The sequence below is a fragment of the Acanthochromis polyacanthus genome, chromosome 15 (genome assembly GCF_021347895.1).
Source record: "Acanthochromis polyacanthus isolate Apoly-LR-REF ecotype Palm Island chromosome 15, KAUST_Apoly_ChrSc, whole genome shotgun sequence".
In the NCBI taxonomy this organism is placed as follows: domain Eukaryota; kingdom Metazoa; phylum Chordata; class Actinopteri; family Pomacentridae; genus Acanthochromis; species Acanthochromis polyacanthus.
In genome coordinates, this window is record NC_067127.1 from 3,942,121 (window position 1) to 4,003,068 (window position 60,948).

General features: G+C 41.2%; 2 protein-coding genes and 2 long non-coding RNA genes across 10 annotated transcripts; 3 read left to right on the top strand and 1 right to left on the bottom strand.

The window, feature by feature from the left end:
* Window positions 1-15,156: 15,156 nt before the first annotated feature.
* Window positions 15,157-18,828, top strand: six2a (SIX homeobox 2a). The gene is made up of 2 exons (XM_022195717.2): window positions 15,157-16,220; window positions 17,606-18,828. The coding sequence occupies exons 1-2, from the start codon at window positions 15,661-15,663 to the stop codon at window positions 17,916-17,918; spliced, it is 873 nt and encodes a 290-aa protein (XP_022051409.1). The 5' UTR covers window positions 15,157-15,660; the 3' UTR covers window positions 17,919-18,828.
* Window positions 18,829-38,526: 19,698 nt separating this feature from the next.
* six3a (SIX homeobox 3a) lies at window positions 38,527-42,363 on the bottom strand. Its single transcript, XM_022195755.2, has 2 exons — window positions 41,431-42,363; window positions 38,527-39,612 (listed from the first exon to the last, which is right to left on the bottom strand). Exons 1-2 carry the CDS (start codon window positions 42,120-42,122, stop codon window positions 39,420-39,422), a joined length of 885 nt encoding a protein of 294 aa, XP_022051447.1. The 5' UTR covers window positions 42,123-42,363; the 3' UTR covers window positions 38,527-39,419.
* Window positions 42,364-42,465: 102 nt separating this feature from the next.
* LOC110952269 (uncharacterized) lies at window positions 42,466-54,413 on the top strand. 7 transcript variants are annotated; one of them, XR_007946993.1, is made up of 3 exons: window positions 42,466-43,680; window positions 45,116-45,243; window positions 45,477-54,413. It is a non-coding gene; the product is annotated as an uncharacterized LOC110952269 (long non-coding RNA). The 7 variants fall into 7 exon arrangements; XR_007946995.1 differs by lacking the exon at window positions 42,466-43,680 and adding an exon at window positions 43,687-44,898; XR_002595792.2 differs by lacking the exon at window positions 42,466-43,680 and having other exon boundaries at window positions 44,905-45,243; window positions 45,477-47,582; window positions 48,600-54,413.
* A 1,644-nt stretch (window positions 54,414-56,057) lies between these two features.
* Window positions 56,058-59,034, top strand: LOC127537385 (uncharacterized). The gene is made up of 2 exons (XR_007946999.1): window positions 56,058-56,590; window positions 57,573-59,034. It is a non-coding gene; the product is annotated as an uncharacterized LOC127537385 (long non-coding RNA).
* The last annotated feature ends 1,914 nt before the right edge of the window (window positions 59,035-60,948 follow it).

Below are 60,948 nucleotides of genomic sequence, written 5' to 3' on the forward strand. Positions count from 1 at the left end.
ATATTTGTCCTCGTGGATTGATTTCTAAACAGTGCGTTTGTATTTAAATACTTGCTGTGCAAACTAATCTAAAAATGAAAACAAAAAGTGTAGACAATATGGAGCGTTACAATAGGAGGTTTTAGAGTTCATTCCTTTTCGTATGAGCCTCTAATTATTTTCCTTTCCCTCCAGTTAACTCACTCACTATTGTTTTGCGTGTATCCAAATTCAAATTAAACTGACTGATGTAACTGAAATCAAAGTATTGGATCTCCCCACAACAGATTAAGTGCCGCACTCAGAGAAAACAGATGAACCTCAAACGCGCTCTTTGTAACGTCGCAAGAGGAAACGCACGCAGTCGCTCGACAAAAGCAGCCTAATTCCTTTAAGTCTGGTAAGATGTTACCTGATTGGTTCTTCGGGTGGTCCCCTGATTAACCTGGCCAGCCGGAAACCAGACGACTTTGATCTGTGATTGGTGAGGTCACTTATTGAGGTCAGCCAGCGTCTGCAGTGAAACCGAGACGGCCGGTGATGAAGTATTTGAAGAACATCGCTCCAAAATGAGACGTGACACCTAATTTCACCAAAAGAGAAAAGAAAAGGAGGGGGGAAAAAAACATGATTGCTGGCATGCACGAGAATGAACTCATAGTGATCCATATTGAATTCATCAGTTCACCACAGGTCAGGAAATCAATTTGTGTTTGCAATCAGAGGTTTGTTGACAAGCTGTTAAACTGGAGGGAAGATTGGAGGTTATAGGTGCATTAAACGCTTTCATAGGAATATTATTTTCTGATTTTGATGTTCAGCGTATCATGAAATAATGATATAGACTGATCAAGCAGATGTTCAGAGGAGTGACCTGTGCTCCGTTGTTAAGTAATACATCATAGTTTCCTTACTTACAGCTACATGTGCTATCATTCATCTGAGCAGCTGAACTTACAGCAGTATGATATGATCTTACAGACATGTCACCAGAAGATAAGTTATGACAGCAAAGCTTTAACAATAAGGCAGTCAATAAATTGATTGGCATAAAGTTAATCAGATCTATCATTTGCTCATTTGTGTCACTTACGAAGCAAAAAACGTCAATTATTCTATCATTCCGGCTTCTCCAGTGTAGTTTTTCTCTGTTATTATTATTGTAGTTTGAATATTTTCTGGGTTCGTACTGTTGCTTAGGCAAAACAAGACATTTTTGGAACATTTTCGTCTTCTTTTTCTCGACATATTATCATAACAGATTAATCAATACTAAAAATAATCATTATTTTATTCCAGTCTGGTGAAGTAGCATCAAGCCAAACATCAGTTTTGGATTCTTTTGTGTCTGTCCTCTTTTTCCTTCCATTTGCCCTTTCTGCTCCCCCCTTTGCTTCTTTGTCACTGCTGTAACTTTTTCTTTTCATGTCCCCCGTTGCTCGAGAGGGAAGATGAACTCCGAACAGCTGTGTTGCTCCCTGCCTGTTGTGAGTTATGGCGAGCTGCTGTCTTCTTGGCTTTTATTGATAATATTACACCGTCTGATGTAAATATGACTGTGGCTGCAGCCGCCCTGCCTGCCCCTTCTGTCAACCTAATGCAAAGCTCCGACTAGCATCTGCGTTCCTGCGTGTAGGTGAATGAATTTAACGTGTGGCTGGGCGTACAAGAGAAGAAGACGGTCAACGATTCACTGTGTTTTTGTGTGCTTGTCATATTCGCTTCCTGACCCCAGGACACTCCTTCCCAAGGTAGAAGCACAACGTGCACTTTGCAGGAAGCAGCGAGCCGAGATCGGTCATGATAAACGGCCTCAAGTCTTCAGTTGGCTAAAAGAAGATCCTGCCCACATGCGTCTATATATTTTTTGTCTGTCTATGCTGGGCTGTGTCTTCCCGCAGTGCTGTAAATAATATGTCTTTTCGCCGGTTGATGTCTCCATGCGGCGCACACATAGGAGCACGGCCGGATTTTACTGCCGCATCTGATTTTATGGGTGTCGTTTCTCTTTACATTCCTCTTTTGTGGCTGCACTAGAGAGTATCAGACATTCTTTATCATTATTTAATGGAAACAGAAAGAAGAGAGAGAGCGAATCCCGATCAGAGGGCTGCTAAAACAACTGTAGGACGACACACACACACACACACACACACGCATTTTGAACCACCAGCTGCACTGTAAGCGCTGATTAGGTTTTTGCTGCCCTGACCTGAAGGTGTAAATTCTGCATTAATGCCTCGTCTATTAGCTTGACTGATTCTCTCACAAGTTAAAGATGCAGTGCACACACACACACACACACACACACACACACACACACACACACACACACACACACACACACACACTCTTAGCCTCCACACACACCACTACACAGACACATTCAGAAAAGCCCACGGAGATCCATGCAGCTGCTGTCCTCCCACACACTCCAACCACGCCACCCCCTCTTCACACACAAGCCCACTGTACCACATTCACTGCATTCTGCCATTCCTCCAACACAGACAGGCAGGAAGCAAATGTGTCATTTATTAGGGCCTGTTTCCAATCTGCGCTGATGATGAATATCTCCGATCTCCCCCCTCGCTGCTTCTGAATATTCGGAGACAAAGGCCTCTTATGAAATTATGCTGTCATTAGAATGACTGCTCTGATTAGATAGCGGGACCGGATTAGCCATCTGCTTGGCTTTTTGGCAGAGAAGTGATATGATCAAAGCTAATTACTACGTATCCCCCTCATAAGAACACATTGGAGGGTTCAGTTTCAAAATATGATGTGCCGTATTCATTCTGAGCAGCTAAAACATTTCCTGCGTGGTGGAATTCTTTCATACTTTAACATTCTAAATGATGCTACTGAGAAAATGTAATAGTTTTATGTTAGTCTTGTTTAAATTGGGAAAGTTGCTTTTGAAAGGTGAATATGAAGAGCACATTTTTCAAATGAACATTTAGGAGTGCACCAAAAATTAATGAGTCGGATTGTAAAATGAGATGAAACACGTGATAAAGAATGTGAGATTAGATTAATCAAATGTTCAAACATGGAGACTCCGGCTTGTTTTGCTTGGCTTCTGAAAGCTCCCGAGTGAGAGACGGATATAAAGTATTAAAATAAAAAATATTTAGCCGGCTACGCATATCAAGTCAGTGAAACGACTCTCTGTTGTGAACCCACACACCCCAAACTAACATTCTAGATTCTCAGTGGACGCTGCTCAGCTTGCTTTCACATGTTGTGCAGCATTCAGAATGGAGATGGTTGTGGGCAGTGTGCTGGTTGCAGGAGGTGCCACTGTGGAATGGACATATGTAGCAATTTATCACTTGTCTCTCAGCACATGTGTGGGTGGCCCCGCAGCGGGTATTATTGCAATTTGCGAGCAATTGACAGTAATCCCCTCTTTCTGCTTGTGTGAAAGCTCATCATCCCCCTGCCCGCCGAGAGGCACGTCTTCATAGAGATGACCTCCGGAGCCGGTAGGAAAAGCTGTGGGTCTGTCGGAGCGCATGTTCCATATCATTTTCAGCTCATCTCAAACTGTATCTAGGTGGTCTGGGAGGCCTCTCTGCTCACAGTGAATTCCTAAACTCAAGGAAAAATCCTTGCAGACGTCAATCTGTGCAGGCGTATTCAGCTGAATTTATGAAAGAGAATCTGGCCATGGCATTACTAGTTACTTCACAGCAGTCAACAGACAGATAACCACAAACTCATGACACTGTTTTCAGTTTACAACAAGTAGGAAATGTAGTGTGGCAGTTTATATTGGTCTATGGTGGTAAGGAGACCTGACCAACAAAAGAATGTCTTCATTCAGAGGTGAGACAATTTCTGATCCTCGCTTCTGAGTAGGAGGTCAGGGCAAGTGTTTTTTGTCTGAGTGCCGATTAGACTCTGTTGGTGTGGATCTGATATGCCTTTACCCACCAAGACAGAGTGAGGGCTGGTTCCTAATCGGTGCCTAATCTCAAATCTGTTCTTTGCTCTTTGACAACCTAAAAATAGGCTCTTAGCCAAAAAAAAAAAAAGGTTTGGGAGCATCATTGACACTTAGCTGGTCTAGAACCAACAACTGCTTAAATCAGGGTCTGATGGTGAGACCATCATGGCCAACTAAATCTTTGTGTCTGCCACCAAAAGAGCTTGTTTGTCTGACTGAAAGAAGAGAAAAAAAAACAGAGCTTCAATTAAGATGAGAAATTGAAGCAGCAGTACGTCTATTGGAAAGACAAACTGTCTTGTTGCCGTGTTAGCCTTGACAGAAGTTCAGGAAAAAACTGAGGGAACCTCAACAATGAAGTTCCCTTTAATTCATTCTGAACTTCTGTCCAAAAGTTCAGAAGAAAATAGAGGGAACTTCAATATAAAACCGGTATTCAAAGAGACATATGCAGTGACATAATGATGTTGCTCTGTGGTGGCTTTCGAGCACATAGAAAAGCAAACGGGTTCTTAGAAAGTTCCCAAGTTGAACCAATTCCTAAACGGCACCAACCCCCAAACTATAGGACCCAGTTTGTGTTGATGGAAAGGTGATACAAAGGGTGTTAGCTGCTGCTCTACTGTCCTGTGCATTTATCAACAATGTTGAGTTATTTTTTAATCCAGGCAGCATGCTGTGTTGGAGCTACTGTGCAGAAATCAAGGGAAAGCGATTGGGGTGGATGGTTTGGCTTTTTAAGCACAGAACTCGAAAGCCAGAGACCAAAGTTTGTGTCCCACATGTTGTTTACTTTAAGATACTAAAACTCTTGGTTAAAATCAGGGTAAGATTGCAATTTTGGTTGGACACAAAGACAGTGTGTATGGTGCTGAACTTCAAGTCACTGTTTGGGGAAAAAAAAAAAGAATCAAGGGGAGGATGTTTTTGCTAACCATAACCCAAAGTGTTTTGCTTTCTCAAGAGCAGCAAAAACTTGTTCCAGATACATATTTTTCATTAAGAAGCCTGCTCCTGGCAACTTTATTTTGAAACATATTTTCCAGTTGAAAATTAGTTGCATATGAATGTATATTGTAGTATTATTTGACTGATGTTTTCCCAAAATCACAAAATATTCAGGCTACAAGGGCATTAACAATTGGCTGAAGAACTTAAAGGAACTGAAAAAGATATAGACCAAACGTGATCACTCAAATAAATTTGTTTACTTTAAAATTGTGCGTGAGATCAGACTTACTGGACACCTTTTCAAACAACATGTAGAAAACATCAGTTTACACTTTTGTACCTACTGAAGAGACATTTTTGTATTTTGAGACTTACTGTTATAGTTGTGAGTCCAAATGCAAATTGCTGTAATTTTAAAATTGTATTCTTTTCTTTTTTTTTCTGAATAGAAGTTCTTTAAAGGTAATAAGCTGAACCGCTGGCGTAAACAGCAATCCTGTATGGAGAAACTAAACCTTAGTAAAGTGTAATGATGCATGTGGCAGTCCGTCAGCCAAAGCCCCATCTCTTCTCTCAAATGGCTGTGGTTGCCATATGCTCAGACTGACTATAATTGTTAGTTTCCTCGACAAAGTGTTCAGAGGTTTGCAGGCATTTAATATACCCTGCAGGCAGAATTAAAAAGCAATCATGAAATCCAATGCTTCCATATAAAAACAAATGAGTGATACGCTGTGCCACACTTCTATTTACAATGTAAACACTCGCCTTCATCCTCACAGTATCTCACATTAGAGAACAGAAAACAACAAAGGGTTTGATGGATGGTTTGGTTTAATGTGAGAGAAGTCATTTAGATGATGAAAGTAGACACTTTATTAATGGGTTTCTTGGAGGCTTCAGAGTAGAAATGAGATTTGCAGATCTACAAGTAAAACACTGAATGCATCAAAAATGAGAAAAATGAAAGTAACAGCTGCACTGTAAAGCAGCAGCCACCCAACAAGTGATCTGAAGAATACCCTTCACTTCCTGTGGTGATCTGAGCTGTGATGACAGCATCAATCAGTCCCTAATCAAAGTTACTGTACTGTTCACTGGGGAAAAGGAGCAACCAGCTTCAGGAAATTTATATTTTTAAGTCATTGTTTTTATTTTATTATTCTCAATTATTTTTATCCATGCTAGCAGCACATCTCCAGGGACAGCACTGATCTGTTGGTTAGTTCGTCACTTCAGTCCAGAGTAGACATGAATGAACGCAGTGGATGTTTTCCATCTGCTGATAAAATCATTTTTAACCACTGCTACTTAATGTCTGCCACAAAATGGACTCTGTTACATTAGGAATTTAAAAAACAGGACCAGGTTACTGGAATTCTAAATTAAACAGCAAAAAATAATGGTTTCATTCAAAATTGCTGTCCAATGGTTAGCCCGAAAAGATCCAAAGTATTAAACACAACAAACTAGCTGGCCACAATAGGTAACCTGCAACATTATTAATCTCTTCACAGTGGTTTGACATCAAAATAATCTTCATACCTGATCTGCATGATTAGTCCAGCTGCTGGAAACAGCTGCTCAGATGGAACAGATGCCTACAAATACTGTTGCAGCAACTTTATCAGTCCAGGAAATCTGTCAGTATTCACTTCCATCATTATTAAATGTGTCATACTCAGTGCAGTGTGTTGCCAACACACTTTATCACTTTAGTTTGAATGTTTTTGGAACCATCTAACTAGAATCCATTAGCAGTGCTAACAGCTACAGCTGCTCTCAGCTGACACTCAGCTCCCGGTCTGTTTACCGTTTTAAAACCCTAGTTTAGCATTAGCCTCAGGTAGCTAGCTAAACTAGACAGCTGACAGACATCTTTTTCTCACAACTGCATACTGCAGACATTATCAGCACCACTGCACCCATTTCATGCCATTCTCACAGGCAATCAGCAAACACACCTGTAACTCCATCTCAGTGACTAATAAGGGGTGCCCCCAGTGGGACAATCAGGTACTACAGCAAATCTGCAATACATTTCCTCACATGTACATCTCTTATCTTATTGGTTAGCATATCTTTTATCAATGAAATTGTTCACAGCGCTTAAATGATAAACAATTAATCATTAACATCCATAGTTAAGACTGAAATTTCTGAAATCCTGCATTGCCAAGTAGTTTAATGGTTTATGGTCACTAGAAGGTGAATCCCACTAAACTGTGTGATTCTTTGATTTTTATCTTGAGCACTGTCAGTTTATGGAGCCAAGATTATGAATCATTTGATTATTCATTTGACTTATCAGTTTTCCTGGAAAATACTCCAAAATCTTCTCATTTTAGGAAAGGCCATACCAAGGAACACACCAGTGTGCTCTGTTGTAGCTGACTGGGCCACTTAACAGAACTGAACTGCTGTTAACAAATTTTCTTTTCGCCGGTGCACCTTGCTGAGAAAACAACCTGTGGACTGGCACCATTTTTTGTGCTTTCCAGATGCCATATCATAATGACTCTGACTGCCTGACTTTTTATCTAGTGTGACCATTTGGTTGACAATTAGGATTTTAAAAGACATGTCTCGACAACAACTCAAATATGATGTCCTGCTGCGGATTAATTGTTATGACTATAACATTATTCCTGAAATCTTTTTTCTTTTTTAATTTTAATCTATCCACTACTTTGGTTTATGGTCAGATACTCTCAAAACTAATGAATTTACCATTTGTGTTTAGTAGCGGTGTGACGAGATCTCGCGAGATTAAATGGTGACGATATTTCTCGTTGAAGTGAAAAGCTGTCTCGCGGGCACAGGGCAGAAGCCTATCAGACTGTGAGCTATGTAAACATCTATTTGTGACCTATGGGGGCAGTAATGAGCCTTTGCTGCGTCTCGTCTGCCAAAAACTGACAAAAAGAAGAAGGAATACAGCAGCAGCAGCAGCAGCTGTAGCCAGAATGACGTCGGAATCTGAAATCACCAATGAAGATGTCCCCGCCACATTTAAGTCGTTTGTGTGGCAGCATTTTGGGTACCCAGTTCAGATAATAAACGGCAACCGAGTGACGGACAAGACACGGACAATATGTAAGCAAATAATGCCGTACACTGCAGCTAACACGAGCACTATGCTAAGACACATACAGAAGTACCACAGCTGGCTAAAATCACCTGCACCTGTGAGGAAAACAGCTAAAGGCCAGACAACACTGACGCCTTTGCACCTAAACTTCTAGACTCAAGCGCCAGGGCCATGGCAGTAACGAGAGAAATTGACGTTTTCATTGCAGCTGATATGAGGCCGTTTTCTGTGGTAGAAAACCCGGGATTTCGGCGACTCCTCCATACACTGGAACCGAAGTACACCATTCCGTCAGGTAAGCATTTTACACGCACAGTGGTCCCGAACCTTTATAAAGAGTCGAAGACTAAAGTTTGCACTTTTTTTGCACTCTGTATTGACAGAGTAGTACTTTGGTTACAGTTTTGCGCATATTGTTTGCACATTTTAAAAAAGAAATATTTAGTTTTATTTGTGGAAAGGTCAACAGTTAAAAGCTCATGCTTCAGTCATGCATGGATGTAAGTTACGAAACATTTCAAAATGCCCGTGCGTCTTTTTGTGACTGTCAAATAAAAAAATCTTTGTCCAGTTATATATTTTGTCATTTTAATTTTCTTAATGTGAAAATATCGTTTCATTCTCGTGAACCCAATATCGTGTATCGTCACACCCCTAGTGTTTAGTGCTAATTTAAAAATGCTAGCATGCTAAACTCGGATAGTGAAAATCTTGAATATTAAACCAGCAAATCATTGCCACTGTGGGAATGTTGCAATCCTGGCATTACCATGCAAATGAAATACTAGCAGGGCCACTACTGTAGCAGAGCTGTAGACAACTGAGAATTATTACGAAAAGAAAAACTTTTCAATCCAATGTGTCCGGACACAGTAAAACAAATCACCGTTACTAAAGATTCATTGTCAGTCATCTTCACGCCATAAACACACCGTGTAATATGATGTATAATAAGACATTTCTCTGCAGTACAGTATCAGAGCAAGGGCTGACTCTATCATAGAAGTATTTACTGCCCATATGGCCGGTGACACAGGGTCAAGCCTTGTGTTTCAAGTGAAACCACTAAGTGTAGTAAAAACCCAGCGTACAGGACTGGATACAAATTCAAGCATTAGCACATTGCTAATTACTGTGGTCGCTTTTAATAAATTCTTTCCTGATGTACGAGTTCCAGCACTGTAAAAAAGGAAGAATGTTGCATGAGGAAAAAACATTAAGGAATACTGGAGACTTATGCTATAAGCAGGAGGCTTAGGTTGTATGTGAAGGAATACCACTAGAGTACCTGGTTTGACTTACACTGAAAATTATCTTTAAGAATTCACACATCGTCTTGAGCAAAAATAGAAGCCAGGCCATGTAAGTCATTGTTTTTGTGAGTAAATATGATAGAACCCTTCAACTGTATATCTCTCTGTTGGTACTTTAACTTGTTGTTTTTGTGTCTGAGTTCCTTCACTGTATTAGTAAACCCAGTTTCCGAAATAGGTTCTGATTCCAGCTCCCTCCTTAGTCACAGCGAAATAACATTGTGGTATCATATTCAGGCTGTCTTTATATTTGTTTTAGGGGTGGAGTAAACTCTTCCCTCATGTTTCTGGCCAAAAGTGGGATTTATTTGCTGTTTCAAATGTTACACGATCAGAAGCAATTGGTTATCATGATCCAATTATACGTCCCAGCCTTCTGTCTACTTTGATGCAGAGCAGGCCGAGGTTTATCTGATCCTACATATTGGTCCCAGGGTGGTTTCTTAGTTGCTTGCCGTAACAAAATACGCCAAAGGAGAAGGAGCAGGTTAATCTCGAGCTAGATTTGTGATTTATTATGAATATGCAGAACTGCAAACTGCACCGACTGCACATGGAAATTCAGTACATATATTTTTCAGCTTAAACTAAGGGGTTATCTTTAGCAGGCCTAATAATTTTTTATCAAAAAAAATGCAAGAAAAGTCCCTTCACAGTAAATTATAGTAAGATCTTCCAGTCTATAAACTCATACACAGAGATGCTGCACACTTTAGCCTGTAGCCCTGTTTGCCAAGTTATAGATGATAATAATACATGCGGCCTAATTCCACGCTTAGCGTGTTCGCAGTCATTTAGAACAAGCCCAGGGCGTTGATATAAATCAGTGTATGTGTGAAGCTCATATACCTGCATGTCTGCACATTGCCAGTTTGACAAGAGACAGGTCTGAGGGGATTTCACCATAAAGGTTAGCAAGCGTGAAATATCTGAGAAGTGCTGGAACCGCTCTCCTCTCCAAATTATAGCCAAATGCATGCTCTGCAGCCTCAGTGGTTGAGGGGGAAACGCCTTGGCAGCGCATAAAGGGCTCAGTGTGCGGCTGAAATGACCATGCGACTCCTGAAAATAAACAGGAATCAAATGGAGTGATTGATCGAATAAATTAACCTCAGCAGCGAGCAGCACTCTCGCTCTGAGTTTCTCTCTTGAACACACACGCATCTACTCATCAGCTCCAATGACCAGCCTTGTAGAAAAACAGACACTTGTTGCTGTTTGCTTCAGTGCTCAGGCCAGCTGTAATTTGGGTGTAAGTTTGTTCCACAGCGGTGTGGTGTTGGTGGTGGGTGAGCAGTGGCCACTGGGTAATTGATTTTACTGCATGATTGCTGTGAGTGCGCTTAATTTTAGGGGCTTTCATTTTTCTTTTTCTCTCCAGAAAATGGTCAGATTGCAATTATGTGGAATGTAAATGCACCTAAACCAATTAGAACAAGATTTTTATTTGCTGAAAACAACTTGTCTGGTAGTTTCAGTGAGATTTATCAGTTTATATTTCTACCTAATGCAGCCCTCTGAATATTTTGTTAGATTTAGGTATTTAATCAAGTGACAGCATGACAGCTTCTGCAAATAATAATCAAAGAATTATGTACTAAAGGGGTTTATCATAAAATTTAATTATAATTTCATTGATGAGTTTAGTCTTACCAAAGTTGCCTTTTCAGAGCAAAATGATTTGTCAAGTTTGGATGTTTTACCTGCCTAAAATTTGATATATAAAGTAACAAAATTTTCATATTTGCAGCTGATCTCCATCTCATATTAGCAGAAATCTGGAATTTAGATGATTTAATTTGTTATTTCCAACACCACTTTCACACTAAACTCACAGAGGCCAATTCATATGGCCAATAGTTTAGCTCTGAGTAGATAAAATATAAAGATATAAGTCAGTATCTTTTCTGTCTGATTTTGTTGATGCTGCTGTGATGATCTCCAGCTAAAGGTGATGCTCTGCTGACCTTTTAACTGCCTTTTAAATCGCTGTGTTTTTACGCAGGCCTCTTTATTCCAGAGTGAGCCTGAAATGTAAACTGTCCAATCTGATGAACCTGCCGACCGGTCACAGCCTTCATGAAATGAAGACAGGACTCCAATACAAGCTCACCCACCCCTCCATCCCACCCCTCCATCCCTGCTCGCCTGTGTGGTTTAGTGAAATCTCCCTCTTGCGCTATAGGATAGCCCTGGCCTCTGGGGTAACAAGATAGATGTAAACAACCAATTATTGGATAGGCCCTCATTCATATCCCCTTAACCAGTAGAGACACAGAGGTTCTGGCTTTAATAATTTCATTCTCTCTGCCCAACTTTTGGATGTCCGTGCAAAAGAATGATACTAATCAACCCCTTGTTGCGCTTGTCTCATGTCGGTGTGTGTAGAAGTCCTGCAGAATAAAACCCACACCCCACTCCTGCATGCCACAGCCCGTGCAACACACACACACACCAAACACACATCTTGCAATAATCAGCTCAATTAGTGGAGGTCGTGGTGGAGAGTGGCCGAGGTGAGCGGTGGGAGGTTGTGAAAATAGGTGGTTGGCTATTAGGAGAAACATGATCTCCATTCATCAGCGGCCGTAATAATTACCGTAGCAGAGCTGGAGCCCTCTGATCAAACTGATCCGTGGAAACAAGTGGTTTACAAACACTGTCCGGGGCCAGACGGGGCCCCTGTCACACGCCCAGCAGCTCCCACCATGCCCAGCACAACAAAGATGCTTTGTGTTTATCTTCATATTTTAATTACTTGCTCAGATTTGTCCTCTGTGCTGCAGCTACAACCCAGATCCTGCATCATTAACCTGTCTACCCTCTGGGAGAAGTTCTATAGATGCAGCAGGCTTATCCGGGGGCCACAAGGGTGGAGGCTAACAGGTGTTGATTGAAACACATCAGTGGGTAAGTAGAACAGTTTGATTTTTATGCCATTTTTGCCCAGAAAACTAAATCTGCACCAACAGCATGAGCAGAAATGCTGGATACCTATAATAAATGAGGTGATAAACAACTCGGAACAGCCTCTTAGAAGGCCCATGATGGTCCTCAACAGGTGGTCCAGCACCCTGTTTTCTTTAACTGTATTAGTAACCAGCATTCTCAAAAACAATTCAAATTATTCAAGACTTACTAGGTTTATTAACCTGCAGGGAGACTCTAGTAAAAAATTAAATGAAAAACTTTACCAGAAAACATCAGCAAAAATTGAATTAAAGCACAAAAACACACATTTCTACATTTGTTTCTCACAGCAGCTCAGATAAAAAGAGGCATTTTCTGCCTTGTAAGGTCAAGCGGATAAATAACTCCCTCCTGCTTTACAGCTCTTATCTGAAAGGCCTTTTGATATGAAACGAGGAATAAAGTCCACTGGAGAATACTGTGGCCACTGTGAGGGCGTAATTGCAGCGCCTCTGCCGCCTTTGGGAGAAGCTCTGCTGGTGCTTTGGGCTCAATTACGAGGCGTTTGGGGTGTTTGGGTTAGATGGATAGAGGCGATAGGTTTTTATCTGACATCACGTCAAGATTTCAGGACTGTCAAAACGTGTTTACAGGCGTTTATAGTTTCACTCTGCGGCCTTGGTGGAGCTTTTTTCTGATTTTTATGAACTTTCTGAAATGAGAATAATAAATTGCCGCACATATAAAATAATAATAATTATTATTATTATTGTTATTATTATTATTACATTTCTGTGGGACTTAATCTTTCCTTCTCGATGGTATTTCCCCTCTCTATGTCTATATAAGGTTAAATAGTTTTTCTCACTCTCCCCTCTCAGCCTCGGTCCCCTGACGATTACCATCAGTCAGCTTAATGCCGTAATACTCGCAGAACTGCGCTTCAGGCGAAACCCAAGTCAATTTATTAAACAGAGGGAGAACACAACGCGGAAACGGGGATCAGGCTCGTCTTACAGGACTCTCCATCTCCGCCGATAAACTCACTTCATAATTACACTAATAATTTCTTCTCAAACGGACGCGGCTTAGATGGAATCGCAGAGGGCCCCGTAGAGCGAAATAAATACGCACAAATTAGAAGCAAAAAAATTAGCAATAATTAAATAATTTTTATCAGAAAATGACAGGATTAAATTTTTATAGGCCACACGTGAGATTTGAGGTGGCTTCTACCAGAGGAATTAGATTTTTAAACTGTAAATCTAACACTTGAGCATCAAGTTACGCATGTTTAATTTAGGAAATCATAATAAAATTATTAATGATATAAATTTCAATTTCTTTTTTAATATTTTCGCGCATCAGGCATCAACATTTCATTTCCTCTGAATTTTGGAACTTTTTTTTTTTTTTTACGCCGCACAGGTAATATTTACAGGTTTGCAAGGTTAGAAAAAGAAGCAGCTGTGTGAGTGTGTGTGTGTGTGTGTGTGGTTTGAGGCAGCAGTGTCGAGTGATGTGATACTGAGTGTGGGTGTAACTGACAATCGTATCTCTAATGAAGAGGTCCCATGGTGAGACGATAGAAATCTACCAACTGGTCAATCTTTGGCCCAACAGTCAATAACGCACATGTCTGCTCCTCCGTGACGCACCACTGAGTCCACCTGAATCCACAACAACAAGTAGCTCACATCGCTTTCTTTCTCCTCCATGAATCATAAATCCTCTTCTCCACCTTCCCAAATCCTGCTTCTCTTTTTAAATAGTCACTCTGAGCTGATTTCCTTCATACCTTATCTTCTAATCCTCCTTGTCATTTGGCTCATCTCTGCCTCTCCATCTTCCTCCACTCTTGTCAGCTTAAATACAAACGGAAATGTTTCTCTCACCGCTTGCAGACCGTTTTGGTGCTCCTGCTGCAGCCCGACAGCCTCTCCTCCTCCTCGGCTGTCTGTCCCAGCAGCTCCACGGCGCGCGCTTCATTTCTCCATCAGAGCGGCTGCACACCTTCAGATTGTTTGTCCTTCTGTGCGCCTCCACTGCCTCACCCCCCATCTAGATATTCATCACCTTTGTTATCACGGCACTGTTAGAATGACTTCTGCAGCAGCCCATTCATACAAAAATACAGAGATCATAAATATATGTTTAAGTTAATTAAATTCGGTGTAAGTTAAGTGTTATAAAGGAGAAATGTACGCATCTCTTGGAATATTAACGCGCACGGTCCGTCCTATATGTGCAAAGTCTAAAAATATTTGTCATGACTTGTTTTCTAGATAAACAACTTTCTGTACTTTTTGAAAGGCCTAATATGTTGTTTTTTCATACTTTTGTTATTATTTGGAACACGTCTCTCATCCAGCGCACTTTTGTGGTCACACTGGTGACATGCAGGTTGTTTTCACTAATATATCTTGCGTAAAGTTATTTCCAGTCACCTGTAAACCCACTTTTTACCGCCTTCCAATGAGCTTAAACTGCATGCAGGTGAGAAAATATAAATTGCCTCCCTCTGTCTCATACTTAATCCAATTTATTTTTGTTGCTATTTGTATATTTTTTTTCGCTTTTTGACAGCCACCCTAAATAGGTCATGGTACTTTTTGCGAACTTTCCATGAAACGCTGCTTCATTTGTTGTTCAGTTTTTTTCACTCCTATGAAGCGATGAAGTAACTAACTTTAAAGTTCCAGGCTTGAAGGAAATCTTGATTGATTTGTGAGAGCTGCCAGCGGCGTGAGGACACACTGCAGCTCTGTGCGCTCTGGCGCCATCCTTCCCCGAGCCGCGGGATCAGCGCGCCTCTCCTTCCCCACACTCCCCGCAGCTCCGAGCTCTTTGGCTGCCCGAGGTGTCCGTCAAAGTGAAGGGGAAGAAAAAAAGTGTTTTAGAGGAAAAATCTGAGCAACATTTCTATTGGGAGAGGCGGGCCGGTCGTGAAGAGAACAATCGGGTTGACTTTGCCAGGGAGCCACCTCAAAGCGTATCGGGTTACTTTGAGTGACAGCGTAACCATGGCAAATAATTTGACTAAGGCTATTGTCTTATCCTCACCATCCCCGGGTCAGATAACCGACCAATCAGAGTTCATATAATCGCTTGTCTTGCCAGCTTAGAATAATATTATTAAAACGAGCCAGCGAGCCTGGTCTCCGGGAGTAGTTTATGTTGAAACGGCATAGAAAAGGTGGAAGAGGACGGTGCAAGGAGCAGCAACTTTCTCTCTTTCTCAGCAACTTTATGAGGAATTGTCGCCTGGGGTTTTGCATGGCTGAATGGACTTGAGTTTATTTCACAAAACGCCGTTGGATGCCGCCTATACTCGGGCACTTTTAAGCTCTTTTGGGGACCTTTTTGTCGCTTATGGACTTAACGCGTTTTGGTTTAATGACAGCCTAAGAGGAGAGACGTGGAAGTAAGGCACAATCTAATCTGTATTGGTTTACGTTGTCGCCATGTCCATGCTTCCGACGTTTGGTTTTACGCAGGAACAAGTGGCGTGTGTCTGCGAAGTCCTCCAACAAGGGGGGAACATCGAGCGGCTGGGGCGCTTCCTCTGGTCCCTCCCGGCGTGCGAGCACCTCCACAAGAATGAGAGCGTCCTGAAAGCGAAAGCCGTGGTCGCTTTCCACCGGGGGAACTTCCGAGAGCTCTACAAGATCCTGGAGAGCCACCAGTTCTCGCCGCACAACCACCCGAAGCTGCAGCAGCTGTGGCTCAAAGCGCACTACATCGAGGCGGAGAAGCTGAGAGGCCGCCCGCTCGGCGCCGTGGGGAAGTACCGCGTCCGGAGAAAGTTCCCCCTGCCCCGCTCCATCTGGGACGGAGAGGAGACCAGCTACTGCTTCAAGGAGAAGAGCAGGAGCGTCCTGCGGGAGTGGTACACCCACAACCCTTATCCATCCCCACGGGAGAAAAGAGAGCTGGCCGAGGCCACGGGACTCACGACCACGCAGGTCAGCAACTGGTTCAAAAACCGACGGCAGCGAGACCGAGCAGCTGAGGCGAAGGAAAGGTATGACTGTCTGTACTTTTACCTAAAGACACACATCTCAGAGTAGGTTCAGCTTTTACTTTTTTTGGTTATCAGTGAAGTCATAAGTTGGCAGAATTTATTAAGAGAAATGCAGCTGAGTCACGACCAGTCACTCTTACCTCTGTGCGCCTGTGCAAAAATAGTTTGCTGACCTACATCTGGATAATTTATAGCACCCACAAAATATTGAATATCTCTCGGTCGTTATTTAATCCCCATTTTTCTCTCCACGGCTCAGTGTCTCTGCTGGATCCTTTATTCATATTTAAACTGAACTCCTGCTTGTTTGTTTGTGATAATTGTGCAGGCCGCGTCGAAAAGTTGAAAAGCAGGAAATTAAAGAGTTGTCAGGTAAATTACAAGGTTATAAACGTTGCATTTACCCCACTTTTATGTTTTAAGTAACCACACTTATTATCAGGTGAAGTTCGGCTTTTTACATTAAGATCAGACAAGAAAACCCAGTTAACCCTGCAGAAACTGGAGTGAACACAGAGCGTGTGTGAGGAAACATCTCAGAACACGTTTAGAAGATGTTTTGCGGTGTAATTGATGTGGCTCGCCTGTCTGGCCTCCACATCAGCCCCGGTGACATTTCATTAGGACTCGTTTGTACATTTTTCAAAGTTTGGAAATTATCATTGAGGCGTGCGGGAGGAGAGAGGTGTTCCAGTCAGGTGTACTCTCCGGGTTCGGTGTCTTCTTTCACCCTCTGGCCACTAATTCGGGCTGAAAGCTGCATGTAAATCATGTGTTCCCTCTGAGAAAAGCCTCACTGCAAACACATGAGCTGTGCCTTTTACGCAGCGCGCACACGTCTCCCAGTGATTGGACTTGTCATGTATTCAGACAACGCGGACGAACTTTGCGTTTAGGCCCAGAGTTTGCGCACTTTGAGCCTCTGCAGGACTCAGTCTGGTTGAATTGATTTAAACAAATGCAGGTTGAGTTTTTGAATAGATTTATTGTCTTCAGTCACCATGTTCTGGTGAACTGAACCTCTAATTATTTCACTGACATGCTAATTGTTTGCAACTTGGCACACATGAATGCATTACTGATGGATGCATTAATAAATAAGCACACTGAGCTTGTAGACGTTAATGAGCTTATTATAGATGTTGTAAATATGGTGTAACTCTGTCATTATTTCCAGGACACACAAAAGGATTACGTGTGTGTGGATTTTTAAAGAATAAAAAGCAACTTTTAAATGCTAATTTGTAAATATTTAATTTCCGTATTTGTTCTTGTATTTTTTTTATTCTGCATTATTGACATGAATCAACTTTTCGTCACTTTTTTCTCCAGTTTTTCTGCACTCGCACCAGACTCACGTGTCATTTTTGTTTTCCTGTTCGCAGAGAAAACAACGAGAACTCCAACAGCAATAGTCACAACCCATTGACTTCTTCCATGAATGGAAATAAAACTCTATTGGGGAGCTCGGACGACGATAAAACCCCCTCGGGGACTCCGGATCACACTTCTCCGAGCCCGGCTCTGCTGCTCGGCCCCAACAGCGGTTTACCGTCCCTGCACGGCCTTGCGCCCCCGCCGGGACCCAGCGCAATCCCGGTACCAACCGGCGCAGACTCGGTGCACCATCACCACTCATTGCACCATGACACCATACTGAACCCTATGTCTTCTAATCTAGTGGACCTTGGCTCCTAAAAATGGCGCAGAAAAAGGGGACAGAATGCACCATTTTTTGTTTTTGTTTTTGTTTTGTTTTTTTGGGAAAGTAATTTACGAGGTGGCGTGGGCAAAGCTTCAAGCACTTGCGGCAAAGGTGCAAAGCAGACAGACTGGAACACTGCGAAACCAGCCACGAAACAAATCATTTAGTCTCATATTCAACATTTTCAGTTTTCTTTTTTTCAACAAGTGGGGAAATATCCGTGAATGGGCGCAAATCCGAATCAAACGTCACCTTGTTGGGGAGATTATCTAGAAAAGTGTCGAAAGCAGAGCACTTAAAAATATTTTCACACCTACTCAGATATTTCTCCTTAATGCGCTTGAGGGAAATATAATTTAAACAATGAATAGATTTGAGATTATATGACTTGTTAAGACGCGTATTTTTTTTTGGCAGTAGTGGCACAGAAAGAGAGAAAAAGGGGGAAAGTATTTTACCGGAATGTAATAACGTAACATGTTATATTGTTGAAAACAATAACAATAAAGTGTCTTAATTCTTGTTACTATTACCGTTGTTATTTTAGGGGTTTAGATGTATCAGCAGACTCTGTAGGCACGAAGTTAAAGGTACCCCATGCCTTTTTGTTTACATCGGGTTTTCCAAGAGAGCCATAAGCATTTACATTTTTTTGTTTGTGTTTTTGTTGTTATTTTTAGGAGGGTGGGCTGAGGGGTATGATATTTTCAAGTGTCTTATACGAGCCGTGATGAGATGACAATATCTTAATCTCCTGATATTATTATTTACATTTTCATTTGGAAAAAAAGACTGCATGTAAACTTATTTGCGATAAATGATGAAACATAAAACGATTCACCTATAGTTTCATATACCCTTTACAATAAAAAGAAAAAAGAAACATGGATGAAAGAAAATCGAGGATTTTTGTGAATGATTCTTGTCAGAAAAAGAACAACTTGTTTGTTTACCAAGCATTTTATACTTTTTAAGCTGCATGCATGGGACATTTGAGAAAATGTTTTCCCACGCTAGAAATGTTTTAGGAGGTCTAACGCGTGCGTAATTTCGAATGGTGTCTTTGCGCTTTTAGGTCGGGATGTTTTGGGCACTTTTGCGCACACATGGCGCTCTTGACGGCAAACTGCCTGTTCAAATCTCACTTTCCACCTCCCTCTGGCTCTTCTGAATGCGCGCTGAGTTGTCTAATCAGATAGCATCACCTAAAATCAGGAGCTCTTAGCCTCTGACACGTATTCCTGCTCTGGGAAAGGGGATATCGTGTTTTTCGTGTGGGCAGTTTGCCGGCACGCACGGGTCGATATCCCAGGATTATCTGCCGTCTAATCATAAATGCTGCTAGGGGAAGTGTTTAAGGAGGAAAATTGTCTGTTCCTCCGCATTTCCCACAAGCTTGGATGGTGCCGCTGGCAGTAAAAATGAAAATCCAAAAGGGAGCTTGGAAGTTTAGAAATAGATTTTTTAAAAAGTTTTATGGAGAGAGAGGAGTGTATTTGTCACTTTTCTGAAATTGAGTGGATGTTTGTTAAAATGATCCCTTAAGGTCAAAGTTCATCCAAGTGATGTTAAAATGACAAAAAAAACGAGGGAAAGAAAAGTCCACACTGAATCCAGTCCTTTGTAAAAACAACACAAGTCAAGAGTCTGAAGCAATGTGGCATGTGGCCATTATAGGCAAAGCTGGGCGAAATTTAGACGTGCTTTTCCAACTAGGGGGGGCACCTTGATGTTCAAGTGATGACACCTTATCTTTCCACGCTCGGCTGAGGAGAACAAAAGTGCCGTAGTGTTTTTTGGCGGAGAGAGGAAAAAAAACAGAAGAGAGCTGGAATCGGGCGTTGAAAGAAGACACTTTGTTTGAACAGCTTCAGCCGAGCAACACCTCCAGCTCCCCCTCACTCAGCCAGCCTGCAGCCCGGCCTGTTCGCTGCAGAACAAACCTAAAACAACATCGTCTCTGCCTTTCATATTTCCATTTCCCCATCTTCAATTCAGGATTAGATTGATGCATTTTTCCTGGCTATTTTTTTTCTCCATATTTGTACGTTTAATATTGAGGACTTCTTCTTTGCCACTTGATGGATGTGCGTAATTCTACATTTGTTTTCCAGTATACGACTTTAAAGATTTGTTGTTGTTGTAGTTTGTCTGTAAGCAGAGAACATTTTCTTCTTGTATTAACAAGCCCAAAGCACCGTTTTGGTAGTAATTATCCGTGTGGCTCCGGTGTGTGGAGTGTCTCCCTGCTGTAGGATCAGTCGCACCTTGTTGGGCTCATGAAGGTCAGTTAGACTACACATGCAGCTCAAAGCTCACACTTGACAATTAACGAGGATCTCGGTGCATATCGGTCTATTCAAAACAAGCCCATAACAGCGGCTTGTGAGGAGACATAACACGGAATATTTGGCCTTTCACCAAACCAACCCTGTAACCCTCACAAAGAGCTGCGATTTTCTTCGTCTCCTCGTACTTTCACTCTCTCTTGTTTCCCATAAGGCTTGAAATGTGAACTTGAACTGGTATTATGAGTGCGCCATTTGTGCCCCTGGAAAGAGGGGGAGGCTGTTAAAACGTTCTGTGGGCAGGAGATGTTAGGAAAATCCGCCAGGCATTGGAGAAAAAGGCCTAACAAGAGGCGCTGTTTCTAAACGCCGGTTTGATTTCTGCCAAGCTGGCTTGTGGGGAGATCGACCATCCGGATGAAAGCAGCACAAACAGCTGGACAGGTGTGAACTGGTCCCTGCATCTGCGGCCTGTCGGGTCGGTGCAGTGTGAGGATGTCGCCGAGATGAAGTGTAGGACAACTTTACGCAAACAATCTCGCAGGATAGACGTTTAATGCTGCTCTGCCTCAGGAAGAAAATCGTGAAACAATCAGGGGAGAATGTTGAGTCCTGGCCTCGTAAAGATCACATCCATTCGCTTTTATAGAACCGTAAGCAAACGGTCTGCAGTAGTTGAGCTGCTCTGAAATGAGATCAGTTTTTGGGTCCATGACCGAAAACGACAAGAAATGAGCCACATGTAATTATCAGCTTAGGAGCATTTTATCGACACGTTTTCATTGTTTTAGCAAATAGTAGATTTAGATTGTTGTTAATTTCCACGATCAACTGGGAAAATATATTTAATTGAACACAAAACTTGTCTGTCTGCCGCAGTCTGTGGCAGTTTTTGTTTTACGCATTTTCATTTACTATTTACTGAATGACAGCCTTATTTTAATCACAGTTTCTGTAATTTTTGTGTTCCAAACGAGCTGCGAGACACGTTACTTAATTTTAGGGGGGGAATTAAATGTCACATTACTGTTTAGTTGCGCAAAACACGAGATTTTTCTCATCCTCTTCTTTTTAGATTCTGCGTCGTTGAACCTCAGAGTCATCAGGTGTGTATTCTGCTGTCGTGACACTATTATGACCAAAAAAAGTAGAGATATTTTATAAGTAATAATTTTCTTTTAAATGAGTGTTCTATGCTGGCTTGCTCTTTAAAGGAATTGCGTAAAAGCTGCATTATAAACAGGAATGTAGAACTCGGTCTATTCGCTTTTAAAAGGAGGATTTCCTCTTAGCAAATGTAAGATTTATTTATTAATTCTTAATCTTCTATATTTAAACAGTACGGAAAGAAGGAGCAGCAAACTGAGCACAAACGCTGCTCTGATTCAGAACTTTGATTTCTCTTTTTTATGATTATTATTATTATTTTAAAAAACAATCATAAGTTCAGATTTTACGAGAAACTCCTCTTGATAGATACGTGAAAAAGATACTCTGCTTCACTGAATTTGATAATAAACTGCAGGGAAGATTTAGAAAATAAAAGTAATCTTAGTTGATCTCAATAATAAATTGCACATTGGATTATTGTTGTCAGGTCTAAACAGACTGTATCTCCAAGATATATATATATATATTTTTGCTTCTGCAGAGTAAAAAAAGAAGAAAAAAAAACATCAACAGTGCATTAGAAATGGAAATGAAATTATCTCATCTTAGTGGATGTAATGCACAAATATGACCAAGCTTTTAATTGGCTTCATCCAGCAGCATCTCACACTCATTAAGCAGACGATTTGTTCAGTGACGTTAAAACACTTCATAGAAATGTCAGGTACAGTGACGGTGGTTATAATGTGACACATTATTGGCCCCAGTGGGGAAATTCTCTTTTCACTTAGACTCCCCTCAGGGAGGTCAGAGGTCAAACTTTTATAGCTGCAGCCTCAGAGCTGGAAGGGCTTCGCTGGTGTTGCTCAAGGAAACTTCAGCAGAGCAGAGAGATTAAATGATTCACTGACAGTTTGCTGAACCGCTGTGTTTGTCTAAATATAACGTCTTAATAATTTTAGACAAAAATGTGCAGCAAGTAAGCGAGCTCTGACTTCAGGTGTCGCCCCAGTTAGTCGAGGAAGATTGACAAATATCCCAGAGACAAATAAATGTATGAGTGTGACTATTTAACAATGCAAACCACTTGTTGCCTGCAGAGGTTGGTGCTAAGCAGTGAGTAAGACAGCTGGGATTTAAGTTACTGACACAATGCTACTGCAGAGTGGAAGCTGGCCGACTCAGACGACAGAGAAACACCAACTGTCTGCACCGTCACTCACATTAAACTCACATTTTATGCTTCAAGCAGCCACAGAAACATGAAAGCACGAAAACAACTATATTTAAACCCTTATATGTGCTTTAGTTGACGCTAAAGCATCGTTTTATCGTGCTGTCAGGTCTGAATTCTCATCAGGAACCTCTGCTTTGGATTCAACATGTTTATCATATTCATCTTCACTGGATCTAACCTGCATGTCAGATTCAGTTAGAAGGAAACTCTTCCCTCCCTGGTTGGAGATAACAGCAGGCGATTTATCAACACAGATGAAACCGTCAAGTGGAATGGGAATAACATGTTTCAGGCTGAAATTCTTCTCTCATAATCGAAAAGCCACAGCTGGACAATGAAAGAGCTGCATTGTCAGGAGGAGGGGAAGCTGGACGTAAACATTTTAGTTTAAAAACTCAAACACAAAATATACCTTCAACTTTTGATTATTTTACCTAAATATAATCATGATTTTTAAAAATTAACACATCATTATTCCTATAATAGATTTACCTATGCATTTTCCTTAATACGGAAATTATAACGTAATACAACCTTTATAAATGTTTGTCATCTTATGAAAGTATTTTTTAAATGGTTTCATTGTTAGTCTTGTATGAAATAAATCCACAGTGTCTGGTGGGGGGAAAAATCCTGTTGAGCTGAGAGAGTTTTGGGCTTCACCAAAGTAAAACATGCATTCACATGTGAATAGTTCTGATTTTAAGTGATGTAGTTTTGCTGGCAGTACAGCTTTTAGGAACAGATGAAATGACGTCCAGGACAAAAAAAAACAAAACAAAAAACAGGATAAGAATATAATCAAAGTTTAACAATCCCATGATTTTAAAAAGTCCTTTTTCCTCTCAAGTCAACACCCTGTTCGAGGGAGAATGCAAACATTACTTTCAATCTGAAGACCAGAATTTAAAACACAAGTTTGAAGCAAAAATAGTTTGGAAGAACTGCATCAAGCAACACTGAAATGAAATCAAAGATATCAATGGTTTCTGGTTCTGTTGCAATATTTTTAAACGAACCAGTCTGTGTTTTTAGTTATAATCTGTGATTCACATGGTCCAGAGAGATTTGGCCTAGAAATTATTTGACTGACTGTGACCAGTAATGCAATTGTTTTTGTTGTTTTTTTAAAGTGCAATTGCATATTTTATATATTACTGGAAATATTTATTTTTAGAATGGATGTTTTGTTTTCTTTGCATTTAATTCTTTCCTCTGTCTTGCAGCACTGTGAGGTCAAACACTCATCGATGATCACACTGACTTCAGCCTCTCCTCGGCCACGATGCATTTTTGCTTGTATCAGGTGTGTCCCATAAAACAGGATAAAACTGCAGGGGGTCTGGAGGAGCAGGAGGAGGATGGAGGGGGTGCAGGGTTTCGAGTTACGGTCAGAAAAGAGAGGGAGAGACGGTCAGGGGAGTACGAGCATTAATGTACTCCCTGTGAGCTGGACGCCTACTGTTACAAAACACACACTCACACACACACGCATACCTAAGTGCAATGTGGGGGCCCTCTGCTCAGTGAAAGGTCACCTGACTTCCATCCAGGGACCCGAGACATATCAAGAAATAAAGTTCACTTGGAGTCAGATAGTTAACATCCTCACCTTCACCAGCTACATTTACATTTAAACACTGACTGATGTTACTGACTGATACTAAAACTGCAAACTTAAAAAATAAACAATGGCAAAATGATATCACTGTAAATACTTATTTTGGAAAGCATTTTTTGGGCAGCGCATTTTGTTGCTTATAGTTTATACACCAACAAAATGACATTCATTCAACATTTTTTTTGTAAAACTGTTGTAATCATGCATGATATCTCTCATTTAACAGATCTATATACAGTTACAGAACAAATTGTAATTTTTTTTTGGCATTTTGTTGTTTCTTGACCTGAGACAGATCAAGAAATTAAGTTCATTTAGAGTCGATCATTTAACATCCTCACCTTCAGCAACACATATTTAGATTTAAACAGTAACTTTTTACCTTAAATCCCTCATTAGCATTCAAAAGGAGCATATAAACAGCTCATAAATAGTTTATAGTACACAATCTTATTGTTTGTAGATATAAGGAGATGTTTCTTAATCATATCTATAAATTATGCATTTATAAAAACACATGTCATTGCTTTATTTAGTAGACTATACACTAATGGATGATGAATTAAATCTGATCACAACTCTATTATAGTAGGTATAAGCAACTGCTTATAAATGCTAGACCTGAAGTTACTTGTTGCTGTGAAAACTATAGATTTTTTTTTTTGGGGGGGGGGAGGGTTTCGGAGTGTGTTGATGTAAAAAGTAACACAGGAAAGACTCTAGTGTTAATGTAAATGTGTGTGTGTTGCCCCAGGGTTTAAGGAGGGCTCACCTGGGCTTTTCCCCCCTACTGTAAATTCCTGGATAGGAGACAGACACGGGCTATTCTGATCGCATTAGGTTCACTCCGATGGCTTTTCCAGCTATTGTCACTTGACACCGTTCCATTAAATCTGTCCAGCTAAAAGATTAACTACACCATTCTTTATGCTTTCACTGGGTGTTCACTCGGGGCACCAAAGGGCAGGTTAAATCATGCACAAGATTTTCATAGTGCGCAGTGTTTTACGGTCAGCCTATCTCGATTTTTACTTGATGTTATATCAACTAGCAGCGCACAGTGTCACTCGGAAAAAATACTACGAAACCAGGCCATTCATCAGTTTAATCCCCCTTTGCTTTACACTCCTGACTCTTCTATTACAATAACATATACAAATGTGAGGATTTTTTGCTCTTTTTATTTATCTGTTCAATTAGGTTTACTATATAATCCTAAAAAAATAACTATTTATTAAAAACGATTGTTACTCATTCTTTAAAACACATTTATTATAGTTTCCACTGGATCATAATGGGACTGCCTTGTTTGTGGTGCAGGAAACACTGCATTTTTTTATTTTAAATCATCCTAATGAATACGTTCACTGAAACTTAATAGTAAAACGTTAAGAATGACTTTATACTTCCTTGCTTACTTTGTCTTCGTACCCTGAAACTTGTAAAACGTGATGCCTCTATGAAAACGACTAGCTGAGTCACCGATGGATGACAGCTTCTGCATGCTGTCATTATGGATTCAGCCGCATCAGGTAGGTGTTTGATTTCCTACTTTAAGACCAGATGCAGATGCAATTACTGTTAAAGTAGAAAACCCCCTTTTTTTTTACCAAAAATTTTAGATTTTAGCTCTGTCACTCTTGTGTGTAAGATATGACTTTGCTGTTTTGCACACTTAACTTACTCGAATACAAATAATTTTGCAGTCTTTCCTGTGCAATCGGGTTTTATTTTAAGATAAAGCTTCTTTGTAGTCATTGTGTGTGTGCTTTAATCTTTAGGCTGTACAATGTGAGCTAAGTTTAATTATGTTTACCTGCTCTAAATGTTTTCTTAAGTATTTCACAGACAATGGTGACAGTAGAACAAAGAAAAGATGGGTCATGAACCTGTAACACTGTTATGCAACTTTATCTAGAAACTAGTTGTTGCTTTAAGAGATTAAATGTTGTGCAAGTCATTTTACATCCTGCTCCAGGCTTGTCTGTACTAAGTTATGATTCTGATCAATCAGTATTAGTTGACTGTGCGTGTGTGTGTTCTTGTACTTGCTACGTTATGAGGACCATTTTCTGCATTTAACTATCAAAGTGAGGACATTTTGGCCGGTCCTCACTTTGAAACAGCCATGTTTGAGGGTGAAGACTTGTTTTTAGAGAACAGGTATGAATTGAGGTTTGGTTAGGGTAAGGATTAAGTTTAGGCCATCAGTTGTGATGGTTAAGGTTAGGGTAAGGCTCTAGGAAATGAATTACGCCTATGGACGTCCTCACTAAGATAGAAGTACAAACGTGTGCGTGTGTGTACAGTACAGGTTTGTCTGTTTCCAACTAAACACAGTAACGGGTTCAACCTGCCAGACCGTTGACTCAGCACACATGCTTTAATGTTGGTGCTGTGCCGGAAATAAAAAGACTTAACTGTTTTCAGAGACTGCTGAGGACAAATTTGCAAACCAGTTATGATGTATGCTACATGACAGCATGTACAGAAGGTATTTTGTAGAGGACAAAATCAATATTCTTCACATTTAGGTTTGCAAAAATGGTGTGGCCACTTAGTGAAGGGCAAACTGAGTATATCATCAAAGAGAGCTACTTTTTTTCATGCCTTTGTGACTTGAAATTCTGTAAAATTGATCACAAAAAGGAAAAAAGTTTGACTCGTCTCCACCTGAGACAGGAAGATTTTAACCATGGCAACCAATCTGTAACTGGACAAGAAAAGAGAAGTGTACGTGAGTATAAATGAACATGTCTGCTTAATAAACATGAACAGTTTCACATGATCCTATGACAACAATAAACATGCATCACCTGAGACACATACATGCCCAGGAAACCTCACCGCTGCACTCGCACACTGTACAGACACACACTGTCACACTGTATTCACTCCACTTAGTGCTGTGTAGATTTGTTTAAAGAGTAACAAAACCTCAGGACTGAAGTGATGAAAGCTGACTGTTTGGTTTTCTGCAGAATTTAGGGGAAAGCATAGAGCTAAAGGACTGACGGGCCTGACCACTGCTGCCACCTAGTGATCTGTAGGTGTAACTGCACATAAACAAGGAACATACGTGAACAAGACAAAGATAACAGCTTTGATCTGGTACTCAGGTAGGTGCTGTGCAGTAAAATAGACATTAATATAAACACATGATGACAAAATTAGAGTCTTTTGTCAAAAATGTCACAATTAAACAGACTAAAAAAGACTATCATAGCACGTCATCATCATAGTCAACAATTAAGTTCCTTCATTCATCCAACCTTTATTTGTAAAAGGTGGGCCAGTATGTATTATTTACTCTGTTTTGCGTGACTGACATGTATACACAGGAAACTAAGAGGACAAGTCATGCAGAACAAGAGTAGACAAGACGGAACACAAATATAACGACGTATAAAACCAATAAAAAATGGCGGCAGCATTGGTTATGTAACCTCACGGTCAACAGTAAAGATCTACTCATGTTTAAAAATCAATACATAAATTAATTAATTCATGTGTTAATATTCCAGCAACTAGAGTGCCAGGAAAATGATTGGCAATAACCACCTTAATAAAATTGTTTCTAGCCCTAATTTTACAAGCTATCATGTGTGTGTGTGTATATATATATATATATATATATATTTTTATTTTTTTTTTGCTTATTATTTAATGAAGAATACGTGTGTTAAAACAATGAGATTATTATAAATGTCCTCATACCTGATCTACATGGTGGAGTGACTTGTTCACTGTAAACTAATGCTAATCCAGCTGCTACAGTAATAACACTGTAGAGTATTTTGACATTTTACCTGTGCTTATGCATATTATACTCTGATAAAAACCCATTCATTCAGCATTTCTTCTAGGAAAACACTATGAAATTATACACAAAATCTCTCATTTACCAAACAAATCTCTGCACAGTTACGGGGGAAAAAAACTTTTCTGTTAATCATCACCAATTATGTCTAATTTTAGAAATATGTACACATATAAAACTTGATTGAACACTTTTTTTTTAAAAATTAGAATGAAATATTTCTGAAGTTATAGTCTCTTTATATGTAAAAACCCAATTTTCATTTTTAGAATTTTTTATTGCTTTTAAATTCACTTTATTTTATCTTTTTAATATTTACTGTCTTTCAAAAATACAGAAAAAAGGAAAATAAAACAGAATTTTTTGAATAAATTTCAGTTTCTGTTTTAGTGTATTACAGGTTGCCTACAGGTTGCATTAGGGATTCATTTTCTGTTAAGTTGCTAGTTTCCAAATGCTCTTTTTGTACTTTATTTGCTTGGCAGGGTCATTTTTGTTCAGCATTGCACTTCAGGTTAGTTTGAAAGAGCCACAGTTTAAAGAATTTAAATCACAGCTCACCTGCAGCAGTATTCATGCCATGTGTGCACTATGCAGCTGGAAGTTCTGTGATAAAAGACAACTTGGTGGAAAAAGATGCTGTCACATGATGGCAGGTACATTTTTACTGGTGGATAACATCAGTATGGTTGACATTAATGTTTTGCAACTCCATGTGCTTGTTGAATTTGTGTTTCAGGTTAAGTCACCGTGAAAATTGGAAAAGACAAAAAACAGAAAACTCCAGCTTTTCTGTTCTCTCTGTCCTTCCCTCTGTTCTCCATCCTCCCCCCTCCTCCCCCATCTCTCTCATTCTTCCTGATAACTTACACTAGACTGGTTCCCAAGCTGTGGACTCCTCTTGCTGTTTTTTTTTTCCTCACCCACAGCAGTGGCAGCTGCTTGAAGTCTCTTTTGCTTTGTTGCCATTAACTTGCTGCTTGATTAGCTTCTCCGCTGCATTTCAAACCCTCCTGGGTTTCAGCCGAGGCAATTTTATTGTGAGAAATGCAGAAAACATGCCACGGGTGTAATTTCACTACACAATAAGAGGTAGGCACAGAGGGGGGGTGTGTGTGTCAGTGACCTTAAAGCTTCTGTGTACACCATTTGTAATTCAGTGTACACTTGACTTGACACACACACGTGTAACTACTGGAATGGATCTGGAAGCCATGAATGCCATTAGCAGCTTGAATAGACAACAGGAAATGCTGCGTGCACTTTAGAGTGAATATATGAAGCTGTACGCTGAGTAGTTTTACATCCAATGCATTCTCTTTTGTTGTATGGGATCATTTCATGAATATGATCTTCTGATGACCCCTTGTGGTTAAAGTTGGACATTTCTTTGCATAATAGACTTGTTCCTTATATAATGCAAATATCAGTGTACAGTTAAAGTAACGGCTGGTCTGTGTCCGTTTTAGAGCAGCGAATAACTTGTGAATGTTAAAAATGGAATGTTTTTAGTTTTCTGTTGATTCAGAAGCTAATTAGAGATGGTTGTCTTGCTCATGAGCATAGTGGTTGTCAAGAAGAGGAGATGCTTCTGATGATTAAACAGCTGCTCAAGGTTGCCATGCTGACAATATTTTGATACAGAAATGTATTCAAGTTGTATAATAAACGGTGGAGTTACGAAATGAAATATCAAAAACCTGAAGCTGTGAAAAAGCATGAAGCTTGAATTTAAAAATGAATTATTTGGAAAGACGTTCACCAAATTAGCTCTGAAGCAGTCTTTCTCATCCCCACAGGTTCATTTCATGTCGATTTAATGAATGTTATTATAGTAACAATTTCAACAATAGTCACAGCTTATGCGTTAATTTGTCACAGATTGAATCTAATATTAATTACTGAACCCCACCTTCTGAAAAAAATAGAATACATCTTGTAATTATCAACATAAAAAGATAATAAGCTGTTTTTGGCATGCGACTGCATTACACCATAACATTTCAGGGAATAATTTATTTCTACTTTTTCTCAGTTGGGCTGATTATTGAGCAAATACCTGCTGAATTCTGTAAAACGTGTTAAAGTTTACATGCTGAAAATGGGATAAGTAAGCAGAGTGAAAGTGATCCTCAAACAATCCCTCTAGCAATTCATGAATGAATTCCAGTAATCTAAGAATGAGAGTTTGAGCTCTGGTTAGCAAAACTGTTTCTTCTGGTGGATGGATCACTAGATGGCAGTGTAACACAATGAGACAGCTACAGTTAAGTGCAGAAAGACTGTAAAAGGTAATCTGGCACACACAGTGTGTTCCAGATTATGTTCCTGCGTGTATCTGTGCTCATACATGCAGCATTTGTTCCCTGCGTGCACACATGTGACATTTGAATGAATGAATGCGAGGAAGTGCTATCTTAATCCCAGAACAAACGCTATCCAGTGTTTCACTCATCTCTCTTCCCCGGGGCTTTCTAGGCTACCAGTATGCTGGAGAGGATTACATCAGGGAAATCAAAAGAGTGCACATTTGCACATTGCCCGCTGACATTGTCACACCAAGAACAGACACCACTGAGTTAAGCCAATTGACCATTTACACAGCTCTCAACCTCTCCCTTTGCCCTCTCTCAATTCCCTCCAAGTGTTCACATTTGATTTTGCGTGTGTGTGTGTGTGTGTGTAGACAGAGGGGGGATACTGACAAAAAGCCCAGATTTGATGTTAAAATTGAAACAAATGCGTACTATTGTTTGCAATTCAGCATTCACTAAAATATTTTAACTTTTCCTGCCTCAACTCTTTTTAAATAATGTAATTACGATGTATCATCTTTGCTTTTAGCTCTCTGATGTTTCTGTGTGTTTGTATTTACCCTAACACACTGAATATCCTCATTGAAAAGCTCCACAACATTCTTGAGATGAGCAAAAACACCTGAACTTTGGGAACACTGTGAACTTGTGAGGGCTATTTGCTGCTTTGACCTGTAACCGCTCCTCTCTCATTCACCTCCACAGACATACATCAGGTCTCTGAGCTCCAAACACTCGGCCGTGTTCTCCTTCTCCTCGCCGGCTCTTATGGGAGCCGTGCAGCTGCTACTGGTGCTGCTGCTTGCTCAACTGGACTGAGTGAAGGCAGTGCGGAGGACAAGGCCAGTGTACGCTTCAATAATGCATGTGTTTTGGAGGCCACCTCGGGACAGAGGCCGTTTTTAAATAGGACGCTTTAAAGATGCTCCACGACCGACTCATGTACGGGAACCTATTAAATATAGAAAAAGTGGTGGGACAAAACAGCCGGCTTCAGCTGAGGGCCTCAGGAGCCCTGAGCCAGTTATTAACAAGCAAGGTACATCTCGTATGCACCTCTTTAGTAGATAGACACAGACAATGAACTGCAAGGGTGAATTTGAAACAAGACTTTCATTAAACTTTCTCCTTTTTTTCCAGATGGTTAATCTCCATCCAGGAGCAACTAAGACAAGTAAAACCTTTCACTTGGATGAAGTGAGCTGAGCATGTGCAAGGATGGACAGTTCACATGCAGGATACAACAACTTGTCTTCGCAGACAGACTGCAGGTATGTTATTTAAATCCATTTATTTATTTAACATGCACTCAATATTCTATGGCCTCTTAGATTTAGGAAACGTGCATGCTTTTAAATGGTGAATTAAAGATCCAAAGTGCTTTTTTTTTTTTTTTACCTCCAGGGTCTGTTAGCTAATATGTCTCTGGACGTTGGATGTATCTCCTCCTCACTGGTTGAACTGTAAATCGACTCTGGTGACCCTAAATAAAGGAGACTTCTACACTGATGTGAACCTGAAATCAGCCTGAATCCTCTTTTGGACATATGAGTGAGTACAAAACGGGGAAATAAAGAGGAAGTTCTTGCTCATGGCATATAACATACCAGCATACCCTTCTCCCCCTGCAATGACTTAATGGTGGATTCAGACCCGGTTGCCGTAAGCATTTTACTGTCCATTTGCAGTGAAACCTTCTCTGTTCCTCTTCCTCCCCCTGCCTTTGCTCTCCACAATAGGAACGTTAAACTCTAAAAGGCCGCGCTCCAGCGGACACCATTATGCTCCCCTCCTCTCCACCACCACCACCACCAGTTCCTCTATCTTTTGCACACCAGTCAGTCACTTGGCTCCCTGGCAGCCTCAGTGAAACTCTGGGTATCAGTTTTGAAAAATTAACCAGGGATCGGGGGTTCCATTACACTCTCTGGCGTCTGAATCCTTGATCTTGCACTAAATGGAGGAGTCGTTCCAACATCATTTGACTTTTATGCAATGAAACTTTAATAAAGGCGCCCTGTACAGTGAGTGTACAGTATGTGTAGTATGACTTCCCGCAGCCGTCCCTGTAGTGCAATGTTTCCTGCCTTCATTGACATTAACTAGAGCACAAGGAAGATTTAACAGAGAAGTCAAACACAAGCCTCAGTTGGCGCACGGATGGAACAGTTTGTCTTGCTGACTGCAAGCAAGTACAGTGGAGGAATACCACCTCAAATACTCTCTGCTGGAAACACTGGTGACTCCATTAGCACAAATCCATGTTGAGCACATGAGACACCACTTTGGACTCGTTTGTAATTCCACACCCTTCCTCTAGATGGCAGCCGAGGAGCGCGTTTGGCTCCCGGCTTGGTGCTGCGCTTTGGCCCGCTGCTGTCCTCTCTTGGTGCGGGCAGCTGTTTGTGACTCGGGGGCGAGGGAGGGGGGAGGCATCCGGGGTAAACCATCCTATAGCTTTGCAAATGGAGGTTAAATTGATAAGGACACCCAGACCTCAGTCAATCCTCGACCTTGTGTTCACTGCACGGGCACAGGAAGGAGGAGTGTCACCGGGGGAAGCTCCACTAAGGCGCGCTGAGGCTTTTTTTTTCATGGCGTCACATATTAGATCAACTATGCTGTCATATATGATCAACTGTTGTAGTATAATATGTATTTTTACATACATGGAGCCATCAGTGGCCTGATTTTCAAACATTCAAAGGACTCTAAACTGGTCAACTACGATGTCATGAATATATTTTTGGGTATTTTTCAGTCACAAAAACCTGAAACAGTTTGAGTTGGTTTATTTAGAGACATAGTCTGTAACTTCACCATCAAATTTCTAAGAATAGAATTTCACTTTAATTATTTTTAGTGTACAAGACAGTAACAGATGTCCAATTTAGCTGTGATGATTTTAAGAGATGTCAGAAAGTATCTGTGTTTTAATTTAGCTTTTATAGTCTGTGATGCAAAAGGCCTTGGGTGACATTAGGCCAATTTACGCAGTTGACCTGGAACCTTGTTTTTCTACCAAAACGGACAGATTTTTTTTTTCGTGTGTTGTCGTCACAAATCTTAGTGGTTAAAGGAACAAAAATTGGGGAATGTAATTGTGAGGTGTCTGGGCACAGCGGGACCGGGTGTCCGTGTCCAGGTTCATTCAGTGCTTTCAGTACCAGAGCAGGCAGGAGCTCCAGCTGACAGACAATAGGCTTCAGCATCAGACCCGGGAACAATCACCAATTCATGGAAGGAAAAGGGGGAGCGAGGAGGGACGGTGTCACCAAAATGCACCAAGGCCGGGAGTAGGATGGAGTCTAGTGGATTCTTAGTGGTAAACAGTTTGTGAGATGTGGTGAGACTCAAAGAGGCTGGGCGGCACAAGTAGAAGCTGAGGTGTATTTGATTAGAGCATCAGATGATTTTTAAAAATAATTTTAAAGAATGCATCATAATTAAGTTAGAATGATTTTAGCCAAACATGTCCTGATAAGGTGGAGCTGCAGCATATAAGCCCACAACAAGCGTCATTCCGGTTTATTCATTGAGTGGGCTGAAGATAAACAACCTCCTCTTTTTATTTGTGGCACATGGTGTGTATGATGTCTGAGCCTTTCTCAGTGCATGCATCAGTGCTGTACTGTGCCGTGCCATGCTAAGAAGGCCTGAGAACGGCGGCAGAAAACACAGGTGCTGGGGCTCTATTTAAGCTGCTCAGCCCCTCTGTCCACTCGGTGTGCACGAGGCGAGAGATCACAGCCTGCACCCATGCGTCCCCCCCAACCCCTACACACACACACACATACACACACAGCCGAGCTCCATATGTGCTGTCCGTTCAAGGCTGTGCGCGTGCGTGCGTGCACGAGAGAGAGAGTGAGAGGGGTGGTAATGTTCGCTTGAGTAAGCTAGATTTGGGTTGCTTTCATGTTATGCTTGTTTTAAAAAGATGAGGCTTGTGCAATGGCAGTCCACACTAATAAGCATTAGGCTGGAGTATTTCTTGACACCCCCACCACCACCACACACACACAAACTCCTCCCAACCTGAAAGGGAGAGGAGCCTATGATCCCATCTGCCTATGTAGGTAACCTTCATAAATGAGAACTGGTGCTGTATTTTTACGTCTTGTGTGACCCCCACGTTGCTATTTAGGAACTTTTCTTTTATGCTGGGTGTATGTGCATGTGATGATTGGTAAGAGTGTGTGTGTGATTGGGTTGGAGAGGGAAGTCGATCATTTGAAAAGCAGCAGGTGCATGGCGCCTGGCATTTGGTAAAATTACGCACAATGTGGCACGGACGTCCATAATCGAAATCACTCAAAGTCAAAATATCACACATGTCGTCACGTTTATGAATTATTATAAAGTTATTGATACGAACTCCTTAACTGCTCACTATTACCACATTACCTAACATGTTTCTAGCTGAATTTATTTAGTTTTTATGGTACATCTTACTTACTTTTATCCATTTGGCACAAAACTGCGTAAACACCTGCTCTAATTCTTCTAAAAATAGGTTTCGGGACAGTTGTTATTTAAAGGTTAAAAAAATATAATGTGCAATTCATGCAGATTCGGTTATTTTGGCCTTTGCAAAAAATGTCTTAATTGCTTCTAATATTTCACATAATAACCCAGAAAAGGAGAGCAGTAGTTCTGCGTCTACGGGAATGACAGGTCATGGTCATACAACTATAATTAGCACTCAGTCAAGAGGAATGCTGCTGCCCCTGCGTCTTACCTATTGAAGAAAGGAGACACTGAGAGCAGAAAGTTTAGTCCAAAGGGCCCCGCTCATTCCTGCACTGACAGCCGCGCTGGTGAGGCTATAGGGAAACTGGTGCTCTTTGGGTGCTGCATGAATACACACCAATGGGAAAGTTGTGTTCAGTTAACCGGTGAAATCCGAGAAAAAAAACAGGGCAGGGCAAGTATTTCTCACCGCCAAACTCCGGCCTAATAGTCTCCCCCTCCTCCCTCCTCTTGTTCCCTATAGTTGGATTGACAGTGCCTGCATTAACTTCACCATACAAGATGTTTTAGTTGGGAATGAAGACAAAGGCAAACTCTGACCTCTAAGCGGATCATCAGGACGCAAACAACCATCAATCCAAACGCAAATCAATTACATTTTTTTCTCTCAGAAGAGCATCAGCTTGTACTTTTGTCCATTTTAAAGACATTTTAAATCAGTCCAAATCTGGAAACCATCATAAAAACTAATCGTCTTTGTGTGTTGACGTGCAGCTGGATGTTACTATAAATCTTGTTTGACAGACGCACTTCTCTCTTCTTTTTTTTTCTTTTTTTTTGCACAGATAAACGCAAAGCAACTTCGGGGAGAGAAAAACATGCGGGTCTCCATTGTTGCCGCACTTGTCTCACATTCTCGTTTACTCTCATGTAAGTATCACACACAGAGATTACTCCTCGCTAAGTTCCTTTGTCTTGTGATCCATATTTGAGTTGACAGATCACGAACAAGAGCTCCCCCACTGTTAATGACCCCAGCCAGCAACAGATAGACTCACACTTCCAGCACTTTTTACTCCTGCTCCTCTGGCCTACATATACACAGAGACATTGTGTACCTGTTTACATGCGTCTCATTTACATTGTTAAACGCGCTCTAATGGGAAAATCACTATGAAGTTTAATTAATATTGACTTTTGGCGTGCCTCTAGCATCACATCCTAGCTGCAAAATCCTGTTATATTTCTGTGAAACATCAGTTGCTAGTTGCACTCAAGGAACTCCATTATAAATATACTGTTTGAATTTAAAAGTACACGTGCTACAGACGCGTGAAGGGCCGTAAAAAAGCAAAGTTTGCATCTTGAACCGACTTTTTTAACGCGACATTTCAAGCAAACACATTGCATTTATTTATTTTTTTAAAGTAAGTTAAGTTTATGTGCATATTTAAACTGTGTTTTCCAGAGCCGTGGGTTTAATGAACGTAATGTTGCGCAAATGAAGCCCATTCATCGCTTGTTTTGTATTCATGAGTCCCTATCTGTGGCTCCATCTCTCAGATATAGCCCTAATCCTCGTGTCCTCCTTTTCCGATAAAAATGCTCTTCAGTTTACGATTAATTTAATCTCAATCATAGCCAGGACTTGTCGCAGCCAATAAAACTTGTGGAGTGCGTAAATGGAGAGGTGGGGGGCGGATGATAAGGGTCTGGTGGTGCGGCGGTGCCATGGCCCCTCGGTGCTGTTGATAGGGCCTATCTGTCTCTAGCAGGCCGATTTAAGACCCGGAATGGGTTTAAAATATGATACAGATTTACTTCATCTGCGATCTCGCCAGTGAGTGCGGCTGGAGATGGTTTGTTTCAGCCAAGCGGGAAGCTCAGCTTTGCCTTTATAGCTTCGAGTATTTCTGGATCAGAAGTCGTGCGGTTGAAGCTCCTGACACTCTTGTTTTTGTTTTGATTGGTATCCATCTGGGGGAGACTTATGCATGGAGATAGCTTTTGCGCACATTTTCGTCCAGTAAACATTTACGCAAGAAAAAAAAGAACATAATCCATTGCCAAATCTAAGATCTTATAACAAAATTTGCCATTTTTCTCTCTCAGAACTTTAGTCAAACCGAATATCATTTTTAGCAGAGAGAGTTTCTCTGAACTACAACAGAACTAAAATGTTACCAGCTACATTTATCAGATGGAATTGTGTTTTTACACACGTCCTCTTTTGTAAACACCTTAAAGCCATTAGATTAACAAACGCAACTAGTCTAATTAGGCACGTTTTTGTAAGAGAATTGGTTTCTTGGTCTCTATTCTAAATGTTAAATGCTTCCATTCAGCCTCCTTTTCGTGGGCATTTACGCACGCACACACACAAAACACACGTCGCCATGGTCATTTATATTTAAACTTTCAGACTCTGCACAAAAATGCCAAACATCCTGGAAAATATCCAAACATCCTGCTCATCTCCGAGCACAGTAGCCCTAAAGAAGCACTTGTTGGAGACAGTAAAGTTCCACTAAACCAGGGAGAAAAATCTGCCGTGATTAAAGAATTGGAGGTTTTCCGCTGTTCGTATCCTCTCCGCAAATTTTTATGTCACTCTCAATTTCTACAAGTCCTGCTGTCTCTCTGAGGCACACAGCAGCCCCCTGTCCTACTTTTTGCTGCTAAAGACACGACTGTAGCCCTCACAGACTCGACGCGAATTACAGCACCAGATATTTACATGGAGGGGAAATCCTCAGTGCTGCTTCTGGGAGACAAATCTTTAGCGAAAGTGTTTCCACCAAAAAACTGTAGTTCATGCAACAGTGTCCTATAGCAAATCTGCCCCAGTCTGCAGCATAATTGGTTGGGGATTTGGATGGAAAAGGGACTGCAGGAGAGAAAGCCTTTTTTTTTGGAGGGGGGAAATGGTTCTCGTCCGAGGAAGAAAAGCTCTTTTCAGGGGCCACAATGGGAGATTGGGACAGGGGAGGAGTCCCATCGTGATTAGCCCATTTAATGGCGCGTTTACTTAATTTCTGTATTCACTAGCAACGGTAAACAAAAGGGGAAATAGCACTCACATTTTTAAGTGCTGCATGACGTTGACGTTTGCCAGAATTTGTATACAGCGGCAGACATATAGGACGACGCTACTAACATCATACTGGCGTGCGTAAATAAAATAAAACATGGGGTGAAGCACGTTTCTCTCTGAAAAATAAAAAATAGCAATTTTGAGAAATTAATCCCAACATTAGTTTGCATTTTGCCATCATAGAAGACCAAATAATTCACATCAGTGTGATAAATACTGATTAAAACACAAGTTAACGCTGCTCTGGAAGTGAGTTCAGCCCTCTGACTGCTCCGGGGACCCATAAACCATGATGAGCATTAATGCTTCCACAATCCAATAATGACCCAATATGAACATGTGTTTAGCCACTTATCACTGTCCTCATCCGTAATCGGATGGAAACACAGACAAGCAAAGAGGTAAAAGCAAATTGAAAGGTGCTTTTTTTGATTTAGAAACGTATAGGAAGCTCTATAACCACGCAAGAGGGGGAAAAAAAAGATGTAAATAAACGCTTTGGGGCTGCAGAGAGGAGAGGAGGGGCACCATAGAGACACAGAGAGAAACTATGCCACTTTTCATGTATTATTGGATAGATGTTTTTGCAAAATGTGCCATTTGTAACCCACCAAAAGCAACAAAAACGCCTGCAGCACTGGAGTTGTAAGTTTTGACAAATATTTTATGTAGGAACACCAAGTCAAGAAAAGTGAGGAAGGGATAGAAAAGAGGATGACACGGGGGGAGGAGAGCAATAATTATGTACAAGCATATTTCTACACGTATATTACAGACCGGGAGAATGATCGCATTATTTGAGATATACATAATTCAATATAAAATTTTGAAAATAAAAATAAAAATCTGATACAGTCATAAACGGTTCCTTTCGACACATTTTTTTTGACCATGTACCCCACACAGGCAGTGACAGAAGTGTATTAAAAAGGTGCTTACGACTTAAAATGATTGTCTGATGAACACAAAGTAAAAATAAAAAAACAAACAAAACAAACAAAAAAACAGGATTGCATCTTGTCTGCGTGGCGGCTGCTTCGCCGTCATCATCATCATCATATCATCATCATCGTCATCATCACTTGGACTTTAAACCGGAGATGGAGCAACAAAAAAAAAGTGCGACGAAGACACCAAGACGATCTGTTTTTTTATTCCCTCTGATCGATGTTCCTGATGGGGAAAAAAATCTTGCATTCAGGTTTATTTTCCCTGATTACAAAATGGAAAAAATAAAATAAAAAGACATCATGCAAGTAGTCTAGTAGTAGTGGTCGGTGGTGGTGGTGGTGGTGTGGGGGTATGAAGAGGAGGGGAGGCGTGGGTCCTTTGAAAGCGCTTTTTAATAAAAAAAAACGACGTGCTTTTATCTCTTTTATTTTAATATTTATATCAATCGGTCCTTTTTTCATCCGCGATATTTCATAAGTCTTTTTTCTTCCTCTCAGGTCCATTTTCCCTGTAAATATTTCTCTTTTTGTTTGTTTTTGTTGTTGTTTTTTCTCGGTTTTTTTCCCCCATCGCCCCATCTCCGTATCATACATCGCACTCCGAGTCACTGGATGTGACGGACAGGATGGACGTCCCAGTATCAACTCTCTCTGTCATACTGGAAACGCTGGTGGTGGGACTGGCCGCGGTCGAAGGCGACTCCGCCGAGCTGTGAGGGGTGAGACCGGCCTCCGAGAGGGACCTCATACCGGTGGGTCCTATTGCTTGGTGCTGGAGCCTGGAAGAAGAAAAGGAGCGAGGAGGAGGAGGAGGTGGTGGTGGTGGTGGAGGAAAAAAACGAAGAGAGAGAGAGAAGGAAAAAAATTGAGAGAAATGGCAATTAGACCTGAGAATGTCCCCTCTTCCCCTCCTCCTCCTGCTGCAAAATAGGGGTTCAAACTCGCCTTTTCTTTCCCCCTGCCGGCCCCAGCCATGCATGCATGCTTTTATCAAACCAGCCAGCTTTCAGGGGACAAAACACAGCGCTGTTTAGACTACCAAATGTTGGGAGAGATGTGATGGAGTTTTCTTGTTGTTTTGATTTAGTTTTTTGTTGCAAAAGTAGGCCTGACCAACACGTAAGTCATGAATCTGAGATAGAAAATACTTGTCCTGGCCGCTTTTTTTTTTTTTTTTTTAAACAGCTTCAAATCCAAAGACATGCTGAGTCTGTTTTTGTTTTTTACTCTCTGCATTTGCTCTGATTTTTTTTTGCACAGTTTTATTTCTCTGCAGCCTCTGAACGCTCAAACCACAATATTCCTCTTTTATTTCTTACTAAAAAATATAAAATGTATGCTTTTGTGCAAATGCAAAGCGTCGTGAGGCTTTGGCACACATGTATGAATGAATCCAGGTTTACTCCAATCATCCTAAATGTTGTTCTCCAATCCACTCATGATAATAACTCCATCACGGCGGGATAATGTCAGCGTGGAAATCTATCTCTTCATTTAGCAAAAAAGATTAGAATACTGTTCATATGGCTTAGTCCTCTGCGAGGTATTTTCTAATCAATTATAGCATTTTACTAGAATGATACTACACTTAATGTTATGAATACTGCCTATGTTTGTCTCCAAATGGCTGTTTTTCTTAATACGCATGCTCCTTTTAGTCCACTAATATCAGTAATATCTGTATTATCCTTTCACATAATCTTTATTTCCAACAGAGCAGAGGAAAAATTGGTGTCCTCACCGTAAATGCACAGCAGAACAGAAATACACAAATATATAAAATGCAACTTAAATAAATCATTACACAGCTTCAGTAGCAAACATAGTATTATTTCTAATTGTCTGTAAAACGTGATAACTCCAAATGTATTTTAAAGTATAAATGAAGCGGTTTAACGTTGAATTTAAAATAGTAAAAGGTACCCAGTGTTGGTTATTTTATGCTGATTAAAAATCATTCATGAGCTTTTGTGCTTTATTATAATAAAATAGTTTTAATGCTGCAAATATGTAAAGTTTAGTAGCTAATGTGCATATTTAGAATTTCACCACTTTTGCTCATTTATTACTTTCACTGCTACGGAAACAAACAACGTGTTTCTTTTTCATCTCAACGCTGCGCAATAATGGCTTCTTCACTTTTAACAGCAAATCTAGTTTCTTATTATTTTATATTATTGTATTATTTAGAGTTTTTTGAATAAAAGAGTTTAGTTTTAATAGTAGTACTGTTTTTAAAAATAGGCAATTTCGTAATTCTGTTAAAAATAAATCTAAAGTATTATTCAGCCATAAATGTTTTAATTCCAGTCCCAGTAGGAATAACAGTATTTTGTACATTTTGTGAAGTTGTGGATGTTTCCAGCAGCACCAGCTGTGTTTTCGCTGTTTTTATTCCGATTTCACTTCATAACAAAAATGTCGCCGCAGCCTCCTCCCTCCACCTGACAGACACTGTCTTTTCCTAGACGGTCTCTGTGCGCAATCACAACTACATGTTTCAAGAAATTCCGTCTTTTCTTTCAAATCTGTGTGTTTAGACTAACTTCAGTGCATCGTTGCGTTTTGACAGCGTGTTTTAAAGAAGAACCACCAACCTGTTTTTGGCCGCCGCAGCTCTGTCTCGTTGCCTCCGGTTTTTAAACCAGTTTCCGACCTGTGTAGGAGTGAGTCCTGTGGCTTGAGCCAGTTCCCTTTTCTTGCTGGGGTTTGGATACGGGTCCTGAAGGTACCACTCCCTCAGCAGGCTTCGTGTCCGCTCTTTGAAACAGTGCGTCTTCTGCTCGCCGTCCCAGATGGTCCGAGGCAGCGGAAACTTCTTCCGCACCCGGTACTTATCGACAGGTCCGAGGGGACGACCGCGGAGCTTCTCGGCCTCCTGGTAGTGCGCTTCCAGCCACATGGCCTGCAGTTTGCCGTGCGAGTCCTTGGTGAACTTGTGGTTCTCCAGGATGTGATAGAGGTCTCTGAAATTCCCGGTGTGGAACGCCACCACGGCCCGGGCGCGCAGGATGGACTCGTGCTTGTTGATCGCCTCGCACGCTCCCGGAGCCACCGGCAGGGACCAGAGGAAGCGGCCCAGCCGTTCGATGTCCCCGGTCTCCTCCAGCGTCTCGCAGACGCTCGCCACCTGCTCCGGGGAGAAGTTGAGTGTCGGTAGCTGAAACATGGACAAGTCTTCTGGAGACCTGGTGGTGGGAGCGCTGTTCGCCAGGAGCAGAGGGCGATCAGCGAAGTTTGGCAGGAAGAAATGGGAGGGATAAAGCTCTAAAGGGGATCTGAAAACCATGGAAATGACCTGAGAGAGAAAGAAAATTATCGAGAAAAAGGAAAAACCGAAAAATACGGCAAGTAAAAAAGATTGAATGATTCAATGGCTATCGCCTAATGACACCAGCCTCATAATATCTCCCCCTAAATCCGCCGTTGAGTGTAGCATTGAAACATTTTGTTTCCCTTTTCTATTGGTCTTCTTGGTGTCGTTGTAGCGTTGTCATGGCAGCCCTGCCAATCACTGTCAAGCGTGCCAATCATTAGCCAGTACGTAGCGCGAGGCTTTCACCACTTGTGCAGCACGCACGGGGGGTTATCAGAGTCTCCGATCTCCACAGCAACCCTCCCACCGCACCGCGCGCATCAGGCACAAGCCAATGCTCGCCTATCTGCTGAATGGAATGAGCAATTAGAGGGTGGAATATTATTGCGATCTTAACGAGGCTCGTTAAAGCTAAAGAAGATATGTAGACTGGAGATGCTTAGCAGAGACGGGCGGGGAGGGAGGGAGGCAGAGGGAGCTTTAAATGGGTGACAAATGGACAACCAATGACTGCAACTCGGGAATACACGTTTTGAATAGAAGCGAGTCAATTTGCACATTATTTTCGCATAGCTTTTCCTGTAGTAGCTACTTTTTTATCTTTCCATCAGTCCATTCATTTTTTTCTCTTGTGCGAGGCTTTAGAGTGTTCTAGCTGCATTTTTTTCCCAAACATGTCATCGCTTTCTTGTTTTCTGAAATATCAGACACAGTCCTGTAACCGTTTGACTTTTGCCCCGGATTCGTCGGTGATTTTATCATATTTTACCAAAAGAAAAAGAAATTTTTTCTGACATGATCTCGGCTGGCTGGTGTGTGTGGTCACTCGGTGCTGTTGGTCCGGGTGTCTGCAGCAGTGTGATGCCGCTCCCCCTCCTGCTGTCCCCGGCCCCTGCCTCCGGGACGCTGGGTGCAGCCCTGGCCCCCTGCCCGCTGCCTTTTCTCTCCAACCAACAAATTTATTGTTTAAAATGAATATCGATGCGCACCGTTGTGTTGATTAAACACAGATCATGGCATTGTAGAACTAATTTACCAGCGCCCTTTTAGCTCTTTATTTTTTTTCTCCATTGTCCGGCCCTCTAATTAAAACCATTAGTATTAGAATTACAATCAAATGGCAACATGAAAGCTTCTTGGGCACATAAAAGCAGTTTTCATGTATTTGATCTAGTGGTAAGGACATGATCAATGTCCACATCCAGTCACAGGATTCGGCTTATAGCGGTAGCCACGGCGGTGTGATTTTCATGTTTATGGCTAAAACGGCTTCATATTTAGACAGGGCTTACAGGGTGTTAAAATAGTGTGAGTTCACTCTAACACGAACAGTGCTCACATTGTGAAAGAGCCGTGTACAAGGCGTAGCATCTAGACTCCGCTTAATCCGCCCTCAATAAAGCTGACATAATGATCCTAAGCCGCCTTTCTACAAAATCATTCAGGAATTCAAAACTTTTCCTTCCCTCTCCGATTTGCACATTCTCCGGGGCTGACCAGATAGACCACCGACTTCAAGCTTGGAGGGACAGTGAGTAGAAACCACATGCATGTGCCGTCAGTGCTGCCTGTTTATGTTCACCGTTTGACCTCAGCTGACATACTTTATGGATGGCTGTGCGTAATTATCCCTGCGAATATTTTCGCACTTTTACGCACCAGCGTTTTGGGGGCAACTTTGCGTGTAGCTGCGCGCACGTGTGCTGTGCCAGTGTCTGTGGTGCAGAGTTGTGGGGTTGTGATGATGTTGCAGGGTCAGACGTTTTGGTTTTGGGGATGTGCGTGGGGGGTAGGGTGGTACATGGGATCAAACCTGTCCACTGCGCTGCTGCACGAACCTCAGGAGGAGTAATTCCAAGTGGCACTTGAATTGGTCCCATTGGAAAGCTCTGTGGACTGGAAGTAAAGGCTGGTATTTTCATGCTGGTGTTAAAACTAACCTCCTAGCCTATACCCCCTCTCCCCGCTCTCCCCCCTCACTGCTTCTCTCTCTCTCACACACACACACACATGCATGCATGCACGACCCCAACATTAAGTTGAGAGTGCAGGCTTAGCAGCAACTACTCCGAATATGCAAAGCCTCCTACCTGACTGGGTTCCTGGTGCACCAATTTAGGTGATCACCATTCAAGCCGAGGCTGCAGGTATTAACCAGCATTATGTTTTGGAGGAGCCTTGTTTGGGAGTAGCCCTCGCAGACAATTCAGAAATCACTCCTAGAAGAGACTAGAGGTGAAATGTAAAACCTGAATGGGGATTGAGGGAGGAAAGCCACTGGTAATTCACATTCTTTTACATGGCTTTTGTTTACGTTAAGCATGTAATTAACACCCCCCAAACAAGTTTATTCACCTGCCGTAATTGTGTGTTTATCCGAGAGCTTGCTGAATGTTCCTAGCAGCGGGGGACGAGAGCTCTGAATGCGCATCCAGCATTTAGCGTCTTGTCCGTTTATTTACAGCCTAAACCTCCAGACACGACAACACAAACAGCATTTTGCTCGCTGAAACGCTGGGAAGATGTTGGTCAAGCATGCACAGATGCTTCTCCTCTGCTCTGCTGCCACATCTCTCCTCCTGTTTCACCTTATTTCTGTTGTTAGACTTTGCTTAAAAAACTTTTGTGTATATAAAGTTAATAGTTTTGCTGTTAAAGAAACAGGCTAGTACTAATATTTAATTCCATTCCATCTTCTTGTGGCACAGACTGAATCTAAAGCATGAGTCACCACGCTGATTAATTGCCAGTAAGTAACTTATTTTCATTAAGAGTCTGTTCCAATAAGGGGAGCAAATAAACAAAGCTGATGTTACGTCATGTACGGGAGTGAGAGAGAGAGAGAGAAGGGGACCGGATGAGAGAAAGAAAGGAAAAGGTGTTGACTGTAAAAGGTAAGAGGGAAAGAGAAAGAAGGCACGAAAGAAAGGGTCTTGTTTTATTTTTTGCTCCCTCGTTGACCCCAGTTTGGCAGAGGCTGGCCAGAAAAGGCAGCACACCCCTCCCTTACAAACACAGGAGAGACTGTGTGCCTGCTGCTCCATCCTGGATTCATCTCAACAATACACAGGACAAGACTTTGGAGAAATGATGGGTACGTACCAAAAATAAATAAAAAATTAAATCTCCTAATTATAGTCATTTTTTCTTATGATTTATATTTAAGTGCATGAGGATCTTTAGTTGTTAATTTCCTTTTAAGAGATGATTAAAATGTCATTTGAATGATCTGGGAAGTCAGCCCCGGTGTGTTTTCTTTGCGCTGAGGAATTTTCTTTTTCTTTCTGTGTTTTATCTTTTTCTGCTTGCTTGCTTGTTTCCCTGCAGGGCTGTGACCACTCCACGGACTGTCACCATTTGCAACTGGAGGTGGCACCGGTTCACTGCGATTTCACTGCTCGATGTGTCCGAGATCGTGATGGAAATTCTGCTGCGGCTCCTGTAAGTTCTGTCACCTGTAAGCTGACTCGTTTCCGTCTAGGATGGTGCCGTAATAATGTTCCGTAAACTGCGAGTATTTTTTTAATCGTTTTTGCGGATATTTCTTTATTAAAATATTTATAAAATTGTTTTTAAAATCCCATAGGGCCTTTTAGTTTGAACCAGAAGACGTCTCCTTTTTTAATGTGGTGTTTTTGGCATTTTTAATCACCGAGCACCGGGCAGGATCTGCGCAGATGTGTGATGCTGTCGGGTTGGGGCGCACAATCCCCTCCGTCCCATGCTGGCCATTCCAGGGTACGGAGACTCGACACTGTGTCTACACTGTAAAAAGTATCAACCTCAAAAAGTCGTTTATTGTAACACTGAGTTTTAAAAACGGGCGTTTCTGTTTTGTATCCATCATTCGTTTGGTAGAAACGTGCACAAATCCTGGTAACCGGTTTGTGATTATTTTATGTTTCCATATGGACTTTTTCCATAACAGTTTAAAATCAGTGTCAATTTCTGAATTGTGATGGAGATTTTCCAGGTTGAATATATTCTGATTTGTTCCAAGAGGCTAACATTTGTTTCTGGAAAACATCTGCTGTGCGTAAAAATTCGTCTTTATGCGTAAAAATTGCCACTGGCAGATTTTCATTGGATTTGCGGAGAACATGGTAAAATCAAGACTGAAATTTTAAGATATTTTTTGCAGTGCATTATCTCCTACTCCCACATGAAGCCTATAACAAGCTCCTATAACAATTTTATTCTATTTTTTCCTCTTTAAACCCGTTCCAAACTGAAATTACGCATGCCATTTTGCCTATAATTTACTTGACATCCAGTGCCAAAACCCACTGAGTCTGCTGCAGCGGCTTTAAAGTGTGAACAGTTGCTAAATTATAACCACAGGTGCAATAGGTCACCGCTCTGTTTGTGGAAGCTGCACTAAATACAACACCGCCTTCATTTGGAATTAAGGAAATGGAAAAACGCGACGATTGAATATGCAGGTTTTTGTGCAATTGTTGTCACAATGATCAGTAAATGTGGCGCCAACTTTAACAGCTAAGCTTGTACAAAAGTTTTTAACATCTCTCTCTCTCCCTGTGTGTGTCTCTCTCACTCTCTCTCTCTCCCCTTTCCCTCCCTCCTTCCTTTTATTGTTTTTATTGTGTGGTCTCATTAGGGGGACTTCCTGGCAGGGCTGGGAGCTTGTATCGGAGCTGTCCAATCAGTGTATTTACACGGGTTGTTAGCGACAGTTAATGAGGGCTCCTCCCCGGGCCGGTAGAGAAAGGCGCCTCAACATTAAGATTTACCTTGTGTCAACTCGTTACTTCTAATGAACCTCCATGCAAAAAGCCTCGTCGTACTCAATGGAGCCGTGCGCCCGGATCTTGTGTTTGAGACCCTGGAAGAGTGGAGCTGCAAGCCGGCCTCCCTCTCCCCCATCCTTTTTTCTTCCGCTCACTCAGGGAGAGTTGCTTTTTCTCTGCAGGTCCGGGTCTGTGATGCATGCATGCCGTGTGTGTGCGTGTGTGCGTGCGTGCGCGTGCGTGCGTGTGGACATGTGTGTCGAATGAAGGTGGGTGGTGCACACAGCCTACTGTTCATAAAATGTCACGTTAGTAAACCCAAATCTGCACAATAACGCCTCATTTTAATCCGTTTTAAATCAACGCATTGCAGACAAAATTGTGTTAAAACGGAAATATTTTCTAAAAGCTGTTTTCTAATCATCTCTTCAAGGGTCATCAGAGACGATCAGGACGGTGTTTGCATGTCCATATCACAAAATAGGTCCTCTAATTGTGTGTTGACTGAGGCCTGACCTGTCATCTTGTTGCCTCTGCAGAAGTAAGTTCATTTAGAATCGTCCTCCAGCCCCCCACGGGAGCACCGAGCGCGGATCGGACTCCGGCCCCTCTGTCCACCCCTCGTCTGGCCCCCAGTGTGGCTTGTTGAGCCGCATCAGCAACACATCACTGCCCCTCAATTCAGGTACAAACTGGAGGAGTTTGGCAGATCCCTGAAGTGGACTCTCCTCTTTACTCTGCTAAACCACAGAGACACCACTTAAAAATCAATTAGGCTCGTCTAGTCTCTCCCTGCGCGCCAGTCATCATTTCAAAAACACCAAATTTTGGGAGGGATTTAAACTAAAAAACCCAACTTGGATTCATTATTTAATTTTAACGTGGGTGCAGTTGCACCTTATGACCACTCTGAATTTCTACTACCACTACCGCCACGCTGCTGTCTACCTTCATGAGATAATTTACTCATTTAAGTTGCTTTATCTGATAGATTTTGTGCCGAGCTTCGCCTCTGCTCAAGCTGTGACTAGTAAATAAAACATTCCCTCTGACAGGACCTTTCGATATGAAGAGCGCTTACAAACTGTTACACAATATGTTTGCACATGATAATGGGGTTTACCATTTCGTAGACAAATCTACATCCAGCAGCAGGTGACAAAGTGGCTTCTATACTCCCGGTTGTTGGCACTTTGTCACCTGCTGGTGATAGTGACAGAAAACAGTTTGGTTTCCATATTCTTCTAAAGACACAAAACTGTTCCTAAAATCCATCTGATCACTTACACAACCTCCTCCTTCATGCCGGTAAAATGCGTATTTTCTCGTGTCGTCTCTTTCCGTCGCCCGGTCCTCCGTGTTGCAGGGAGCAGCAGCGCTGGAGGAGGCCGCGTGTTCACTCTTCCAGGTAGATGGGCTGATTTGGAGACGGAATAAATATAATGGGTGCATATCAGATGCATGGCCCCGAGCTTTACATATGATGCTCACCTTCCATTCCCCGATGACTTCTGCTTTTTTTTTTACAGATCAAATCCAAACCTTCTCCACTCTCTCAGCTTTACTTCAGCCACTCTTGTGCATCGCCTATTAGGCTGCACGTTTAGGCCCAAAATCTGCACTTTGAGGCCTGTAAAGTGTCCAGAGTTACAACAGCACACATGTTGACAGAATGTCTCTCTCTCTCTCTTTTTTTTTTAAGAAGAGACTGTTTTGGATTTGGCTGTCCAGGCTGATTACGCGCAGCGGCTCTCAGATGCAGATCGGAGCTGTGGCCCTTTAGCCCGCTGTCACCGGAGCTGACGGGCTGTAATTACTGCGGCTGACATATCGCTCTCAGAGCTCACTAATGTGAGGGACGTGGACAGCGCAGGCAGCTCGTATACGGTGGAGGCTGCTCAACTCTTTGGCCACGGAGTCGCTTGAGATGCAGGCGGGCTGCAGGGCCACATGCTCCTGCTGACCTTCTCCATTTTAACATTTGAGTAGTGAAGCAGCCTCTTATTTATGAGCCAGTGATACGGTGGAGGAGATCACAAGGCTGCAAGTGAATGAAAACCACGAACAGGAAACCAGTGGTGGAAAGTAATCAAGTACATTTACTTTAGTACCTTATGTGCAGTTCTAGTGTGTTTGTACTTGACTGGAGTGGGTTCATTTACTTCTACTCCACTATTTAAAGTGTTAGCTACTTTACAAATTAATATTTTACGCACTAATATATCATAGCCTTCAAAATAGTAGGCAATGATTAATATTAAGCGATACAACAGTTGTCACCTTGAGCTTCTTGCATGTTAATTTATCAGTTATTAATTCAAGCAAGCAGAAGTAACCTCTCTGTATCAGATGTAAAACTACTGTATACATTTGAGGTTCTTGCTCTGCTTTGCATTTTGTGCTGCACTTCAGAGAGAGACATTGTACTTTTTACTTCCTTGCATTTATTTGACCGCCAGACATTTTCACCTTCCCAAACTACAAGATTAATCAAAGCATTTTACTGCATAAATGACCATATTTCAGCTTGTAAATACATTTTTTATGACAAAAAAATGTTCCTTTTTGCATTGTGAGCACTTATATGTTGAATCGTTTAACACTTTTGCTGATAATTCAGTAAATGCGACACTTTAGGCTTCACTAAATGCAAACTTTAAGGGTCTGTGTTTCTTCTTGTCGATTAAAAATATTTACCATTAAATGATGAGAGTGATAGATGTTTCTATTAGATGAGCACGGTATTATTAGTCATAAACTAGTAAATAATCTCTGTTGCTGTTTGTCACAGTCATTTAATTCCTCCCACAACAAGCAGAATTGAAGTTTCTCAGCGGTTAAATTCAATAATTTCATCAAGGCTTCATTTTGTAGTCAGTCGCTGTGAAATATTTACAGTTCCACGCTGAGTTTAGGTGTGAAGGGAGCCGCAGTTCTGTCATTGTCTCACATTTTGGTTGTTGCGCTGTTTGCTTGGCACCTAAACGAACAAATCCGACGTCTCTCCCTCTCTGTCTCCCTGTGTCTCTCTCTCCCTCTCCCCTCCTTGACTGCAGCTTTTGACATTACTCCACTCGATTGCCCGTTTACCCCCAAGTCAAGTTTGAGGCAGGCATGAAGTGTAAAAGAGGTGGGCCATGTCATATCCGCTCAGTGTGCAGGGGATTGTTGGCCTGCGCGCCGCTGATCATTGTTCAGGAGAACAATCCAGGCAGGAAGAAGGCAGCATGTCAGAAAACCTGCAAGGAAAGTTGCAAACTGAGGCTGCTTGGACATTATTTGCTCATAGTTTTTTGTTGTTGTTTTTTTGTCTCATTTTACAGCAGTGCAGTCCGAATGAGAGCAGGGTGTGTTTACATGTGGATAGATTACTTTCAGTACATTTAGGTTAGGACTGTTTTTCATTAAAACTCTGCAATCTGGAACATTTATAGAGCTGGACTTTGAAAAGATCATGTGACACTGATCTAAAGGTATTGCTAGCATTGATGAGATTCATCCCATCTGCTTTAATGTGTTACAAAAACACGTTTTCCCTTCAACTGGCCAACTATGTGCTAAAATTATTATCAAAAAAGACTTTCAAGAAATACTTTGAATACATGTTATTAATTTATATATTTAATATTTATTAATGATTATGTAGCCTAAAATTACTTTTTAGTTTCTTTGTAGAGTTATCTTTTCAGGAAGGTATTCCCACGATGTTCTTTTCGGTTTGGTTTTTGCTGCTTGGCTGTTTTTGTGTTTCTGCTTCATAGTTCCCCCCCTCCTACATAAAATTAAATTTAATTTCTATCCGGTTTTAATCCTATAACGTCAATGGACAACATATGTCACCTCCAGGCACTTTACATAGGAAGGATTTTACAAAAAGAATCAACTGCAAATATATCCAAAGGTTCTTTTCGTTTCCCTTTACGCAGCATTTGGCACCTTTTGAATGTAGAAAGTGCAGCTGATTCTTCAGCATCTAACTGGTCTAGATGTTTCTCTGCAGCTCACATCACTGTTTTACTGATTGATTCAACATTTGGCTAATTGATCCCCAAACCTGGTTACCCGAGGTGGTTGCTAGGCAACAGATTAGTGCCGGTGTAGTCTCAGGTGTACTTCTTATCGAGTTCATCACCACTGCTTGGGCTCAGCAGCCAATCAGAGAAGGTGCGGAGCGGAACTAACCGTCCTGTACCTGGATATTAGCTTACAGGATAATAACGGAGGGACGAGGAGCCGTTTATTCACGGCTGAGCTGCGCCCGTCCGGTCTGATCTGTGTCCACGACTCAGTTTGGCTCGACGGATCAATAGATGGTGTCTGGGAGAGGTGAGGGGGAGAGAGAGGAAAGGAAAGCTGCAACAGGTCGGTAAGAGAATGATCCACAGAGCACATCTGCGTAAAACCAACTTCTATGGAATTTTACACACGGACAGTTTGTGTTAAATAACAAAAACTAAGACTAGTTTCTGTAATAAAAGTCTCTTATTTATGAGCTAGTATTGTGATAGATGACGTAATAAGGGCTGTGTATGACTGAAAAACATCATGCTGTGATACACATTAAACAGAAAACTAGTGGCAGAACGTACCTGACTACATTTATTTCAGTAGTTATGTGAACTTCTGTTGCACTCACACTGGACTTGAGTGTTCCTCATTCATTTGACAGCTGTACAGATTAATGTTTTACAACGAAATATTTTATCATCTAAAAAAGTCTGAAGTTTTAATTCATGTGAAGTTATTCAGCAGTATATAAAGATGTAACAGTTTACCCTTGTGCTCCCAGCAGGTTCATTTATCAGAATTAGTCTTTCATTCTGCTATAGCAGAGGTAAAGCCACTGTATCACTGGAGAGTGACTGAATACTTCTACTCAAGTATTGTACAAGTTTGATTTACTTTCACTAGTCTCCCTTTTATGCAGTTTTACACTTAATCTCTATTAAATACACCATTTTTTGTGGAAATGTTTCCTGCAGACAGTTTATTTGTGCTGGCAAAGTGTTGCTTTTATTATTTAACTACTAAAAGCAACATAGTAGCCTCTTAGTTATGATCTCGTGATGTAAATGAAAAACAGCATGTTGCAATACTTTAAATGAATATAAAAGTATAAAGTAACACAGTGCATTTACTGAAGTGATGTACTTGATTTGAGTGTTTCAAGTTCATTTCTCTTTACTCCGCTATTTTTTATTCTACAAAAATTCAGGTTAAATTGTTCAACTGTATGTAAAGTTGTAAAACAGTTTCACCTTGAGCTAAATACATAAAGAACATCAGAAACAGCTCAGGTAGCCACAGGAAGGCGACTGAGTACTTTTACTAAAGTATTGTACAAATTTGATGCACTGCTTTTGTTTTAATGTTGTTTTATACTTCATGTTCTCTGGGGAAAAGTCAATTTATTTTATCATCATTTTGATTTAAAAAAAATAGCAATCTGCATGCATTATAAATTTTGGGTGGAATAATCCTGGAAAATAAGAATTTATTGCTATAATTATCTTTATTATTGCTATAGTTTTATAATTATTGCCTGAGATTATTGCAGGAATTTATGTAAATCTGTACAAGAATGATCAAACACATCAACCAAAGCTGCCATTTGAACTGGATTCTGACCATTACGCATGAAAAGAGCGCAATTCTGCGGCCTGAAAATGATATTTTCCTCCTTAACTTCTGTCCGTGTGTCTGCGTGGAAGCAGAATGTCCTCCTGGATCAACTCTTTGGTTTCCAGACTGAGCATTTTGCCTGCTCACGGTGCCGATTGGCTTCTGCAGTATCAGTAGTTTGTATCAGGTCTGTGCGCTCACCACGCACACCCACTGGCCGCTATTGAAACCATAAATGTTTCCATACACACGTGTGCTGCTGGAATCATCGGAGCCTGCATGCGTGTAACCTGCCATCCATCTCCTCTGTGCAGCTCACAAAATAAAACCCCCGAAGTGCCACCCAGACCACACAGCCTCCTAATATTCCAGTAACAGAACGTGGAGCTGACCTATATCCGCCTGCCACATATTCCAGCTTTGTTACTGTTGTTCATTCATTATTCAGGTGGCGATGATTGGCTCTGGATGGCAGATGTCAGAGCGTGATGGAGATGTTTGTGTTTGACTGATTTAAGGAGCCATTATCCCGCCCGCTTATCAAACATTCATGTGTGGCAGCTGTAGTTGTGGATCTGCCCTCCGCAGTGTCTCCTGTGGCCGCTTCGTTTCTCTTCTTAAGCAGCCACGACCTTTCCACTCAGTTAACCTATTATCTTTTAACATTTAAGAGGCAGCTCAGCTCCTTCTGCGGAAAGAAAACATCTGAAAGCATCACATATAGGCTCTATATCATAGGGAAAAAAATGCATATGATAAACCAAACCCTTCATAGCAGAGAATATAGATCGTTTTCAATTAAAAAATGAGGCTTAATGTGTCCATTAAACGACAGAAAAAATACCACAAATAGCGCAGAAGGTTATATATAACGTTAATACGACTTAAAATCAACAAACTATCATGAATCATGAATAAAAATGTAAAAAATCTGCCACATAATCTCACTATAAGCGACAAAGCACTAAGTTAGACGAATTTTACACTAACCTTTGCTTAAAGGTATCGATTCCATTCAAACAATTAGTCTTTACAGCTAACTGCACATTAGTAAAGATCACAAGAAAATGGTTTGACTGTATAGACGGCAATTAATTCTGTTGTGAATCATCAGAGGCATCATTATTATTATTTTAATCATTTAATATGCAAGTACATTTAAACTAATTGTATTCTTTGCATATTGTCTCAGATTTAAGTTGCTTTTGTGGCGTAAAGGCTTCTTGTAACAAACCAAAAGGCAATTTAAATAAGAAATAAGTCCCTTTTTTGATATTTTTTCTTATAGTATAACAGTACAAGTGGAGACTAAAGTGGAGGGAATTAATGAGCACGAAACACTTATTTCCTGCATTCTGGTGAATGGTTTTTGCTCTAATTTTCTGCACCAATTTGTGTTAGAAATGTCTTTAATTATGCAAAGAAGTCACTAAATACAGGCACAGTTTGACAAATCAAAATGTAATGGAATATAATGAACTAAGAGTCTCAGGGAGTTTTAAATATTTATTCTGCTGTAGATCAACTTTTCTAATTTAATATCATCCCTGCTGGGTAGACACACATCTCAGCATCATTTAGACTTTTTTCTCTTGTTTTTTGAAAGTTGCTTCTTAAAATTACTTTAAAATGAATTCTTTTTAATTCATTTGTAATCAAAAATCAATGTTGAACACTAATAACCAAGAAACACGATGGACTGTTTGTGCAATGCTAAAATACAGAATTTATTAAGACAGATTTTAAAAATATAAATTCACTTTTCCAGACCTTAATTGTTCCTATTCAGTATTAAACATCGAAACAGCTAAAAGGAAACTTCTCCATTTGAATCGTGTGCCACATGGTTGTTTTCTAAAAGCTAAAAAATAATCAAATAAATCCCTGCAGCCTCTGATGCTTCCATGAATCTTTTCTCTGCCTCCACAGACCATCCAGTCCATGTCTTCTTTTTTTTTTTTTTTTGTAATTGCCCTGCCAACACGGTGGTTTTCATTCGTCCTGACCCCTCCATGAACAGCACGCCGCCGCCCTCGCCGCTGTCACCCCTCCACCCACCCCCACAGCCTCCACACGGACCCCCGCACAATGCCGCGTGTGCGTGCGCGCTCTGCGGGTATGTGGGCTAAATGTCGTGCAGAGGTAATGGGAAGTAGTCGGAAGGTAAGGTCGCGGGTTCACGGCGGGGTTAAAGAGACCCGTCAGTGGCTCCTGTTTTCTTCTTCTTCTTTTTCTTTTTTTCTTCTTTCCTCCACTGCTCCGCTTCCTTCCTACCGGAGGATGTGTCCACCGCGCTCACCCCGCCGCAACCCCGTCAACTGCGCACAGCCTGTTTGTTTTTCTGCGTTTATTAAATCTTCCCCCGGCAGGAAAAACCACCAACATCACCACGTCACCGGGCGCTGGTGAGTTTAGCACTTTGCATCCCTCCTCGGCTGCCTGAGAAATCTTTTGTGTTTGGACTTGTGAGGTCTATTTATATCCTCACATGCAGGCAGGAGGACCGTTCAAGGCTGCTGCAGTTTATCCTCCAGGTTCAACACAACATTTCCAAAAACATCCTCATACAGCAAGGCGCACGTTAATGATTTTAAACCACCTTTGCTGCATTTTTCTTCAAAAATCGTTAATTATTTCTGCTATCAGACAGAAGTCAGAGACCCTCCACCCCATAATGAACAAAGCACCACTTCTGCCCCTTTACATCAACTTTCTGATGAATCCACGTTTAAGCAGCGTAACAGTGCAGCCGAAAGGAAGCAGACATAAATGTTCTTTTTTTCCTCTCTTTTTTTACTACAGAGATTATTATTATTATCTCATTAGGGATAACTGCCTGCGGGTCAGGTGGGTTATCCACCATTTTAATTGCCACAGCATCATTGTTCAGGCCTTTAACCATTTGTAGGTTTTTCTCTAATGTAATGAGAATGTGTGCATTATGGAAATGAAGTCTATATGATGGAGATAATTCTAGTGAAATCATTAAAACCTGGGATTCTTATAGGATAAAATGTCCTTTTTCTGCTGTATTCATCTTCTGTTGTATGCAGGTTTATTTAGGTTTAGCTCAGCTTATTTTTGCATATAAAGTTTTAACAATAGAATTAGATTTTTTTTAAATTAAAGAATAGTTTATCTATAGATGAGAAGAAAATAACCAATGGTCTGCTTTTATAGACTTGATTGTTCTGCAGTTTCTCTTTCAAATTTATCAATAAAACAATAAAACTTGTTTTAAAAGCAATTTGGTGTCACTCTTTACTTTGTGAACTTGTGAATGTGTGCATGGTTGGAGAAACAAAGATTGTGTGAAGCTGAAAACTGACATAAAACACACGTGAAAAAAGCGTGAAAATGACATATTTCATATTTTTTGATATATTAAGTCTTATAAATGAGTTTTCTCTACTATAACTGAATGTAGCCGTCATGCATACTTCATTAGTGTTTAAAAATGCAAATTATAGAAGTTGTTTAATGGCACACTGACAGTAAAATTAGTGCATCATGACAGACTGTAACTGAACGTTGACATCGTGCAGCAGACAACATGCAACAATAAGAAGTTTTCTATCATGATTAAAATTTAAGATGGCTTTTTACAACTCAGTGTTCTGCAGGCCTTACATTTATATGCCACTAATGTGGAAACAGCAAATATGTATTGGAAGAACCACAAGTGTTTTCTACAGCTTGTAGGACGGAAAATGACCACGGGCATTAAATATGGAGAAACCTGGAGCGTCTCAGAGATGACAGTGAATGAATGAAGCAACGCAGACGAGACTCGGCGGTTTTACTTTGGACACAAAGGATGGAAGAAGAGGAAGCTGGAGACATCATGTATCCTCAAAGCAGCTGATTGAGATTCATTTGACAGAAACAAGACAGAAACACAGTGAAGCTTTGCATTGGCATGGAGAAGGCCTGTGTTGTTGTGCTTCCTCTGTGTCTCTCATCCTCTCTCTTCTGCTTTGTGTTCATATAGAGACATCCATACTGGAGACAGGAGGGAGAGATTTTGGTCGTCTGCCTATCTCCTCCTCACCATGGCGCCCCTGAGACCGAGTGAGCAAGGAGAGCACACAAACACACTTTTTACAGCCGCCGTGCAGGAGAACAGCTTGGCTCTGTGTTACACCAAAAACCCCACTTTCCCCTCAATCAGACAGACAGGTAGACAGCTGGGTGTTACGCTAAATCCCTTCCCCCACGTGTCCCTCCAGTAACAAGGGCTCCACTCTTACTGTCACTTCTCTGTTGCTCTCTTTATCTCATGCTTGAAAGCAGGAGAGCTTTGGAGAAAAAAAATATACAACTACAGTATGATATGATTGCAACAAATGCAGAGCAGATGATGAATAGTTTAGAGAGGGTTTTCTTTTAAAACTGCAGGATTAGTCAACAGAGACTGCCGTTGAAGATGCTGAAAATAAAACACAGCGTCTCCAAACACAAGTGTTATCTGTCCCTCTCTGGTCTCTCTCCACCCTGACCCCAAGTTCACTCCTTCTAAGCACCACTTCACCCCACAAGCCCACGTTTTGTGTGCGTGTGCGCGCTGAGAGCTTTTTGATTTCTTCTATGCGAGTGTGTGTGCGATAGAGAAAGAGAGAGAGATGAGAGAGGATGATGGTCAGGCTTGGCCTACTGACTCACCCACAGAGAGAACTGTGTTGATACAGGAATGAAGCCATCACACACTTACACACACAGAGACAGCCTCTTCCCATCAGTCTTTTGTTGTGCTTGCCAGTGATGATGATCTCACCACATAGCAGGACTAAGCCTCAATAGTCAGCCAGTCTGTCAGTTTGGCAGGCAGACAGGCAGCCAGTCAATATGCCCATCAGTCATCCAGCCAGGCAGCCAGTCGGTTAGTAGCAGCAGAACTTATTCAGCCAGTTAGGCAGGTAGGGAGGTATCTGATGAGGAAACGCCACCCCAATCAGTCAGTATTAAGTTATCATCTCCTGCTGTTATACAAGGAAGTGACTTGGACACAAAAAGAATTAAAAATATATTTTAAAAAAACCTTTGTTTTCCTCAGAAGTCGTCTACAAATCCAGAGTTTTCTTCCCCCCTCCACCCTGGCAGGCGCCACAGAGAATGAAAACCACCAGACACAAGAACAGCTTCTTCCCCACTGCCGTCACCCTTTTAAACAGCTGAGCCACTCCTCCACACCCGTACAGTATACTATATACCTACAGGTATGTACAGCACTCTTTGCACTAAGAACAGCATTCTCTGCTTTCTGCACTGTATCATCATGTAGCAATCATCATTTTGCACTACTGTGTTTATTGATTCCTTTCTAGATTGTACATACCTGTATATATTGTGTCATATTTATTTTTATTACTACTATTTTCTCCCCTGTTCATCTTTCTGTAGCTTCTTTTTTATTATTATTATTCTCTTTCCTTATTCCTAGGGTGACACCAACAGCCAAAACCAAACTCCTTGCATGTTGTGTACATACTTGACTCCTCTGTAACCTAAAAACACACACAGAATCAGAGCGTTCAAGTCTAGACAAAGCTTCTAAAAAAAGAACTATCCACCCTTTTATTTCCAGCAGGTTGAGCTTTAACAGCCTTTTCTCAGATCTCCCCCCAAATAAACCCCTAAAGCTGATAGGGTCCCGGCGAAGAAAACTGTAGTTTAAAATACAGCCGCTTGTTTGGAAAATCCCTGCATGGTTAAAGAGCATTTTTTCCTCCAGTAGCTTTTATGATGTGAGCTCTCTCGGTCTCTCGGGTCATCTAGCAGAGGCTTCTTTTAGCTACACTGAATATGCACAGAAGATTTACAAAACCTTTTAAAACCCAGATAAAAATTCTCTTGTTTTCTACTGAATCGTAAGAACTATTATTCGGCATGTGCATATCATGAACTCACTTGAATTTACTTTGTTTCATCATTGAATTACAATTATCTATATGCCTCTATCTTAACAGTGAGCAATTTAAATTTATTGTGCTTTGTGAGTTTTGTAGATCATCTTGGTGTCAAAATGACGGCGTGTCAGTAAACGCTCCTTCAGTTGCCTTCATATAAGCAATTCAGTGCTTTTTTTAGTGAAATAAATCAGATTATATCCAGTCACAGCGTTTGCTGGTTATAGGGACTGAGTGGGGTATAGCTTACTGTATGTCACTTATAGGTTTTGAATCATGTCATTTGTCATTTTCAGCCAGTTCCTCACAAACATAAGGGTTCCTTCCTATTTTTTATAATTTGTAACTGTCAAATAAGTGCGTATCAACCACTGGGAGAGATTAAATGAAAGAAAACCATTGCTGGCATCTGTTAAAAGACACTTTGAACACACCATAGAAAAGGGAAAAAGAGAATAATGTGGTCTAATCGATTGTTTACCAGATAATAGCCTTGTCGTTACTTATCTAACAGTACCTGCCTGATTGAGTTTCACTTCCCTCAGGCTTTCCCACAACTCTAGTTTGAGCAAAAAAGAGAGAGCAGGCTTTAAAAAAAAAAAAAAACAAGCCGGAGAGATTTATTAATTTATTTAGTTATTTTAAATGAGAGCCAGAGTTGATATGCAAGTGGTGTGCCTGATGAGCATGAACAAAACAGAGAGCTGGAGTTGGAATATTCTAAGAACAACTGTATCCGTTGTTGTGCTAATCCTAAATGAAATATGTATTCAGTAAAAGGATTAGGGCGTCCAGTGTCATAAAAGAAACCACTTACCAGCACCAAAGGTAATTTGTAACCTTAGCAACTGCTTGTGGAAATGAATGGGGGATTAGGATTGGCTGCAGCCAGCGTTGTCCTCGTGCAGTCAAAACAAGCTGCACACACACTCACTGTGTTTGGCAAATTCACGCATGCTGCGCACATGTGCACGAACAGAAGAAAAGTTGTGCACGAAATGAGGTTTCATGCACAACATCAAAGTAAAATAAGTGCAAGAGAAAGAACAGGATTAAATGTGTGAAGCATATGCAGAAAAACAAGGCGTTTCTGGTTTACTACCAAAAAAAAACACCTAAAGGAAAAGGTCAAAGGGTTCGTCAGCTGTCTTATAATGGTAAGTGAGCCGCTAGCACATTTTCTGCTGCTGTAATTAGTGTTCCTTCCCTCTTTTTTGGTTTTGTTTCGCTGACACATTCAGTACAACCGTGTGTGTTAAAAGGTGTTTATGTATTGGTGTGTTTTTAACCTTGTGTGACAGCTCTCAGGAAGCAGAGGCCTCAACTGTACCTGCAAGTTCTCACATTACACTTAATGATGCCAACTCTCGCTTGAACAGACAAGGGTGAGTGTGTGAGCGGTGCATACATAAAGAAAGAAAGGCAGACGGAAACATACTGTAAATACATGCATGGGCTGAAGGATATGCAGGTGCAAAGACACGGATGTGGAGATAAGTTGAACGAGGGGGAGAGAGAAGAAAAAGAAAGAGGGGGATTATGTTCTAAATAGCCACTTCTGTCGAGTTGCACCACCTTGTTGGAGACATCTCAAATAGCTAATTGCTTAATCATGTGGAAGTGACAATAGCCCAACCTTGTTCTCATCTGTTCTCTCTCTACCTTAATCCATCCATTTTTTTGTGCACATTTGTTTGTCCTCCTCACTTTGTCTATCTCTCGCTCCGTGTGACTCATCATCTTTCTTCCCTCACCTCATACCTTCTTACTTTCCGTCACTCCCTCCATAAGTCTGGGGAAGCTATTAAAACGGTGGCAAATGGCTTCTCGGGTGACATTTGCTGACATTCAAGGAAGTGCATTTATCAGTGTACTACAGTTCACCTTGGTGAATGAAATCCATTTGTGCTGCTGTGATGGCCTGGTGGCCTCTCTCCCTCTCCCTCTCCTCCCCTCTTCCTCTGCCCAGCTCTCTCTCTCCGTCGCTGTCCCTAAATGGATGCCCAGTGTACGGGGAAATGGCAAGGTGGCGCACGGCTTCACAGCTGCTCTCAAATGTCATGCTGGAGAAAAAATCTTTAATGGGCTAAGTGTAGCCTTTCCAGCCCTAACTTGTCAGGTAATCAGAAATCTCTCTCTCTCGCTCTCCCCGTCTCCCTCCTCACCCACTTTTTCCTCGTTCCTCGGCTCCCCAGGGCCATGACACACCACTAATTACCTGTTATACCAATCGGAGAGTGGGATGGCACAGGAAAGAGGAAGACTGCTTTTAAGACGGGAGGAAATCACGTCCCCCTTCTCATTGCCTTCAGTGTGACGGGCTGCATATTTTTAGCTTGGTTATTTTATTTTATTATTATATATATATTTTTTTATTTCTTTATTTTTATTTTTACAAAGCCAAGGCATAACTTTATGGCACCGGAGTCACCTGGAACATAACACCTCTTTTTATAAGTGGGTGATCTTCATGTAAGTGAAGGGATTTCATTCACTACATCTGCAGGAACCAGAGTTAACCCG

Excerpts from the sequence above, each read along its gene's own strand:
- six2a (XM_022195717.2), top strand. The coding sequence starts at position 15,661 with ATGTCCATGCTTCCGACGTTTGGTTTTACGCAGGAACAAGTGGCGTGT. Across the intron at positions 16,221-17,605 it reads GCAGCTGAGGCGAAGGAAAG|AGAAAACAACGAGAACTCCA; the intron begins GTATGACTGTCT and ends TCCTGTTCGCAG.
- six3a (XM_022195755.2), bottom strand. The coding sequence starts at position 42,122 with ATGGTTTTCAGATCCCCTTTAGAGCTTTATCCCTCCCATTTCTTCCTG. Across the intron at positions 39,613-41,430 it reads GCTGCGGCGGCCAAAAACAG|GCTCCAGCACCAAGCAATAG; the intron begins GTTGGTGGTTCT and ends TTCTTCTTCCAG.